The sequence below is a fragment of the Eretmochelys imbricata genome, chromosome 1 (genome assembly GCF_965152235.1).
Source record: "Eretmochelys imbricata isolate rEreImb1 chromosome 1, rEreImb1.hap1, whole genome shotgun sequence".
Lineage (NCBI taxonomy): Eukaryota > Metazoa > Chordata > Testudines > Cheloniidae > Eretmochelys > Eretmochelys imbricata.
In genome coordinates, this window is record NC_135572.1 from 4527057 (window position 1) to 4588004 (window position 60948).

The 60948-nt window shown below is 46.6% G+C and overlaps 2 protein-coding genes and 1 pseudogene across 2 annotated transcripts; all 3 read left to right on the forward strand.

Moving 5' to 3' along the window:
* The first annotated feature begins 10643 nt into the window (after positions 1–10643).
* Positions 10644–11585, forward strand: LOC144259659 (olfactory receptor 52P1-like). Its single transcript, XM_077807963.1, has one exon. It carries the CDS (start codon positions 10644–10646, stop codon positions 11583–11585), a length of 942 nt encoding a protein of 313 aa, XP_077664089.1.
* A 10416-nt stretch (positions 11586–22001) lies between these two features.
* Positions 22002–23471, forward strand: LOC144278418 (olfactory receptor 52P1-like). Its single transcript, XM_077839699.1, has 2 exons — positions 22002–22047; positions 22489–23471. Exon 2 carries the CDS (start codon positions 22533–22535, stop codon positions 23469–23471), a length of 939 nt encoding a protein of 312 aa, XP_077695825.1. The 5' UTR covers positions 22002–22047; positions 22489–22532.
* Positions 23472–38146: 14675 nt separating this feature from the next.
* LOC144259661 (olfactory receptor 52R1-like) lies at positions 38147–39141 on the forward strand (annotated as a pseudogene).
* Positions 39142–60948: the final 21807 nt, after the last annotated feature.

Genomic DNA, 60948 nt, shown 5'->3' on the forward strand with positions numbered 1-60948 from the left:
GGGGGCTCAACCTGATGGCTGCTCAGGATTAGCCCCAGGGTCAGCATTAGGGGGTATCAAGAGGGGGCGCTGCAAATCTGTGTTACATCATATCCACTGAATGCATCTAATGAAGTGAGTGGTAGCTCATGAAAGCTTATGCTCAAATAAATTGGTTAGTCTCTAAGGTGCCGCAAGTCCTCCTGTTCTTTTTGCGAATACAGATGAACACGGCTGCTCCTTTGAAAACTGTGCATCTAGTAATGCGGGTATTACAGTAATTTAACATCTAAAAGTGGAAATACACCACACTAAAGCAGAGGTTTTCAAACTGTGACTGCACGGAGGAATGTTTCGGGGGCAGTGAGAGGCAATGTCAGGCAGCTCAGGCTTCAGCCCCAGGCAACAGGGCTGAAACTTTGGCCCTGGGCGGTGGGCTTACGCCTTAGATTCTGACCTGGGCCCCAGCAAATCTATTACTGGTCCTGATAACCACAGATTTAAGGCCACCATCCTTGATTATTGGGATGTCATGAAAAGGTACACTTGTGTTGCGTTCATGAACAGAAATATCTACTGTGGGCCTGGCACCAGGTAGTAGCGTTCAGGCTTACACCTGAGTTCAGCACCTGCCACCACCATGGCTGGCAACTCTGGGGACCATGTTCCCTACAGTGGCTGACAGCTCTCGGGCCCCCGCCGACTCACAGCTCTGGATCTGCCACCCCAATGCTGAAGTGGAAAATGTCACGGAAGTCACTGAAAGTCATGGATTCTGTGATCTCCGTGACAGAATCTTATCCTTAGCCGTGCCTGTGAGCAGCTTGCTGTGGTGACTGGGGAAGTGGTGGAACACAGTGACTCACACAGTGGCCAGTTGAGCCCAGGGGTGAACAGCTCCACTTTCTCGAGCAAGTCGGTGACTGTTGTGCTCCTGCCCAGAGGCAGCTGGCCGTTGTTAAGTGCTGAAGGCTGGAATGTCATTGCCACAGTAAGGCTCTTTAGGCTGCTCACTACTTCTGTCCTTGGAGCGCTAGTGTTATAGGTATTAGCAGACAAGGCAGCCTGCTCCTTCAGCAGACCTCAGTGTTACTCATAAAGAATGACCACAGGCACAGTTCGGTGACAAAAGCACTCGGCCAGGGTTATAGTTCTGAAGGCATAGCCCAAGGGCCCTTCCTCCATGGTTAAAGGTATACTAACATGAGTGCTGAGTGGTTCAGTCAGCAGCAGGAGTCTCTGCTGTCCCCTAGGCCACACAAAGGGTTAAGGTGAGGTCCTCTGACTTTTGTAGACTGGACAATGAACTGGTGAACAGCTGCTTTAATACCTGCCTCTTTTTCAGGCCCGGGATCTTGCACCAGGCCCCATGCTAAAGGCTCTGTCTCTCACTACTACACTATCCAGTCTTAAGGGACTATGTAAGGCCCCTCTCATTCTGTTCCCCCATGTTGATCACCAATTTGAAATGATAAGCGTGGACTTTGTGGGGCACCTAGAGAGAAGTACTATGGGATATCAACATATCCTCATTATCCTTGACTACACAATACATACTCCAAAGCCATCCCCTTGTGCTCCTCCAATGCACCTGCAGCCCAAGGTCCAGTGTGCTTCAACAGCAGCCTTGGGAACTACAAGCTATGAACAACAAACTGTGGCATGTTGGGAGAACTTCCCGGTCCCTGCCAGGATGTACTCTCTGCCCTCCCATTGGGGGGTCTCAGCCCTGACTGAGCCGGGAACATGTAGCAGGCAAGCAGAGAGGAGGCTGCAGGACTGTATTCCAGTTCCATGTTCTTTACAGAATAAAGCCTTGTTCCTGTGATTTGTCTGAGCGGGTCTGGTCTGAGGTAAGCACACACTGACACACAATACAGAGCACACAAAGAAGCCTCAGGCCCAGTTTCCCAAAGTTATGTAAAATGTCTCAAATCAGGCTTCCTATATCTTGAACAACCTCATACTGGGCCAGTGAACAGGAGGGGGGACTGCACACTTACCATTACAAATGAGCTTATGAAATTCTTCTTCCAGATGGCAATACCCTGAGAAATCCTTAGTGATCAAGGACCTAACTTTACTTTACAACTAATGAAAGAACTGTGCGATCTACTGAGGGTAATGACACTCAGCACATCGACTTACCATCCCTAAGCTGATGGGTTGGTTTCACAGAACTTTCATGGTGATGTTAATGAAGTTTGTAGCATTGGATCCCAAACACAAACACTGGGACCAACTCTTCCCCAGCCTCCTTCTTGCTGTAAGGAAAAGCCCACAAAAAAGGAGTCCAGCTGTGAGTGTTCACACTGGGTGATTGCGTGTTATTGTTACTACCAAGTTGCATTTCCAATACTGGTTCCATGGCAGGGACCATTTGAGGTAGAGAGGCATGTGGGGCCCATTGACTATGAGGTGCAGCACCCAGAGAAGAAAAAGGAGACTTAGATAGGAACATAAGACTGACTACACTGGATCAGACCAATGGTCTATCTAGTCCAATATCCTGTCTTCTGACAGTGTCCAAGAGCTTCAGCGGGAAAGAATAGAACAGGGCAATTATTGAGGGATCAATATCAAGTCCCATCATCTGGCGATCAGAGGCTAGGACACCCAGAGCATGAGGTTGCATGAGGTTGTGTCCCTGAACAAACTAGCTAATAGACACTGATGCACCTTATTGCCAAGATGGCCAATGGCTTATTGGGCTGTATTACTAGGAGTATTGCCAGCAGATAGAGGGAAGTGATTATTCCCCTCCATTCAGCACTGGGGAGGCCACATCTGGAATATTGTATCCGGTTTTGGGGCTCCCACTTCAGAAAGGATGTGGACAAATTTGAGAGAGTCCAGTGGACAGCAATGAAAATGATTAGGGGGCTGGGGCACATGATTTATGAGGAGAGACTGAGGGAACTGGGCTTATTTAGTCTGCAGAAGAGAAGAGTGAGGGGGGATTTGATAGCAGCCTTCAACTACATGATGGGTGGTTCCAAAGAGGATGGAGCTTGGCTGTTCTCAGTGGTGGCAGATGACAGAACAAGGAGTAATGGTCTCACATTGCAGTGAGGGAGGTCTAGGCTGAATATTAGCAAACACTATTTCACTAGGAGGGGGGTGAAGCACTAGGGAGGTGGTGGAATCTCCATCCTTCGAGGTTTTTAAAGCCCGGCTTGACAAAGCCCTGGCTGGATTTAGCTGAGCAGGGGGTTGGACTAGATGACCTCCTGAGGTCTCTTTCAACCCTAATCTTCCATGAATCCATGACCTATTCTCCATTAACTTATCTAATTCTTTTGTGAACCCTGCTAGAGTCTTGGCCTTCACAACATTCTCTGGCAAAGAGTTCCACAGGTTGACTGAAGAAATGTTTCCTTTTGTTTGTTTTAAACCTGCTGTCTATCTATTACCACAAGAACTAGAAAGCACCAAATGAAATTATGTGAAGGAGTAAACAACACTTCTGTATTCAATTTCTCCACACCAGTCAGTTTTATAGATCGATATAATATCCTGTCTTAGTCATAAGAATGGCCAGACTGGGTCAGACTGAAAGTCCATCGAGCTCAGTATCCTGTCTTCCAACAGTGACCAATGCCAGGTGCTTCAGAGGGAATGAACAGAACAGGGAATCATCAAGTGATCCATCCCTGTCAGCCACTCCCAGCTTCTGGCAAGCAGAGGCTAGGGACACCGTCCCTGCTCATCCTGGCTAATAGCCATTGATGGCCTCTTTACCAGAGGATGTTGGTGAGACCAAGACTGTAATTGGTACCTACTGCCTTTGTGCCTTAACAACATGAGTCCCACTGAATGTGGATGGAGACTGGGCACCTAACCCACATCTGTGCCTCTGAACATCTCCCTCCACCCTCGCTATCCTAATTATAGCTGGTGCGGTGACTCTAGCAGTCCCCAGGCTTCAGGGCACATGCTGATCACTGAAGGGGCTCAGGAAGCTGTTTCTGCCAATGGCACGATATTGCCCTATTGGGGGTTTATGACATACCCTCTGTCTGACCGAGGGCAGCACAGATTGCCCCTGCTATCAGATGGGAGGGGTTATTACTCTGGGTTTAAAACAAGGATGTGCGAGAGCAGTTCCATTGCATGTCACGTTCTTGGGGATTCAAAGCATGGTTTGTTAGACAGGAGGGGAGGAGAAGATGCTCAGATTCTATGGCCATGAGCAGCAGCCCAGAAATGCTGATAGACAAATTAGTATGTGTAAGCTTTGGCTCTTCCCTTTTCTCTCCAGTGTTATAGTAATGCCAGACCACTATATCAAGTCTGCAAGATTCAATTTGCCCTGATAATCTGAGTGTCTATTATTGACAAATCATTTCTTCACTCCCGGGGGAGGTACTTGAGCTGTAGTTCTCTGGGATTAATTTTCTGCTCATCCCATGGCTCACAGAGCTGAGGGAATTTTCTGGGAGTCCTGGCCAGTCCTCAGGGACTGTACAAGGGAATCATAAAGGTCGCTGCCCAGCACACTGAGTGTCAGACATGGGAGATTCATACACTGATTCTCAGGGTTGTGTCTTCCTGTCGCAATAAGGAGATTTCCTCTCTCTGCTGAGCAGGATTTCGGTGAGTCACCTGTTTCTGCATTAAAGTTAATGCTGGGGGCTCAAGAAGGGTTCCAGGGTTCAAGTCAAAAACTATCTGGGCAGCAATTCACCAGCACAGCAACTTAAACTATTTATTATTGTCAGAAACACCAAGGGATTTACCTGGTAAAATTGGAACTACAAAATTATTGTAAATAGTTTAGACACTTTTTTTTTAAGATCAGTTCCTTCATACTCTTTCAGAGCTCTACACAATAGAGCTCTCTGTAGCAGGATGTGAAGCTGTGATTTTTACAATTGAGAGCCAAAAGTTAAACACTAAGGTTGAAATCTTGATCCCATTCAGTTCAATGACAGAACTCTCAACAGATCCCTAAATGCATATTAGGGACTTAAATAAATGGCCTGATTCACACTGGCAAGGAGCTTCTAGGGACTTTAACTGGAGTCGTCCCGTGGCCTCTATGGATGGGTGAGCTTGTTTGGACCAAAGAAGAACTGACAGGAGAGTTGCTAAAATCTCAAACTCACAGGCTTAGAAGTTCAGAACAATGGGGATAACAAGTTTGTGTTTTTTTGGTGGGAGGAGAGGGGTCTGATCTCTCCATGCCCCTGCATCTCTGGTTCTGGAGAGAATGAGAAGCACCAAAAGGCAATTAAACAAAAAGCAAGTTTCTGGGTCAGAAGAAAGTGTGTGGTTGTAAATCTGACTGGGAAACTCCAGGAATGCACAGTGTGTGTGTGTGGGCCGGGGTGGGGACATGCAGTATCCAAATCACAATGGCAGTCCTGAAAGTGAGCGAAATTGGGAATACACATCCTGCCGAATGCACAGACCAAAGAGGTGCAATGAGGTCTCCTGGAGTGGCAGCTGTCTCAGACTGTAATGGAATGTAGACAACACTGCAGCAGATGGTCTCTGACACCATCCCTATTCTGGACCATCCCTCTTCCCGTGAGCAACCCCACTATAGACTTGTGACAATGTCAGCAACTGTCAAAATGGAAAAGTAGCTTCTGGAAGGTATGTCTGGGTTTCTCACTGGCTTCAATACATTAAAGCTTTGTGTGACTAATTCTTCCTCAAAACAATACTGTCTCCATGTGGCATGGCTGGAAGTTGTGGGGGTTGGGGGCCTACATGGGCAGGCGGGAAGTACTGGGAGTTGTGGGGCAGGGAGTGGGATGTGTAAGGACAAGCGAGAAGTGCTGGTGGTTGTGAGGGCAGGGAGCGGCATGCACACAGACAGTCAGGCTGTGCTCTTGACATTGAATTTGTATTTGTGATTGTTGGTCCGAGGCCAGCACTGAGACCTTTCCTGGCCCCAAGTGAGTTTGGGAGGGTCTCAGGGTCTTTTTGCCCGGGCAAGCCACAAAACTGCAGCCTGGGTGTCACGACCTTCACTCAGTTTTGTTTCCAACTGTTGTTGTTGTTGTTATGTAACTTCAGGCCTTTCCCCGGTGGAAAGAACCATTGATTTTTTTGCAAAAAGAACAGGAGGACTTGTGGCACCTTAGAGACTAACCAATTTATTTGAGCACAAACTTTCATGAGCTACAGCTCACTTCATTGGATGCATTCAGTGGAAAGTACAGTGGGGAGATTTATATACACAGAGAACATAAAACAATGGGTGTTACCATACACAATGTAACCAGAGTGATCAGGTAAGGCGAGCTATTACCAGCAGGAGAGCGGGGCGGGGGGGGAACCTTTTGTAGTGATGATCAAGGTGGGCCATTTCCAGAAGTTGACAAGAATGTCTGAGGAACAGTGGGGGGTGGTGGGGGGGAATGAACATGGGGAAATAGTTTTACTTTGTGTAATGACCCATCCACTCCCAGTCTCTATTCAAGCCTAAGTTAATTGTCTCCAGTTTGCAAATTAATTCCAATTCAGCAGTCTCTCATTGGAATCTGTTTTAGAAGTTTTTTGTTGAAGAATTGCAACTTTAAGGTCTGTAGTCGAGTGACCAAAGAGATTAAAGTGTTCTCCGACTGGTTTTTGAATGTTATAATTCTTGACGTCTGATTTGTGTCCATCTATTCTTTTACTGTCCAGTTTGACCAGTGTATATGGCAGAGGGGCATTGCTGGCACATGATGGCATATATCACATTGGTGGATGTGCAGGTGAATGAGCCTCTGATAGTGTGGCTGATGTGATTAGGTCCTATGATGGTGACACTGCACCCCTTATTCTTCATAGTGTTATTATTATCATATAATTATAACATAATTATAATACATTTTATGCAAGGTGGGTCATGTAAGATGTCATTGGAAAAGTTATGATTTTCTGAATATCATTATCCTCTTTGTGTGCAAATATCTTTTTTCTATCTGAAGTTATGAATATTGAGTATGTATCTACTTCCCAAATGCAGTTACACCTGGGTAACGCACACTAGACAAGATGCTTTCAGTCTAGAATCCTGGGTTGTGAAGGGGACAACGGTCCATTAGGGAAAACAGTAGGCCTGAGGAAAAACTTCTCTCCCTCCTGGTGAGCCTTCCTGAGAGCTCTTCAGACAGACTATAAGTAATGGATGTTGTGACTCTACAAGAGCATGTGACCAGGTCACATAACTCTGACTCCATCTTGGGATGTTTGTATTTTTCCCACAAACTGGTATGAGAAGCAAGTTTTGAAAAAAGGATTCCTGTCATATACTAAAGCTAAATAAGTCTGTGGGTGACATCATTGGTGGTTCTTAACTCCCCAAACAAGAGGCTTCCTGGTAACACCTGTGGAAAAAAGACTGAACTGGGGTAGTGCTGGACCCAGGCTAAAGGGATTTCCAACCTATGTATGGGAACCTGGGAAACCCAAGCTCCAAAGCAAATGCAGGTTGTGCCTTGAGAATCTGCCAGATGCCTTGTATCCTCAATCAGGTTGAGAAATTGCTCATTCATAGACAACCTAGTGGGAACCCATCACACATTGTCATCAGCTGCTTCAATCTCCCATCGCACTCTGACCCCTCTATCCACACTCTCCTTCCCCATCCCAGGCTGCCCCAATTCCAATATCACGCTGGTCTCCAGTACGTCCTCCATACTCCCCCATAATCGCTGGCACCAACCATCTCTCACCCTCCCCACAACTCTTCCTTTGAAAGGGGTGAGGTGCCTCTTGTCACACCTTCTCCCTTGGACAGGAGGTAATCAGTGACTATGTCTCACCAGTGAGAAATCTTAAACGTGAGTGGCAAAAGACAAAGCACTTCTGCGACTTTTCTTCTTACACCCATACACAAGCCATGGTGTTTCCAGGACTGTTACACAGGAACAACTTGTAAGCTGAAAAGTATGCACATTATGCAATGGGAGTGGTCAGTTCTGGGACATGTGAGGGCCTAGATAAATACAGCTGCCATGTGGAGAAACCACAGGGACACAGGCATTAAACCCAGGATGCCCTGGGACCATTTCCTAGCCAGCCCTGCTACCCATTCACAGTAATGGTTTTACATTCATTCCTCACTGCAGAGACTTTATCGGGTGAAATAATTATTTTTCTCACCCAAAATGTTCATCCATGCAGTGATTATGCGATCCCTCAGCCTCACGAAATATACACCTAGTGTGACATTTCCAATTTGCCACGGTCACATGAGAATTTCTCCTCATAGGGCTAAATTCAACCTGGTCAAGAATAGAAAATTTGCCTTCAGTAAGCTGAGACAAGAGCTTGCAGGCAAAATGCCTCCAGCTGACTTCAGATGACATGTTTGGAGATTTAAAAGCCAGAAGGGACCATTGTGATCATCTTGTCTGTTCCAACGGTTAATTACTCTCACCAATAAAAAATATATGCCTCACTGTTTAAAAATAGCATCTTATTTCAAGTCAGAATTTCTTCAACTTCAACTTTCAGCCACTGGATCCCATCACTCCTCTGAATACTAGGCTGAAAAGTCTAGTATTAAATATTTTGTTCCACGTGTAGGTACTTACAGACGGTTATCAAATTACCTCTTAACCATCTTTGTTAAACTAAATAGATTGAGCTCCTTAAGTCTATTACTGTAAGGCAGGTTTTCTCATCTTGTAGTAATTCTTATCACACTTGGATGTTGGTACATTGAAGAGGGTTCAGACATCTTTAATCATGGACACCAGAACTGGACACAGGATTCCAGCAGCATTTTCACCAGTGTCAAATACAGAGGTAAAATAACTTCTCTGTCTCTCCTTGAGATTCCCCTGTTTATCGTCCCAGGATCAGATTGGCTGTTTTGGCCACAGGGTCACATTAGCTAATTATCCTTTCAGGCTCCCTAATCTTTTTCAGTCATTGCACTTCCCGTGATAGTTCCCCATTGTGTAAGCATCGCCTGCATTCTTTGTTCCTAGATGTAGATATTTACATAGCTCTATGAGAACGCATATTATTTCCTTCATCCCTGTTTACCAACCAATCCAGATTGCTCTAAACCAGGGGCCTCTCCTCTTCATTGTTTACCATACTCCCAATTTTTGTGTCATCTGAAAACTTCAGGTATGAGAAGGGCTAGAATCTGAGTTGCTGACACATGTCTCTGCTTACACTTGTCAGTTAGGTCCTGTAACTTATGTCTCAGACAAAGCTGGATGCCTTCAAGAAAGTGTCTCACCAAAAGAAACAAGGGAAGTAACAGGGGCAGGCTTTTAACCCTAAATATGAAGACCCTTGTGCTCTTTGTGCCCATTCTGCAGAGCACAGTGTCATAGCCCAGCATGATAATCGCTATTTCCCTTAGGGTACTTGGCTCCTTTCCAATACATGAATGGCACTGTGGACTACAACTATGGTCCATCTAGTCCAGTGTCCTCTCTCTAACACTGACAGCCCTAAGAGCTGCAGAAGAAGGTGTAAGAAACCAGTAGTAGGTGGATGGGGGGGATGACCTGACAATCCTGAGAGCATCACCCGAATGCCTAACAGCTAGAAACTGGCTTGTGCCCTGAAATGCAGGGGTGTATAGGCTTTCCAAAATGTTTATTTAGCTGTAACTATTCTAACTGGTTTCAGAGTAACAGCCGTGTTAGTCTGTATTCGCAAAAAGAAAAGGAGTACTTGTGGCACCTTAGAGACTAACCAGTTTATTTGAGCATGAGCTTTCGTGAGCTACAGCTCACTTAAAGCTCATGCTCAAATAAACTGGTTAGTCTCTAAGGTGCCACAAGTACTCCTTTTCTTTATTCTAACTGGATAATCTCACTATGTAAATGTCCAAACTCTTCTTGATTCTTGCTTAGCTTATGGTCTGAACAACCTCTTGTGGCAACAAGTTCCTCAGTCACATTGGGCACTGAGTGGAGAATGCATTCTATTTTTATCTGTTTTGAATGGGCCATGTTTCAGTGTAACGTCATGAGACAGGGAGAACATATCATCGATCAGCTCTTTACCAGTGAATATTTTATAGACTTTTCTCATGTCCCCTCTTATTCATCTCCTTTGTAAGGTAACAATCCCAGTCTTTTCAGCCTATCCTCATATGAGTTTCCCCCCAGGCCCTTAATCATTCTTGTTGCCCTTCCCTAAACCTCTCTGGTCCTGCAATATCCTGTACGAGAAGGGTGCCTGGTACTACACAGAGGAGTCCAGAGGATGGTGAAACATTGACTGACTGATCTCATGGCATTGTATTTTCTGTATGATTTTGTACCCCACTCCTCCTGCATCCCGATATTTTGCTCAGTTTCTGTCCCTGCTTGCACTGTGAGCAGGGTTTCACAGAGCTGTATACCATGATGCCCAGGCCCCTGTCAGCATTTTGAGGAGTTCAAGTTTATACCTCCAATGGGCATAAACACTGCAGTTACTGACACTGAAATTCATCTGCCAGCATGCTGCCCATTCCCCTGGCTTTGTTAGCTCCCTCTGAGGACTTCTTTAGACTGGACTATGACTGAAATATTCTGGTGCCATCTGTAAATGTTGGCAACTTACTGCTCACCCCTCTTTCTAAATTGGTAATAACTATAAAATATTTATTGTAATAATTGTTCTAAAGTGTGTAACCCACCTCGCTGTGTTTCTCTCCCTTCACAGGCACCTGGAGCATTTCTGAGTGTGATCGAATGATCAACCATCTCATGGCTGTTTTTAACCTCACCCCCTCTGATCCTTCAGGGTTCATCCTAATGGGCATCCCTGGCCTGGAAGCTGCCCACCTTTGGATTTCCATCCCTTTCTCTATGTTCTACATTATTGGCCTGATGGGAAATTTCATGATTCTCTTTGTTGTCGGCAAAGAGCAGACCCTGCACAAGCCGATGTACCTGCTTCTCTGCATGCTGGCAGTCACAGACATATGCATGTCTACATCCGCCGTGCCGAAAGCACTGTGTATATTTTGGTTCAATTTGAAGGGCATGACTGTGGGTGGATGCCTCACCCAGACTTTCTTCCTTCACACGGTTTATACGATGCGCTCAGCTGTCCTTGTGACAATGGCCTTCGATCGATATGTTGCCATATGTAACCCTCTGAGATACACCACCATCCTCACCAACACATGCATAGCTAATCTAGGGCTCGTGGGTTTGATAAGAGCTGTTCTCTTCATTCTGCCCATGCCCCTGCTCCTGAGGAGGTTGCCATTCTGTGCCAACCACATTATCGCCCACACGTACTGCGACCACATAGCTGTGGCAAAGACATCGTGTGGGGACATCACAGTCAACAGGATGTATGGCTTGGTGATAGTGTTTTTAGTCATTGGGTTAGACCTGGCACTCATTGTCCTGTCATATGGCCTGATTATCAGGGCTGTCCTCAGAATCTCCTCCAAGAAAGCCCATCAAAAAGCCCTCAACACCTGCACAGTCCACATCTGTGTGATGCTGATTTCTTATACTTCTGTCCTCTTAACCACTCTGATTCATCGGTTTGGAGAGGGCATCACTCCCCATGTCCACATCATCTTGGCTAACCTCTATGTCCTCCTCCCACCCATGCTCAACCCTATCATTTATGGGGTCAGAATCAAAGAACTTCGTGACAAAGTGGGCAAATACACCTGCAGAATACGATAGCTGGGGGCCAATGACTTTAAACCTGTGTGACAAGAGGGTGAAAGGAGATCTCCTCATTAATCACGGGTGCTCTCTTCTATTTTGGCTGAACACACGATTGTGGAAGTTCACAGTCTGAGAAATTCCTTACACCTAATGTCTTATCACTCAATGACCAAGAACTGCTCTTTCTCTTGCTGAGTTCCCTCTCTCTGACCATCACCTGCTCTTTCAGTGTCATCCATCAGCTTCCATCCTCTCTCCTGCTGCCACTCGGCCTCTCTATGGCAGTCAGACTACCAGAAGATACTGCACCTTTCTGAAGCAGGGTGGCTTCCCTATGTGAATTGGGTCCTTGTCTGTTTGACAAGATTAAGCTACATTTTCTGACAACCAAAGACAAATAAAGCAAATACAGCACTGCATTTCTTTATCATATGTACAGTGATCTGGTGAGCAAAATTTACCTCATTTTCTACATCGAGTCCCTAAAGAATCCTGGAGGGGAAACCAAGCATTTCTGTTGGAAAGTGCTAATACAGGAAAGCTGCTGCAGGGATTGAGGACATTCTACTAGAGCTAATTAGCGAGAGTTGTGAAATTGTGTGCTTTTGAGAACTGGACTATGGTTCCCTGAATTGTGGGGAACCACCAATTATAACCATATGATGTGCACTCAGCCAGTATGAACTAATAAAATAGAACACCTAATAGTTAGAGGTTAATTGGAAAGCAAGGTTTTAGATGCAAAGTCAAAATCTAGGTGGCAGTTTCTGTGAATCATAATGGGAGGAAGAGAAAGGCAAATAAATAAGTGAGAATGAAAGAAGATAAATGGATGAAATCCTTGAGTCTAGATGCCTCTGATAATAAGCATTTATTGAAAGTTAAGAAAAGTGATGACCCGGTAGGGGTCATTATGTGCTACGTAGATTGTACAAGGTATAAAAGATTAGCTGATACACTGTACTTTGGATCAGTCCTCTGAAGCCATCTTGAGAGACATTTTTCCTCACACCATTTCTCCCCAGCACGTTAACAACTGGCCTCTGTCAAGCTGTTGTTAATTACTCAATACCGTTCCAGATGTTAGACATAGGTAAATATCTGGACTGTTCTAAACCTATTGCTTAAGTGTTGTTGGTATATAGGCTAGTTTGTCAGGCTGAGACAGAATTTGGGGTTTCAATTTTTGATACTCTCATATCTTACACTAATATGTGTGAAGAAGAATGAATAAAGACTCTGTGTTTTCCTCTTCTCACAACCAAATGGGGCTTTTAACACAGTGAGAAAAGATAAGGGTAGAGCTAAAGTGCTACAGGGTATGGGGGGAGTATAATATATGAGTATACACTGGAGGGCTGCCTGGCTCTTCTCTCGAGGCAAGGTCAAACTCTAAAAGGCCAAAAAAATGTCTGTTTCTGACCATAGCACAATCTGATTCCTCACCCTTCCCATGGAACACAAAAGACGTGGGCTGAAGACCCTAGATATATGACCTTTCAAAATGGCACATGACCATAAGTTGCCGAGGGCGTGCATTTCAGGAATATCTGGGGCTGCTAAGAAGGAGGAAATAGGAATGGGGAGAGGGGAATGGGGACACAGGGCAAGGCTCTGTGGCATCAGAGTTTGGAATGGGAAGGGTGGGAAACAAGGTTCTGTGGTATACATGCTTGCTGGAAACTAATGCCAACATAATATTGTCTGCATTTTGGACTTCTGGTCTTCTGTTTTTTGTCCGTGTGACAATTTACAGGGGAGGGGGTGAAGGGAAAGCCCTCTGCCATGTGTGCTTAAATCTAATAAATTTCAGTGTTAGACAACAGTATGCTTACTTGCATTTAATCCTTGTTCAGACAGACTTGCTGTGTTCCCACTGATTTATTCCCAATACCACATGGAGTGAAATAGTTAAAATGCCCCCGCTGGGGGTTCTGAAAAACCTGGGTAACTGTGTGCTGTCTTAAACTATGACATCACCTTAGAATCAAATAATTTACTGCTTTGCCCAGTTGATGTTACCATTGCTATGGTCGAAGACGTCAAAAGTAGGTATTGAGATTTTATTTTGCAGTTTGCAAAATAGATGAAACAGCACTGCAAGTGATTCAATCACCTGGCCATTTGGTGGCAATGTCTAAGTCCTTCGTAACCTACATTGGCTGATATATCATTTTTGCCATTGTTGTGTGCAGACTTCAGAAAGTCGAGCAGCAGTGGAGAGTTTTGCCTATGGTTCACTGGCCTCATACTCTGAACAACCGAGTACACAACTTTGGGGTTGAACGTCTCAAACACATGGATGCTGCTGGGGACAAAGACTTTAGTGAATTTGGATTGTTTGGTCTTTCATTGCTGTTGCTACCTTTTAGCAACACTGCAGTTGAAAGCACAACAAGATTCAAGAGGAACTTTTAGAAAATATTCTTCATGTTAGGGCGTGCAGGCAACAACAATAAATGTGTTGAAGAGTTTGCACGGATGAAGGAAATGTTTGCTACGGTCACTGCTGATATGCATGATGAGCAGCAGAAGCATTCTACTTCCAACAAAGACAGCAAGGATGAAACGTTGTCTTTTCGTGACTAAAAGTAACAAACTCATTGAACGCAAAATATTGACACTGTCTACCATCACTGAATGCCATTAGAAATAAATATAATAAAGTTATGGTTGTTTTTACACTACATAAGTTTTGGGTTCCTCTCGGGATATTTTTAACCCTGTTATTTGCTGCTTTTTGTTGAAACACCTGCCAACTTTCAATTTGGATACAAGAACCAGAATTGGAGTTTTGATTTTGAATTTGATTGCCATCTGGCAGCTTTGTTGCTAATTAGATGAACTCCTGCTAGGGCTTTTAGGGTTTTTGTTTGTTTGTTTGTTTTGTAATCAAATCTGTAGCAGTAGGTATGTAATGGAACCTTTCATTTGTTATTTGATGCGTTAATGAAAAAAAAATGTTTTTTTCAATACATAGATTGAGCTACATTTGTGCTTGTTTTTAAAGCATTTTGGGCTAATAATGCCATAGATGTCTGGCAATCTTTCCAGCTAAGCTTGAGGCAGAGCAGCAGCAGCAGCCGGAAACACAAGGGCCAGAGGAGCAGCCCAGAAGGCCGAGCTGGGCTAGAGCCAGAGAAGCAGCACTCAACCAGAAGAGCCAAGCTCGGCGGAGGCAGAGCAGCGGTGCTGAGATGGAAGAGGCAGACCTGGGCTGGCCGCAGGGCAGCGGTTCTCAGGCAGAGTCGGGGAGCTGCAGCTGGAGCAGACCAGAACCAGGAGCTGGGTCGGCACAGACCAGCTGTGTCAACGAGGAGCCAGGTCTGAGCTACTACGGGGAGCTGGGGAGCCAGAGACACGCTAGTGGATGCCGGCCACGCCACAAGCAACACTGCACCCGAGCACAATGAGCAGCTGGGAAGAGCTAGGTGGGGCCCTGGGCAGGGGGCCCAACACAGGGAGAAGTCACTAGACAAAAGGGCCTTGAAGCTGGAGTCAGAAGTGAGGACATGAATCTGATGGGAGGGCAAATGCTGGGGAGAAGGGTCCTACCACCTAAAGCCTGAAGGCATGTGGTCACTGCCAGAGCAAGTATCGGTCCCATGGCATCACCGCAGGACAGGTAGGCCCTGGGCAGGAGGACGTGTGAGGAGCAGACTGCACACTTTCCTAACATCCCAGAGACAGCTGTTTTCGATGTCCCCGTGCCCACTGATCAGGGTCCCTTGTTTCCTTGAACCTTTCCCATTTTTCCTTATGTTTCTGACAGTTGCTCTTTAATAAATTATATTTGGTTTGAACTTAATGTAGTGATCAGTGGGGTCAGGGGTACTAGTTTCAGGGGGTAGCTGTGTTAGCCTGTATCCACAAAAACAACAAGGAGTCTGGCGGCACCTGAAAGACTAACAGATATATTTGAGCATAAGCTTTCGTGGGTAAACACCATTTCTTCAGATGCATGGAGTGAAAATTACAAATTGTACTAGTCCTGACTCAAGATAGCACAGCCCGTTTCTGCATCTGTTTCTGAAAGCTCAACACAGTATTAGAATTTGATGATTACCTGATGCAGAAAGTAGATGAACTATGAGAACAGTGTCATCTGCCAGATATAACCCACTTTAGCCCTAACAAAGGGATACTGGCAAATATCTTTGATACCAGAATCATGGGGGAAGAAAGCCTTCTCCACGCCCTTCGGCCTGCATCAATTCAGGATCGTGTCATTTGGCCTCCACAGGGTGGCAGTGACTTTTCAGATGCCGGATACTACAACTGGATATTGTACACAAGATATCACAACTGCATGGGCAGTATGCAGCGGTACGCTGCTACGATCAGTGGAAAATAGCTTTTGGTCCTGTATCTCGTGGTACCATTGCCACAAATAATGCAGATGGCGGTTACACTCCACATAGGAAAAACAAGCTGTTATCAATTGCTAGGCTGAGCAGTTTGCAAGACACAGGTTGCCTTAACAATCTGAGCCCCTGACCTTGGTGAATTGTTTCCTCACTCCTAGGGGAGGCACTCAGTCTGAAGTTCTCCATGGTCTATTTTCTGCTCTTCCAGCTCTTCTCAGAGCTGAGGGAATTGTCTGGGAGTCCTGGCCAACCTGCGAGTCCACAGGGACTGTACAGGGGAATCATAAAGGTCGCTATCCAGCATGCCGAGTGTAAGACGTGAGATTCATACACTGATTCACAGGGCTCTGCCTTCTTGTAACAGTAAAGAAATTTCCTCTCTCTGCTGAGCGGGATTTTGGTGAGTTGCCTGTTTCCACATTAAAGTTAGTGCTGAGGGCTCAGGAAGGGTTCCAGTGTTCAAGAACCATCAGGACAGAAATGCACCAGCACGGTGACTTGAACTGTTTAGTACTGCCAGAAACACCAAGGGATTTCACTGGTAAAATTGGAACTACAAATGTATTGGAAATAGTTTAGAGAAATATTTGTTTTTAATATCAGTTCCTTCTCTCTTACTCCTTCTATCTGTCTCCGTAGCTTCCATTTTTTGGGCTGTGTCGTTTTTCTATGGTTCGCTCAAGTTTTCCAATTCAGGCAGACAAACCCTCTGCAGTGGGTATCTGTGTTACCAGAGGGTTCACAACAAGAATGTGTCACACACTGGCCAGATTCTGCTCTCCCATTCTGCCATCACTGGGTCAAATCCAGATTGACACTGGCCTCCCTGAGAGCAAAATCAGGGCCCACATGTTTTGAAATCCCATCTTTAATACCCAGTTTCAGAACTCCACATAAACTGGGGGTTTTCCTCAGACTCTCTGAGCACCCTAACAGAATAGCACTCTCTGGAGCAGGACCAGAGTCTGTAATTTATGCAGTTAGGAGCCAGAAGTTAAAACACCAAGGATGAAATTTTGGCCCCACTGAGATCAATCCCTCCACCTGTGAGCAACCCCACTGCAGCCTCATGGCAATGTCAGAAATTGCCAATATGGAAAAGCAGCCTCAGGAAGAGGTATCTGGGTTTCTAACGGGCTGCATTACTTTAAAGCTTTTTGAGGAAGAGTTACTCCCATTGGTTCCTTTTAGTCTCCACGTCCTCTTTCCTTCCCTGCACAGGCTGAGCTGCTGCTGGGGTTCCCTTCATGCCTGGAAAGGCAGTTCAGGCTGATCTCCCCCTTTCCCCGGGTGCAGGCAGACACTGAGTTTAAATTAGTCCGAGGAGATATTTCTGTGAGCTGTCGCTGTGGGGTCTGGCACCTGGTTTTGATCCTGGGTGAGGGGTATCACTGTGTGGCAGGGCTGGAAATTGTGAGGGTGGGGGACTTACACAGACAAGTGGGCAGCACTGGGCTTTGTGGGGGCAGGGAGAGGGATGTACAGGGGTAGGCTGGCAATCCTGGAGCTCATGAGGGTAGGGAGGGAGATGTACAGAAATAAGTGGGTAGTGCTGAGGGTTGTGGGGACAGACAGGTGGTGGGCATGGGCAGGCAGACAGCACCTTGGGCTGTGGGGTAGGCAGGCAGCTCTGCTGAAATGAAATTGTTCTTGTGATTTTTGGTCCAAGGCCAGCGCTGGGACCTTTCATGCCCCAAGTGTGTTTGGGCAGGTCTCAGGGTCTGTTTGCACTTCCAAGCCATGGACCTGCAGGCTGGGTCTCAGGACTCTTACGCAGTTTTGTTTCCAACTGATGGTGTTGTTATGTAACTTCAGGCATTTCCCCAGTGGAAAGAACCACTGATTTTTTGTGAGACTGCACCCCACATTCTTCATAGTGTTATTAGTATGGTATAATTATAGCATAATTATAATGTGTATTATGCAAGGTGGGTCATGTAAGAAGTCATTGAAAAATTTATGATTTTCTGAATATCACTATCCTATTTGTGTGCACGTATCATTTTTGTAGCTGAAGTTATGAATATTGAGTACGTACCTATTTCAAATGTAGTTACACCTGGGTAACGCCCCTGAAGCAAGACTATAAGTAATGGATGTTGTGACTCTCCAAGGGCATGTGACCAGACCACAAAACTCGGGACTCCATCTTAGGAAGTTTGTTCAAAACTTGCTTCTCATACCAGTTTGTGGGAAAAGTACAAAGGGGTCCTGTCATATACTAAAGCTAAATAAGGCTGTGGGTGACATCACTGGTGGTTCTTAACTCTCCACACAAGAGGACTCCTTGACACACCTGTGGAAAAAAGACTGAACTGGGGGGAGTGCTGGACCCAGGCTAAAGAGATTTCTAACCTATGTATGGGAACCTGAGAAACCCACGCTCCAAAGCAAATGCAGATTGTGTCTTTAGAGTCTGCCAGATGCCTTGTATCCTCAATCAGGTTGAGAAATTGCTCATTCATAGTCGATCTAACTGGTGTGTTAAACTTAACTGGCGATTTTGCTTATTGTCAAGCTAATCTGCTTTGATCTGTTTGCTATCACTTGTAATCACTTAAAATCTATTCATTGGAGTTAATACGTTTTAATTTAAACCCGGTATGTCTTTAAGTGAAGTGTCGGGGGGAAAATTCTCAGCTTGGTTACCACAGGTATACATTGTCCTCCCCATACTGAGGGAAGAGTGAACCAGGAAAAAAAAATCATACAGGTTAGAGTTTGGTTCAGGGCAGGACGGCACAGCTCTGGGGTCCAAGGCTAGGGAGCTGGTGGTTATTTTGGCTGTAACCTCTCTATCGTTGGTTCATGCAGTGGCTGGTCAGAGCCTGCATGTAACTGCAGCAGGGTGTGTCCCTGCCTGTGCAAATGCTGGTGGAGGTGTGGGACCAGGATCAGGTCTGCAGCTTGTCACAGCAGCACACTGAGAGAGGGAGCCCAGGCTGGGGTGTCGGAGGGCTGAGTGGTTCCCCAGTTCCTGTGGCACCCTAGGGGGAACCCAACACACATTGGAATCAGCTGCTTCAATCTCCCATCACACTCTGAACCCCTGTCCACACTCTCCTTCCCCATCCCAGGCTGCCCCAATTCCAACAGCACCCTGGTCGCCAGTATCTCCACCATGCTCCCCAGTCATCCCTGGCTCCAACCTTCTCTCACCCTCCCCACAACTCTTCCTTTGAAAGGGGTGAGGTGCCTCTTGTCACACCTTCTCCCTTGGCTAGGAGGTAATCAGTGACTGTGTCTCACCAGTGGGAAATCTCACACATGAGTGGCAAAAGACAGGGCACCTGTGTGGCTTCTCTCGTTACACCCATACACAAGGCATGGTGTTTCCAGGACTGTTACGCAGGAACAACTTGCAAGCTGAAAAGTATGCACATTATGCAATGGGAGTGGTCAGTTCTGGGACATGTGAGGGCCTAGATAAATACAGCTGCCATGTGGAGGAACCACAGGGACACAGGCATTAAACCCAGGAAGCTCTGGGACCATTTGCTAACCAGCCCTGTTAGCCATCCACGGTAATGGCTGTACTTTCATTCCTTACTGCAGATCCTTTATGGGGTGAAATCATGATTTTTCTCACCTAAAATGTTCATCCGTGCAGTGCCTCATGAGATCCTTCAGCCTCGTGAAACACACACCTAGTGTAACACTTCCCATACATTTGCTAGTCTGTAAGGTGCCACCGGTACTCCTGTGCTTTTTGCGGATACCGACTAACATGGCTGCTACTCTGAAACCTGTCATTTCCAAGTTGCCGCAGTCACATGAGTATTTTTCCTCACAGGGCTAAATTCAACCCGGTCACGAATAGAAAAAAATGCTTTTAGTAAGCTGAGACATGAGCCTGGAGGCACAAGGCCTCCAGCTGACATTAGGGTGACCAGACAGCGAGTGCGCAAAATTGGTGCAGTGGGTGGGGGGTAATGGGAACCTATAGAACAAAAAGCCCCAAATATCATGACTGTCCCTATAAAATCAGGATAACTGGTCACCCTAGATGACATGTTAGGAGATTCCAAGGCCAGAAAGGACAATTGTGATCATTTAGTCTGTATAACACAGGCCTGTACAACACAGGCCTGAGAATTTCCCCAAAACCATTCCTAGAGCAGATCTTATAGAGAAACATCCAACCTTGATTTCAAAATTCTCAGTGATGAAGAATCAGCCAAGACCCTTGGGAAATTGTTCCAATGGTTAATTACTCTCACTGATAAAAAATGTATGCTTCACTGTTTAAAAATGGCATCTTATTTCAAGTCAGAATTTCTTCAACTCCAACTTTCAGCCACTGGATCCCATCACTCCTCTGAATACTAGGCTGAAAAGCCTAGTATTGAATATTTTGTTCCCCGTGTAGGTACTTACAGACGGTTATCAAATTACCTCTTAACCATCTTTGTTAAACTAAATAGATTGAGCTCCTTAAGTCTATTACTGTAAGGCAGGTTTTCTCATCTTGTAGTAATTCTTATCACACTTGGATGTTGGTACATTGAAGAGGGTTCAGACATCTTTAATCATGGACACCAGAACTGGACACAGGATTCCAGCAGCATTTGCACCAGTGCCAAATACAGAGGTAAAATAACTTCTCTGTCTCTCCTTGAGATTCCCCTGGTTATCATCCCAGGATCAGATTGGCTGTTTTGGCCACAGGGTCACATTAGCTAATTATCCTTTCAGGCTCCCTAATCTTTTTCAGTCATTGCACTTCCCGTGATAGTTCCCCATCGTGTAAGCATCGCCTGCATTCTTTGTTCCTAGATGTAGATATTTACATAGCTCTATGAGAACGCATATTATTTCCTTCAACCCTGTTTACCAACCAATCCAGATTGCTCTAAACCAGGGGCCTCTCCTCCTCATTGTTTACTGTACTCCCAATTTTTGTATCATCTGAAAACTTCAGGTATGAGAAGGGCTGGAATCTGAGTTGCTGACACGTCTCCGCTTACACTTGTCCGTTAACACCAGTCACATATGTCTCAGACAAAGTTGGGTGCCTGCAAGAAAGTGTCTCACCAAGAGAAACAAGGGAAGTAACAGAGGTGCAGGCCTGTAACCCTCAATACCAAGACCCTTGTGCTGCTCTGTGTGCCCATTCTGCTGAGCATAGAGTCATAGTCCAGCATGATAATCTCTGCTTCCCTGAGGGAAACTCGACTCCTTTCCAATATACGAATGACATCGTGGACTAGACCTATGGTCCATCTAGTCCAGTGTCCTCTCTCTAATGCTGACCACTCTAGGAGCTGCAGAATAAGGTGTAAGAAACCCAGCAGTAGGTGTATGTGGGAGAGCGGGGAATGACCTGACAATCCTGAGAGCATCACCCTAATGCCTAACAGCTAGACACTGGCTTGTGCCCTGAAACACAGGGGTGTATAGGCTTTTCAAAATGTTTATTTATCTGTAACTATTCTAACTCGGTTCAGAGTAGCAGCCGCGTTAGTCTGTATTCGCAAAAAGAAAAGGAGGACTTGTGGTACCTTAGAGACTAACCAATTGATTTGAGCACAAGCTTTCATGAGCTCCAGCTCACTGCCTCCGATGAAGTGAGCTGTAGCTCATGAAAGCTTATGCTCAAATCAACTGGTTAGTCTCTAAGGTGCCACAAGTCCTCCTTTTCTTTATTCTAACTGGATAATCTCACTATTAGGTAAATGTGAAAACACTTCTTGATTCTTGCTTAGCTCACATCCACAACAACCTCTTGTGGCAACAAGTTCCTCAGTCACATTGGGCACTGAGTGAAGAATGCATTCTATTTTTATGTGTTTTGAATGGGCCATGTTTCAGTTTAATTGAATATCATCTTGATCTTGTGTTATGAGACAGGGAGAACACATTCTCCATCAGCTCTCTACCAGTGAGTATTTAATAAACTTTTCTCATGTCCCCTCTTATTCATCTCCTTTGTAAGCTTACAATCCCAGTCTTTTCAACCTATCTTCACGGGAGTTTCCCCCCAGGCCCTCCCACATGAGAGTTTCTGCAGGCCCTTGATCATTCTCGTTGCCCTTCCCAAAACCTCTCTGGTCCTGCAATATCCTGTATAAGAAGGGTGCCCACTACTACACAGAGGAGTCCAGAGAACTGTGAAACAGTCTTTGACTGATCTCATGGCATTGCATTTTCTGTATGATTTTCCACCCCACTCCTCCTGCATCCTAAAATTTTGCTCAGTTTCTGTCCCCGATTGCACTGTGAGCAGGGTTTCACAGAGCTGTATACCATGATGCCCAGGTCCCTGTAAGGATTTTGAGGAGTTCAAGTTTTTACCTCCAGTGGGCATACACACTGCAGTTACTGATATTGAAATTCATCTGCCAGCATGCTGCCCATTCCCCTGGATTTGTTAGCTCCCTCTGAGGAGCTCTCTGGACTTGATTATGATTGAAATATTCTGGTGCCATCTGTAAATGTTGGCAACTTACTACTCACCCCCCTTTCTACATTGGTAATAACTATAAAATATTTACTGCAATAATTGTTATGAAGTGTGTAACCCTCCTTGCTGTGCTTCTTTCCCTTCACAGGCACCTTGAACATTTCTGAGCCTGAGTGACAGATCAACCATCTCATGGCAGTTTTCAACCTCACCCCCTCTGATCCTTCAATGTTCATTCTAATGGGCATCCCTGGCCTGGAAGCTGCCCACCTCTGGATTTCCATCCCTTTCTCTATGTTCTACATTATTGGTCTGTTGGGAAATTTCATGATTCTCTTTGTTGTAGGCAAAGAACAGACCCTGCACAAGCCGATGTACCTGCTTCTCTGCATGCTGGCAGTCACAGACATTGGCATGTCTACATCCGCCATGCCAAAAGCACTGTGTATATTTTGGTTCAATTTGAAGGGTATTACTGTGGGTGGCTGCCTCACCCAGACGTTCTTCCTTTACATGGTTTATACGATGCACTCAGCTGTCCTAGTGACAATGGCCTTCGATCGATACGTTGCCATATGTAACCCTCTGAGATACGCCACCATCCTCACCAACACATGCATAGCTAATCTAGGGCTCGTGGGTTTGATAAGAGCTGTTCTCTTCATTCTGCCCATGCCCCTGCTCCTGAGCAGACTGCCATTCTGTGCCAACCGCATTATTGCCCACACATACTGCGACCACATGGCTGTGGCAAAGACATCGTGTGGGGACATCACAGTCAACAGGATGTATGGCTTGGTGATAGTGTTTTTAGTCATTGGGTTAGACCTGGCACTCATTGTCCTGTCATATGGCCTGATTATCAGGGCTGTCCTCAGAATCTCCTCCAAGAAAGCCCATCAAAAAGCCCTCAACACCTGCACAGCCCACATCTGTGTGATGCTGATTTCTTATACTTCCGTCCTCTTCACTACTCTGACACACCGGTTTGGTCAGGGCATTGCTCTGCATGTTCACATCATCCTGGCCAACCTCTATTTCATTGTCCCTCCTATGCTCAACCCTATCATTTATGGGCTCAAAATCAAAGAACTTCGTGACAAAATGGGCAAATACACCTGCAGAATATGACTGCTGGGGGCCAATGACTTTAAACCTGTGTGACAAGAGGGCGAAAGGAGATCTCCTCGTTAATCACAGGTTCTCTCTCCTAGCTTGGCTGAACACACCAGTGTGGAAGTTCACAGTCGTGGAAGTTCACAGTCTGACAAGTTCCTCATACCTAATGTCTTATCACTCCATCACCAAGCACTGCTCTCTCTCTTGCTGAGTTCCCTCTCTGACCATCCCCTGCTCTTTCAGTGTCACTCATCAGCTCCCATCCCCTATCCCCCTGTCACTCGGCCTCTCCATGTCTTCCAGACTCCCAGAAGATACTGCATCTTTCTGAAACAAGGTGGCTTCCCTGTGTGAACAGGCTGCTTGTCTGTTTGACGACATGAAGCCACATTTTCTGATGGCCAAAGAGAAATAAAGCAACTACAGCACTGCAGTTCTTTATCATATGTACACTGATCCGGTGAGCAAAATTTACCTGATTTTCTACATCCAGTCCCTAAAGAATCCTGGAGGGGAAACCAAACGTTTCTGTTGGAAAGTGCTAATACAGGAAAGCTGCTGCAGGTTTTGAGGACATTCTACTAGAGCTTATTAGCGAGAGTAGTGAAACTGTGTGTTTTTGAGAAGTGGACTGGGTTTCCCTGGATTTGTTGAGGGGTGGGGGGTATACACCAAAGCCAACTGCAGCCATATGAGAGAGTACTCTCTGCCACTATGAGTTAATGAAATAGACCACCACGTGGTTTAGGGGCAATTGGAAAGCAGGGTTTTAGATGCAAGGTCAAAATCTAGCTGGCAGGTTCTGGTAATCAGAATTGGAGGAGTGGACAGACATGTAATTAAGTGAAAATGAAAGAAGAGAAATGTTTGAAAACCTTGAGTCTAGATGCCTCTGATATTAGACGTTTAAAAAAGTTAGGAAAAATGATAATCCAGGCGGGTCATTATGTCCTGTGTGTGTTGTTCAAGGTATAAAAGATGAGTTAATACAGTGTACGTTGGAGCAGTCCTCTGAAGCTATCTTGAGAGACATTTTTCCTAACACCATTTCTCTCCAGCAGGTGAACAACTGGCCTCTGTGAACCGGCTGTTAATTACTCAATACCATTCCAGATATTACACATAGGCAAATATCTGGGATGCTCTAAACCTACTACTTATGTGGTGTTAGTATATAGGCTCTTTTGTCAGGCTGAGAGTGGGTGTGCTTTATTTGGAGGTCACTTATTTGGGCTTTTTTGTATAAATGACTTCAACACAAAATTGTAGAGTTTAAAAATGATTGTAGGAGTGGTTTTCATGATTGACTGGGGTCAATGTAGATGCACGTCATTAGAATTTTAGAATCCTCCTATCCCCTCTCCCATTCGATTAAGAAAACTACCAAATTCATGAACTTTCTGGCCCACCCACTTTGTACATCCTATCATGTTCCAACCAAGCAACGCAAAGATGTCATTTGGGATTTTTAAAGTCTTATCTGATGTAAATATTCATTTTCCAATTAAATGTACAGTACACTTTCAATTCCACCCAATTCTTGGCCTCTGTCACATCTAGTGGCAGTGAGATCCACAGACTGTTTATATTTTTTTTTAAATAAAGTGCATTGCTTTTCGGCAGAACCGAGCAACCTCTCTGTTCTTGTGTTAAGAGACGAAGTAGATAGAGAACCTAAATGGGGTGCTCCTATACCTTTCACAAAGTGGTGAATGTCTCTTTGTTTGAGATAGGTAAGAGTACTGTTGATGGATAATACCTGCAGAATAGGCCTATTCATAAGACCTACCAAAATCTCTAAAGGAACGTATTTGTCCCACTATATCCCATCAATAAAGCCCTAATACAGGAGGTGTTTAGTCCTATCTACAATTACATGAAATGAAGCAGCAGTCAATACTATTTGCTGTCTTCTCTCTTCTAGAAAAGTTTGTATCTGTAGTATGCCTAAGGAGGAGTACTGAAGAAAAGAACCTGAAGATTACAGCTGATCACTAACTGAACGAGAGTCAACCATGTAATACTATTGCAAAAAAAACAAACATCATTCTGAGATGTATTAGCAGGAATGTTGTAAGAAAGACACAGGTAGTAAATCTTCCACTCTAGTCAACACTACTAAGGTTCAACAGAGTATTCAGGAAAGATGTAGACCAATTGGAGAAAGTCCAGCACCAAAACTGATTAAAGGGTTAGAAAACATGACCGATGAGGAAAGATTGAAAAAAAATGGAAAAAACTGGGTTTTTTAGTCTGAAGGAGAGACAACTGAGAGGGGACATGGTAAGTCTTCAAGCATGTAAAAGGTAGTTATAAAGAGGGTGAAAAACTGTTCTTATCCACTGAGGACAGGGCAAAAAGCAATGGGCTCAAATTGTTGCAAGGGAGGTTTAGGTTGGATGTTAGGAAAAACTTCCTAACTGGGTGGGTAGTTTGCACTGGAACAAATTGCCTAGGAAGTGTGCTTGTTCTGAGTGGAAGCTGTGATTAATTTGTAAGCACAAGGGCTTCCCCAGGCTGAAAGATTTATCCTACCAGAACCCATGTTAGAGTTGGGATGAACTCTGCTAAGCTTATTAACATGCATGTAGGTTCTCTCATCAAATGTTTTCTCTGTCATGTTTTCACCTTAAGAGTAAAGCAGGTTTGTTTACAAAACTCTGTGTGATGCCATGTTGGTAGCAATCCCTCTGTTGTCAGTCTCTGAAAGGAAAGCACGCAGGCCCATTTAGGCAGACTGTGCAGGGAAACACACAGTGAAGGCAGAACTATGCAGCCCGAAGTAACCCCAGTCAGGAGGGAGACAGGTCTCCCTCCACTCAAGAGGCAACAGCTGGGGAGGTAATAGCCTGAGTGGGTGCTTTGGCTGGATCCCTGGACAGAAATACAGGGGCAGGGGCTGTGAACTTTGACCTAGAACACTGTGTTTTTCAGTATAAATGCAACTTTTATGAAGTGCTTTTCCTCCTAAAAACCTGAGTAAAAAACACATCCAAGCTTTCTATTCCACCCCTCGTTCTTGTTCAGTGTGGGACCCTACACCACGATGAGAGCAGCTCTGACATACAGAAATTGGTTTGCTTTAAGTTTTGTCCAAAAAACGTCCACAGCAAACTGAGTCTTTGAATCTGCAGACATTGCAACCCTTCTTAGTCAGGATTTGTAGAGGTGCTATAAAATGTAAACAGCTATTGAAGAAATAAGGATTAGTCCTTTTTTTACAAAATCTGTGTTCATTTCAGCAAAAACCCTATAATCACAGCAGGGCTGCAAAGAGAAATACGCTTAACAAATTTAGTTTCCTGAGTAATAGCTATTGCTCAAATCTAAGGCCACAGCAACGTGTGAATTGGATCTTGTTTAGAATGGAAGCCGGATAGAGATTTAGAGTGAATCTAGAGAACAGAGATTGCATTACACTGGCTGCAGCTGCTCTAAACAGTAAGTAACACATTTCTGCATTGTATTCGTGAGCTTTTGTACTGTCAGGTGTACCCCTGAAACAGCAGAATTGCTGCAGCTGTGTGTAAGGGAATAAAGCCCTTTGCAGCTGAGGCTAGAGCTCCCTGTCACACTACTGCAGCCATCCTCCCGCTTTGGCATTTGCAGAGCTGCTGATAAAGCCCGCCGACTGGCCGCTGCCAGATCGGGAAGTGCAGCATTAAGAGCACGAGGCTGGCAGGGCTTTCCCTGTCCAAGCCCCCGGGTCAGGTCTGTCTCAAAAAGAGACTTTCCCTCGCAGCCCCTTGCCACTGTCCGGTGAGCCCTGCGCTGGGTGATCCTGCAAAGGCTCAATCCCAGAGCCAGGCTAGGGCAACTGCATGAAGCGGCTCCTCCCTGTAGCCGAATAGTCCTAGCCAGGTGTGTGCAAAGCCAGGGTCTTCCCGGTGCTCCCTGCAAACTCTCCCGCCCGGCTGCAGGCAGAGGCCGACAGGCAGCTATTGCACGTGTCCCGGAGCTCGTGCAGCGGGGCTCTGGTGCAGACCCCCCCGCTGGCTCTGTCTGCAGGAATAACTAGCCCTGCCTAGGAAGGGCGGCTCCTACAAGAGCTCTGCAGACACAGACTCCCCTGGTCCAAACCCTGCCCCAGGATCCTGGCTTCAGAGCCCCTTTCCCGAGCAGGCCCCCAGGGCTCCCCTTTAGCGCCCCGCCGCTCCCAGGTGCATCCTATGAAAGGGCCGCTAACAGCCCCAGGGACTCTCACTGAGCCCCCAGGAAACGCCCCTGCCCCCAGTGCAAACCCCTCCTGGGCTCGGAGTCCTGGGCACTTGTCCAAACGGAGCCTCGCTGCCCTGGGTTTGTTCTGGGTCCCTCGGCTGGGGTAGGGTTACGTTATTTCCGTTTCCCAAATAGAGAGCATTGTTGGGGGGTGTTGGAAGGGGCTGTGTGTAGTGAGAAGGGGTGCTTGGGGGAGCGCTTGGGGTCCTGAAGTGGGGGGTGTAGTGGGAGGGGCTTTTGGGGGGCACTGGAGGAGGTGCATGTTTGGGGTGCAGGAGGGATGTGCTTATGGGGGGGTGTTTGAGGGGGTGCTGGAGTGGGTACCTGCAGCCTCACCCCGGAGGTGTGGGGGAGTGTCAATCCCTGTCAGGGTAGTAGGGTGGCTGGCACAGGCCCAGGACACCGCACCAGCCGATTAGTTGGCGTTTCCCTGTCACCCCTCGTGGCTGGGCTCTGAGGCCCTGTGGCAGGATGTGGGGGGAATTGGCAGATGTGTATGCAGGGGCCTGACCCACCGGGGTGCAGAGAGAGCTCCATGGCTGGAAGGTAAAGGGAGGGCTGGGGCTTCCCCTGCCCTGCATGGGGCATGTTTGCAGGAGGTACCTGGGCTACTTGTGAAGGCCAGTTGTGGTGTCTTTTGAGCAGCTGCAGGTTGTGGTATGTTGGGCGAGTTGCCAACCACCGTCTGGATGAGCAGCTGGTGCTGCAGGGCAGGATTAAGGTCTAGGAGCAGAGCCCCAGAACTGGGGCAGCAGGGGTGTCGCAGGTCAGGACAATTTGCAGTGCGCTGGCAGAGCTGTGGGAGGGGCCTGGCCCTGGAATGGCAGAGCTGTGTGGGGGAGAGGTTAGGGGAACCCTGGGCACAGGGGCAGAGCCATGCAAGGCGGCTGGACTCAGGGTTGCCAACCCTCAACATTCAAAATGTAGGAGTCAGAGCTTACGAAATCATGAGTTTGGTTTAAAAGCCTCACGGAATGGGGCTCATTGTGTCTCCTGGGTTCCAGGCCGTTCGGGGGCACCTGGGGCATGTTTACAAGCTTTCCTCTGTAACCAGAAGGCTGATATCGCGGTGCCCTTTACAGCTGAGAGTCTCAATCCCAGGAGCCGGGATATGGAGGAAAACATCGAACATCGGGAGACTTGAGATCAGATCGCTGACAGTCGTGCAGGGTGACTGCTGGGGCCGGGGGAGGCTGTGTGCTTGTGAACTGTGGCAATAAGTTGTTCTGAAGCACAAACAGCATGTGTCGGGCTGGCTGGAGTGGCTAAGGAGCGTCCATCCCAACCTCAGGGCAGACTGCTAAGGAGCAGGGCACACGTCCCAAAGTGGTTGTGACTTCTGGTACTTGGATTTCGCCAACCAGCTATCAGTGTGAACCCCTCAAGCACGACCACAGCCTTACCATGGAGTCACAAACAGCCGCCTAGGTACTCTTGCCATCCAGATAAGCCTGCCTGTGTGATAAATGGTCCCTTAAACCAAAAATCACAATATTAGGTTTCAGAGTAGCAGCCGTTTTAGTCTGTATTCACAAAAAGAACAGGAGTACTTGTGGCACCTTAGAGACTAACAAATTTATTAGAGCATAAGGTTTCGTGAGCTACAGCTCACTTCATCGGATGCATTCAGTGGAAAATACAGTGGGGAGATTTATATACATGAGAACATAAAACAATGGGTGTTACCATACACACTAACGAGAGTGATCACTTAAGGTGAAAAGAAAAGGAGTACTTGTGGTACCTTAGAGACTAACCAATTTATTTGAGCATAAGCTTTCATGAGCTACAGCTCACTTCATCGGATGCATACATCCGATGAAGTGAGCTGTAGCTCACGAAAGCTCATGCTCAGATAAATTGGTTAGTCTCTAAGGTGCCACAAGTACTCCTTTTCTTTTTGCGAATACAGACTAACACGGCTGCTACTCTGAAACCTGTCACTTAAGGTGAGCTATTACCAGCAGGAGAGCGGGGGGGAAAAACCTTTTGTAGTGATTATCAAGGTGGGCCATTTCCAGCAGTTGACAAGAACATCTGAGGAACAGTGGGGCGGTGGAAGGGGGAATAAACATGGGGAAATAGTTTTACTTTGTGTAATGACCCATCCACTCCCAGTCTCTATTCAAGCCTAAGTTAATTGTATCCAGTTTGCAAATTAATTCCAATTCAGCAGTCTCTCGTTGGAGTCTGTTTTTGAAGTTTTTTTGTTGAAGAATTGCCACGTTTAGGTCTGTAATCGAGTGACCAGAGAGATTGACGTGTTCTCCGACTGGTTTATAAATGTTATAATTCTTGACATCTGATTTGTGTCCATTTATTCTTTTACGTAGAGACTGTCCAGTTTGACCAATGTACATGGCAGAGGGGCATTGCTGGCACATGATGGCATATATCACATTGGTGGATGTGCAGGTGAACGAGCCTCTGATAGTGTGGCTGATGGGATTAGGCCCTATGATGGTGTCCCCTGAATAGATATGTGGGCACAGTTGGCAACGGGCTTTGTTGCAAGGATAGGTTCCTGGGTTAGTGGTTCTGTTGTGTGGTGTGTGGTTGCTGGTGAGTATTTGCTTCAGGTTGGGGGGCTGTCTGTAAGCAAGGACTGGCCTTCAGGTTAGTCTCAGTTCCAAAGGACCAGTCACTTTCCCCAAATGCACCTTAGCTCTCACACCAAACACACTGCTACAAAAAATAAAGATGTATTAACCAAGAAAAAGACATGAGTTATTTACAAATTTAGAGCAGTTAAACATACATACACCAGCGAGTTACAGTCTTAGGTTCCAAAAGGAGATAGACGCTGCTGTAATAGGCAAGCTCTGTGTGTCCATTAAGGTAACCCAGGGTAAGCAGCTAGGGATTCCTTGCTTACACTTTGAAATCTTTGCCCCTCAGAATCGAAGCAGCACGAAGAGGGACAGTTCCTTCTTGGCAGAGATTTTTAGTCCTTTCCCCAGATTTCAAGCTGAGAGGATGATTCCACTGCATGTCTCCTCTTCATGGGTGTGGGGCGGGGGAGAGGTGGGCACAAGAGCAATCAACAAAGTCTTTTGTTCTCTGACGGTCCACAGTGGCTTCTCTGGTGTCTATGGGCCTTCTCTTGTTGGGCAGGAGATGACACTTCTTGGGGAAAACTGGTATCTCACACTTGGTAAAGCTTCTCCCCTGACTATGGGGCTTTCCGGTTTCATAGCAAACACTTTTACAGTTACAGAGCAAATGCTTACATGCTACTTTTTACGTGGGATACAGATGTTACCATTAATGCAGGCAGCAACTTACAAGCATTTCATAAAGTGTGAACACTAAAAAATCCAGTGCCCATTTTAACAATACCAACACACAGGTGAGCCAGACGGGTTTCCAGCTATGTGTTTGCCAGTGCTCAGTGAGGCCTAGGGGCCTTGGCGTGAGCTGGCACCTGGTTTGATGATGTCACAGCATGCTTGGATTGAAATGAGTTTATTGGCGCAGCCAGGAGAACACCTTCCCCCTGGTGTTTCCACCAGAAGCTGGTTTGCTGAGCATTGCTTTTTATATGTAAGCCATAAAGCAACGTCTCCAAGTCACCTCAGCATATACAGTGGGGCCCAGCGAGTTGGAGGATACCAGGCAGGGGAGGAGATGGTCCACTGTCCGCTTTGGGGCGGCTTGTGTGGAGGGTTACAGCCCCTCTGCTGCCCCTGCTAAATTGCTTTTGTAAATTGAAAAATAAATTAAAAACAAATCAGGGGATATAGTCATTTACTGATTTTTACGTGCAGAGTTAACATTTAAACCAATAGAACCTAGTGTGACTGGTGTGCGTTTATGCAAGTCCTGTGGCACCTTAAAGACTAACAAATTTATTTGGGCATAAGCTTTTGTGGGCCAGAACCCACTTCGTCAGATGCATTAAGTGCCTCTCTGAAACTTATGCAAGGATGCAATTTCAGCCGCAGGCAGCAGGGCAGTTTCAGGGGATTCGTGATGTGTTAATAGCACTGTTTGCCTCTTCATTCAGCACAACCAATGATAAAGCACAGAGTAAATGCTGAGCCACTTACCACTCACGTAAACGGATGTAATTCCGGTCGTTTCACCATGATCACAAAGCTGAGTTGACCAGCGTTGTCGTTGTGGTTTTGAATCCCCCAGTACACAGTTTAACGCCATAGACTGGAGCTTGTTTTGGAATGAGCCCTCCCACCAGGGTGCTTATGACCAAATAAATGGGTTAGTCTCTAAGGTGCCCAAGTCCTCCTCGTTCTTTTTGGGCTAGTGGTGCACCAGCAGTGTGGCTCCCCTGCTACCAGCTGAAATCACTGAAGGGCGAAAGTTACTAAGAGTCGAAATCACTGAGAGCTGTGTGAAGTAGCGGAGGGGGGCGGAGGGCGGGCTGAAGGTATATTGGTGAGCGGCTGGCAGCGAGGAGCGGCTTGCGGCGAAGGCTGCAGCAGAACCCCACGGAGAGGCGGGGCAGTCGGCCGTCGACACGAGCAGCGGCGCACGTAAAGTGCCCCCGTACCTCCCCCCTTTTCCCCCCAGGCTGTGAGGTAAACTCTGCAGAGGAACTTTTGAACTCTGGGGCTGCCCTGACCAGGGACAGGAATTGTGGGAGGGGTGACTTTGGGTTGCTGGACTCAAGAACTGCTCTGGGAAAGGACATGGCCCAATTTGCCTGGGGGTGGGTTTTTTGCTCATGGTTTGTGTTAAAAATCCTGGTGGTGGTGTTTCCCTAACATAATGCCACATTGTTTCTCTCTGTTATTAAAAGGCTTTTGCTACACTCAGACTCTGTGCTTGCGAGAGGGGAAGTATTGCCTCTTAGAGGCGCCCAGGGGGGTGGTATGTATTTGTCCCAGGTCACTGGGTGGGGACTGGAGCTGGTTTTGCAATGTGTTATTGGAACGGAACGCCTACATACTGAACCTGGCCCTTGTTGCTGCCAACTCTGACGGGCAGAAGGGTTACAATGATCATAACTAACCAATATAATAATACAGCCAAATCAGGGCCTCGCCGCCCTTTGCCTTTAGCTACAGACGAAGGTCAAACCATGCTTGCCAGCTACAGAGTGTTAATAACTTGAATACAGGTGAGGACACTGCCCCGTTGGGCTCAGACAGGATAATTCCTTCAGTCTCATGGCAGTGCTTAAAAACCCAGGTGCTTCACACTGGAGAAATACCCCGATTAGCCAGATGAGCAGGCAAAGATTTCAAATGTGGGAATCCAAGAACCCTCCAGCTGGGGCACTCCTGGAAAGACTGACTCAGCCTGGAACATTAGATTTCAGTTTCACCTGGAAGAGACTGAGAGGAAATGAACTGAGAGGGAGAGAACAAATCCAGTTCAAACACTAATCCAGTTTCCATTCCTGCCTATAGCCCCCCGCCACCCTCGTTCCATGGCAGCTTTGGGGAAAGTGGGAGGCCTCTGTCCACAAATCAGGGCCCCAGCTGCATTGTATCTTCAGGAACAGTTCATTGGTGTTGCTTTTCCTAAGTCTGTTCCCCAGAGTCAACCCCAATGACTGGGAGCGGAAGTGGAGTCCCGGAGTTCACACCTCCAGCTAGTCCTGAAAACCTCAGATTCACTTTGAGATGGTGGTGAAGGCTCAGGCTCCCTCTTCCAGCCTTTCCTCTGCATCCCACCCAATGAACAGTCCCTCCCAGAGTGGGAGTCCATTTCCCTCTTGGTGTGACGGAGAGATCTTGGTTACAGCAGGGAAGTCAGGAGGCCTGGGTTCAGTCTGTCTTCTTGCCACTCAATCTCTGTGTGACCTTGGCCAAATAATTTTTTTTTTTTTCATAGATATTTAGGTCAGAAGGGACCATTATGATCATCTAGTCTGACCTCCTGCACAACGCAGGCCACAGAATTTCACCCACCACTCCTACAAAAAAAACCCTCACACCTATATCTGTGCTATTGAAGTCCTCAAATTGTAGTTTAAAGACCTCAAGGAGCAGAGAATCCTCCAGCAAGTGACCCGTGCCCCATGCTACAGAGGAAGGCGAAAAACCTCCAGGGCCTCTTCCAATCTGCCCTGGAGGAAAATTCCTTCCCGACCCCAAATATGGCGATCAGCTAAACCCTGAGCATATGGGCAAGATTCATCAGCCAGATACTACAGAAAATTCTTTCCCAGATAACTTGGATCTTACCCCATCTAAAACCCATCACAGGCCATTGGGCCTATTTACCATGAATATTTAATTACCAAAACCATGTTATCCCATCATACCATCTCCTCCATAAACTTATCGAGTTTAATCTTAAAGCAAGATAGATCTTTTGCCCCCACTACTTCCCTCGGAAGGCTATTCCAAAACTTCACTCCTCTGATGGTTAGAAACCTTCGTCTAATTTCTAATCTAAATTTCCTAGTGGCCAGTTTATATCCATTTGTTCTTGTGTCCACATTGGTACTGAGTTTAAATAATTCCTCTCCCTCTCTGGTATTTATCCCTCTGACATATTTATAGACAGCAATCATATCTCCCCTCAGCCTTCTTTTAGTTAGGCTAAACAAGCCAAGCTCCCTGAGTCTCCTTTCATAAGACAAGTTTTCCATTCCTTGGATCATCCTAGTAGCCCTTCTCTGTACCTGTTCCAGTTTGAATTCATCCTTCTTAAACATGGGAGACCAGAACTGCACACAGTATTCCAGGTGAGGTCTCACCAGTGCCTTATATAACGGTACTAAAACCTCCTTATCCCTACTGAAAATACCTCTCCTGATGCATCCCAAGACGACATTAGCTTTTTTCACAGCCATATCACATTGGCAGCTCATAGTCATCCTATGATCAACCAGTACTCCAAGGTCCTTTTCCTCCTCCGTTACTTCTAGTTGATGCGTCCCTAGCTTATAACTAAAATTCTTGTTATTAATCCCTAAATGCATGACCTTACACTTCTCACTATTAAATTTCATCCTATAATTAATAATGTCTCCCCGTGCCTCAGTTTACCTATCTGTTTAATGTGGCTATGGTCACAGTGACTTTAAGGTGTTCTGAACATTCTTCCGTGAACGGTGCTACGTGGTATGATGATAGTTACTCATAAGAATTACTGACCTCTGATCCCTTAGTGACAGCACCCTGTGCCTGCAGAAAGTGCTCGTGTCTTCCCTCAGGCATCTTTCTATTGATCTGTCTGTCTACTCTCCACACATCCCACGAGGTTTACAGGGTACAGACCCTATGGAGTTTTAAGCATTATCCCTAGTTTTCCTATATATCAACTATAATTTTTAAATATACACAAATGCACAGAGCATCCAATTGCTCTCTGACTCAGCCCAGAGCCCTGGAGATCTCATTTCCCTTTGGGAAGGTCCCTTAAGTACTGTTTACTCCTAAAGCTGGATAAAGAGCCCAGATGCCCAGACAGGCTTGTCTCCAGCCTGTTTACATCCAGATGCTGCTTCTCCGCTAGAGGCTGAGTGAACCCTTCCCCCCCCCGCCCCCCGAGGATTGCACAGAGCTGTATTATAAATGGAGCACAGGCCTGTGTCAGCTCTCGGCGTGGGATGTTGCTGCAGATGCTGGGGTGAGAGAGGTGTGGGACCCGGCTACCTGAGGGGGATTCCCAGGAAAGACGCTTCCATCTCACAATTCACAGGTACCCATCTCCTGCTGAGGAGCTCAGCTGCTTGACAAACCCAGTGCAACGTGGACGTGATGGGATAGAGACTAGGTCTGTGGTCCTTTCCACACAGCACAGCCATTAAACATCCAAGGGCCCTTGTCACAGGGGATGAGTTTGCTTCCGTATCATACGCGAAAATGTCCCTCTTTGCTGTGCCCTCCTGGGCGGACGGCCTCCAGCCCCAAGGTGGCTTTATTTCAGTGTCACAGTGGATCCTTCAGGATGTACAATAGAAGGTCAAATTCTGAGCTCTGGCCCATAGTTTATCCAGGTTTCACTGAGGCAAAACTCCCATTGGAGTAAGAACCGAGCAAAGACCTCAGGAGCCAGCTGTGTGTTAATGCAGAGACGCTGTCACCTGCTCCCCTTGCATGTCAGGGCTCTGGTTGTTAACAGGGGAGGGGAGGCTGTTACTTGACTTTTATATCAATGGAGGTGCTTGGGCTCCTCACTGGAACAATTATAAGAATGTTTCAGCCTGGGCAACACCTCTTTTCTCCCAGCTTCATTTGAGAAGTTGGCTCAGCCAGAGACCCAAAAGAACAATTCAGCCGGACACAGACACCCAGCATGTGAAAGTTAAGTCCAAATGCTGAAAGTTTGGCAAATTTATAAGCAACTGAAAATGAGGTCTCCTAATGGAAGGCGTCAGACAGCCTTAACTCACTGTGGTGTCTCCAGCACCACCTACAATGGCCAATTGATTAGTGAACCCCTTGTATTTGACTAAGGCCTGGTCTACAACTGGATTTTATATCAGAGAATCATAGAGCCACAGGGTGAGAAGGAACCACAAGGGTTAGCTAATCTAACTCCCTGCCAGGGTGCAGGATTTGTTGTGTCTAAGCCATCCAGGACAGATGACTGTCCAGCCTCCTTTAGAAAACCTGCAGTAAAGGAACCTCCATGATTTCCATGGGTATCTGTTCCCTTGTCCTCCTATTCCTACAGTAAGGCAGTTTATCCTGAGATTTAATCTAAATCTGCTCTGCTGTAGCTTGAATCTATTCCCTCTTCTCCTGCCCTCTTTGGCAAGAGTGACAACTTTTCTCCATCTTTTTTATGGCAGCCTTTCAAGTATCAGAGGACTGCTGCCATGTCCTCCTCAGTCTCCTCTTTTCCAAACAAAACATCTCCAGTTATTTCAGCCTTTGCTCACATGGCTTGAATTCCATCCCTTTCATCATTTTTGTCGCTTGCCTCTGGTCATTTCCAGTTTCTCTACATTCTTCCTATACATTGGTGACCAGAATTAGACACAGTACTCCAGCTGCGGCCTGACCAGCACCCTCCTGTGACTTGTGTGGTCTGCCTCCGCTAATGCATCCAAAAATTACATTTGCTTTTCTTGCAACAGCAAAAAAATCCACACCCCTGAGAGATGTAGCTATATCAACCTCACCCCGATATAGTTGGCATGGGGTCGACGGAAGAATTTTTCGATCCACTTAGTTACCACCTCTTGGAGAGGTGGATCACCTACGTTGCCACGAGAACCCCTGTTACTGATATAAGTAGTGTCTACACTGAAGTGCTAAGGCAGGGCCACTGTAGAATTTTAAGTCCTCAAGCAGATCTTCCAGAAAAAAAACATCCCATCTGGATCTACAGACACGCGGAGCTGGAGCATCCACCACTTCCCTTTGCAGTTTGTTCCAAACATTAATCAGCCTCAGGGCTAAACATTTGGCCCTAATTTCCAGCAGGTATTTGTCTGGTTTCATCTTCCAGCCATTGGGCCTTGCTCTGCCTTTCTCTGCTAGATTACAGAGCCAGTTATTTGTGTGCGTGTGTGTTGCTTCCCCCCCACCCCTGACTGCTGCCTTCTCTTTGCCACTGAACAGAGTTTTTAGCCAAAGCTGTCTCCACTCTTGACTACGGAATCGTGGCTTCTTAGCTATCTAATAAACCCTCCGTAAAGCACACCCAATTCTCGTTCACATTTTTCTCTCAAAATGTTTCCTCCCAATCAGTTTTGTTGATAATTTGCTTCAGCTTTGGGGAATTAGCCCTTTTGAAACACAAAGTGTCCATAGATATGGCTGGTTGGGAACTGGTCTCTATTCATTCATTGGAATGTAATCAGTTCCGTTCTTTATTTTCTTCTCCTCTATCATATGCCCGTTATTTGTCTCTTCTCTAAACTAAACAGTCCAAGACTTTTCAGTCTGTCTACATATGGCAGCCTCCCCCATTCTCATAGCCTGTCTCAGAAACCCCCTTTCTATCTGCTATATCCTTTGTCAAGACTGAGTGACCACAACTGAGCACATGTCTAGAGCAGGGTATTCTCCATCACATGCCTTAGGCATCCGAACATTGTCTTTGTTTTGGCTACTGCTATGAATGAGCAGGTGTTTCCATCGAGCTGCTACAATGACACCCAGGTCTTTCCCCTGAGGTGTCTTCTAGTTGGGATGTTTTCTCGAAACTTTGTTTTTTTTCTATACTCAGATTTTGAGCAACTGGGTGAATGGGGAACCCCCTACAGCATGGGATCTCTAGCCTGGGTTTCATTGGATTAAGGATCGATGATGGATAACCAGTATCCATACTTCTGTTTCCTGCTGGTGCCTATTAAGGTTCCTCCATAAAATATAGAATTAGCATTAGTATGGTCATGTGTTCGCAATTCATTTACCTGAATATTGAAAATGTCATTTTTCAGTGTATGAAGAGCAGCCAATCTGTTTCACCCATTAGAAGAGCCTCCAGTGATACATTTAGTGTCTCAAATTAACATTATCTCTCCATCCAGGCATTTGTACTGCGACCATCTCCTTAGACCCTGAGCACATACAGGCAGTCAGGGGGACTTACGGTACATGCAGGAGACACCAGTCTGCCTCAGAGTTGGACACCTTCTCCCCTACTCCATGTCAGATTCCAACACAAACCACTTCACCAACCCCTCCACCTTCATCCTGCTGGGCATTCCTGGCCTGCAGGCAGCCCAGGTCTGGATCTCCATCCCCTTCTGCACCATGTATGCCATAGCTGTGTTGGGGAACTTTACCTGATCATTGTGATGACGGAGCCGAGCCTCCATGGGCCTATGTACTATTTCCTCTGCATGCTGGCCGTCACCGATCTGGTCCTGACTACATCCGTCCTACCCAAATTGCTGAGCATCTTCTGGTTCAATTCCAGGGAGAAAGATTTCAGTACCTGCCTCACCCAGATGTACTTCCTTCACTGCTTCTTAGAGATGGAATCTGGGATACTCGTAGCCATGGCTCTGGATCGCTACGTGGCCATCTGCCATCCCCTGAGACATTCCACCATCCTGACAAACCCTACTGTGGCCAAGATCGGCCTTGCTGTGGTGCTGCGTGCCTGCCTGCTCATATTGCCCTTTCCCTTCCTGGCAAGGCAGTGGCCATATTGCAGAACAAATGTCATCCCCGAGCCTTACTGCGCTCACATTACCGTAGTGAATCTGGCCTGTGCCGACGCTCGAGTCAGTAGTTACTATGGCCTCTTTGTGCTATTCTGTGTGATGGGTCTGGATGGGATTTTTATCACTGTGTCCTATACCGAGATCCTCAGGGCCATCTTCAGCCTCCCCACAAAGGATGCCCGGCTCAAGACTTTTGGGACCTGCAGCTCCCACCTCTTTGTTATTTTAGCTTTTTATATCCCAGGTTTCTTCACCTCCCTCATGTATCGGTTTGGCCAGAATGTGCCTGGGCATTTCCACATTCTCATTGCCAACGTGTACAACTTGATGCCCCCCATCCTAAACCCCATCATCTATGGGGTGAGGACCAAACAGATCCGGGGCAGGCTGCTCCGGCTCTTTACTCGTGAAGGGGCCTAAACTTTTGTCCTGTTTCTCTGGCTCTCAGAGCTCCATGCAAAGCTGACTGGTGACATGGTGCTGGGCCCCCTTCCCTGAATCACTGACTGGACAGTCAAAATGACATTTAATCCTTTTCTGGCCTTACTGAGCTGTGTCAGCGTGACAAACTGAGGAATCTATCGGTATTCAAATCACTAACTTACAGAATTGCCACCTTTTCTAATTGCTGGTAACTGGACTGCTGAGGGCACGTGCCCTTCCCCGCCTATTCCCCAAGGTCCTGCGCCCGGCCCCACTTCTTTCTACAAGGCTCATCCCCCTATCCCAAGTATTCCCCCAAGGCCCCACTCCCTTCTCCACCTCTTCCCCCAAGGCCCCACCTCTGTTTTGCCACTTTCCCCACAGTCAAAGCCCTGTTGCTCGCTCCTCTACTACCCAACCCCATAAACTTTCTGGGTCATCTCGACCTCCCTCCGCCCACAGATGTGCTCCCTCTGCTTTGGGGCTGGGACAGGAGCAACTGCAGGCTGTCAAGGAGCCTGCGGAGAGTGCAGCAAGGATGCAGTGCAGGTGTCGACAGGCGGATGAGAAGCAGCGAGGGAAGCCTGGAATCTGTATAAAAGAAGCTGAGGGTTTGGAGAAGGGTTGTGTTGCAGGCAGATGAGATTGTGCATTATACAGCTTGTGGGCCCTAAAGCTCAGCTACAAAGTCCTGAGGGAAAAGACCATTGTGTGACTTATTTCTTTACCTTTTGGTTCCTTTTTTTTCCTCGTGGCTGGGAGCCTGTAGCAGGCAGAGTCCCTGCAATGGGTATGGGCTGGGAGACCTTTGCTGTAAGCCAGGTCAAAGTGATCAGCTTTGAAGCTAGAAGGACAACAGCTGAGAGGTGGAAAGATAGTCCCCTGCATTAGCTGGAAAGGCAGGATGCTGTGCAAAGGCCGGGATGGCTTCGCTGGCTCACAGCGAGGGAGATAAACGGCAACCTTCCATTAGCCGGCTATTTACACAGATAAATGGCACCTTATCTGAAACTACAGGGCACCCATTGGGGCTAAAGCTTAATGGTGAAGCTGAGTCTAACATACACTCTGCATGACAATTTTGATCACTACATCTAGAATCTCTTTAGCTGGGCTGCTAGGCAGAATTATCGCCATGTTATCGATGGACTGAGACACGCAGAGGTAAAGTGATTTACCCAAGGCCACACAATGAGTCGCTGTCGGAGCTGAGAATAGGAACCGGGAGTCCTGACCCCACCCCCCACCCCTCCAGCACCATTGCTCTGGCCATGAACTGGAATTGCTTCTCTGCATTGTGTTAGATGCAGTGAGGCTATTTGTGTGTCATGGAATTTCAGTCCTTAAACAGAAGGAATTTATTAAAGAAACAGCTAAAAACTACAGCCACAAAAACAGGTTTCCACACAGCTCAGTTTTCAGCCTGCTCTTAGCGTCATAGAATATCAGGGTTGGAGGGGATCTCAGGAGTCATCTAGTCCAACCCCCTGCTCAAAGCAGGACCAACACCAACTAAATCATCCAAGCCAGGGCTTTGTCAAGCCTTAAAAACCTCTAAGGAAGGAGATTCCACCGCCTCCCTAGGTAACCCATTCCAATGCTTCACCACCCTCCTAGTGAAATAGTGTTTCCTAATAGCCAACCTAGACTACTTGAGACGATTGCTTCTTGTTTTGTCATCTGCCACCACTGAGAACAGCCAAGCTCCATCCCCTTTGGAACCCCCCTTCAGGTAGTTGAAGGCTGCTATCAAATCCCTCCCTCACTCTTCTCTTCTGCAGACTAAATAACACCAGTTCCCTCAGCTTCACCTCATAAGTCATGTGCCCCAGCCCCCTAATCATTTGTGTTGCCCTCCGTTGGCTGGACTCTCTCCAATTTGTTGACATCATTTTTGTAGTGAGGGCCCAAAAACTGGATGCAATGTGGCCTCACCAGTGCCAAATAGAGGGAAATAATCACTCCCTCGATCTGCTGTCAATGCTCCTACTAATACAGCCCAATATGCCATTAGCCTTCTTGGCAACAAGGGCACACTGCTGACTTTTATGCAGCTTCTCATTCACTGTAATCCCCAGGTCTTTTTCTGCAGAACTTCTGCTTAGCCAGTCGGTCCCTAGTCCGTAGCAGTGCATGGGATTCTTCTATCCTAAGTGCAGGACTCTGCACTTGTCCTTGTTGAACCTCATCAGATTTCTTTTGGCCCAGTCCTCCAATTTGTCTAGGTCACTCTGGACCCTATTCCTACCCTCCAGCATATCTATCTCTCTCCCCAGCTTAGTGTCATCTGCAAACTTGCTGAGGGTGCAATTCTATCCCATCATCCAGATCATTAATAAAGATGTTGAACAAAACTAGCCCCAGGACCGACCCCTCTTGCTTGTTTACCAGGGATCATATGCTGCCTGGAACGCTGCACAGTGCATAGCGACCAATGATGCGCTGCAAGGAACCAAATCAGTGCAGCATGTGACTTGAAGGCCCTGATTAGGACTTTTTGATAGCAACACACGAGAAATTACGAATAATAATCTCCATTTAATGCATGGAGAGGCTATGCCCAAGGTCACCCAGTAAATCCATTGCAGAGCTGGGATTCTTCAATCCCAGCTCATTGGCCTCTGCTGATGCTTTATCTCTAGTTAAATGTCTTGCCCCAAATCCTCATCTCGTGTAAGTGGGTGCAGCCTCACTGAAATCAATGGAGAGCCCCTGCACTAGAGAAACCAATGGAGAGAGAGCTCCATGCCTCTGTGCTGCTGCATGGACCTTATAAGCCAGGCCTGAGAGAGACTAAGCAAGGGATTGGCAGCTAGGGACTCATGGGCTATGTTCCCAGTGCAAGACACTTCCCTTCCTGCTGCCTCAGTTTCTTCATCTGCAAAAGGGGGAAACCTCCTGGGACTAGTGAGCAATAGTCTGTGAATCCCCTATCAACAGTGAACTCTGTGTCCATGTGTCACTGTGCCTCAGTGGGACACAGCTGAGGATTCCAAAATCAGGACAAACTGCTAAGAAATGGGGCAGACTCACCCCAGACTGGTGGGTATTCTATCATTAGATTATAACAATCCAGTAACAAATGCAAATTTCTGTCTCACCACACTGGTTAACTAGAAGCCAAAAATACAGTCTCCTGAGGCATCCCAGTCCTTGACTCACCACTCGGACACTGGACTTCATGATGAGTGGTCAGTGAAAACCAATTTCACCACATATAGGGTCCTTCTAATCTCAAGAGACCAGCCACTTAGCCAGTTCAATATATAACTCAGATCTTACCCAGTGATCACTCTGCTGCCAGTCCTTTAGCAATGAAAAGCTAAAGGTTTAATAATAAAATAAAAGAAGAAGAGCTATAAATGGTTTATAGATCAGATACATGCAAGTGATTTTTCAGTGTTCAAGGATCAGGATCATAGCAGTGATAGTATAAACTGCTAGCTTGCAAAAGCCTCTCCGGAAATTACCCAAGCTGGTTGGTGGTCATCAGTCTTTGTCCGGAGCTTCTGTGTTGGAAACCCAGTGCAGGGAAATGAAGACAAAATGGAGATGTCTCAGGGGTTCTTTTATATCCTCTGCCCTGTGATTTTACTGTCGAAAACAAAGCCCATACCAGTACATCACCAATATTCATAACTTCACACACAAAGATGATACATGCCTATAAACAGGATAATCATACTTAGGGAATCATAATTTTCCCATTGACACCTGACAGGACGTACTTTGCACAAGATTTGTTGCAATTGTATAACCGTGGTAACAACAATGATATAAATGGTCCTATTCAATCGTACACCATCACACCATGTTTTCGTTCCACGATGGTGATACAACTGCTAGCCACCAAGGAGGGGGCACTTCCTGGGTTCTAGCAGGGCAAGCAGCTGGGACTTTAGAGCCACTGGAGGACGGGAAGAGCAGATACAAACATGTTTTGATGCAGGGAGCCTGGTCCTTGTACAAAGACAGGAGGAAAGAGTTCTTGAAAAGTGAGAGGTGGATGTCTGTGAACTGGGCTGTTTCCTGCAGGCATCGCCAGCCAGCCCCCTTGGCTTCAAACAACTTGCCCAGAGAGGGGATCTTGTGAGAGTCCCTGTGTTTTCTGAGACTGCCCAAGGTCAGAACTCCTGGGATGGGATCCCCGGGGTGCAACCAGGACTGTGAGACAGCTGAGCCCTCTGTCCCACCAACATTGGGTATCCCTCTCACACTGTGATGCTGTGTCAAGCCACAAAACTCTGGCAGGTACTGCACTTACACAGACATCCACAGGCAGGGACATACCCAACTGAGTTACATGAATAGTCTCCCAGCCACTCATAAGTAACGCTAGAGTGGCTCAAGCCAATTCCCCCCAGTTCCCCAGCCTTGCACCCCAGAACTGCACCCTCCTGCCCTGATCTGAAGCCTGGCCAGCATAAATTCGTTACCCAGTTCGCCCCTCCCTCAATGTGGAGAGGACACACATTAACCTTTGTAACCTGAGCTGAGATTTCCCAAGCACTTGAACCAAAACACATGTTTTAGGTAAAATATAAAGCAAATTGATGAACTACAGAAGATAGGTTTGCAGTGATTATAAGTAGCAGGGGTAGAGATCAGAGTTAGTTATGTAAGAAACAAATATAAAAATAAAATACAAAATAAAAAAAAAGTTCATTTGCACAAAGTGGAACAGCTCCAGACAGAGAGACTGAGAGTCCCACACAGAATAGCCATTTGCCTGGTGTTCATACCACTCACATGGGACATGGGACACCTGTGTTTAAGTCCCTGCTCCAAATCAGGTAGAGCAGAGATTTAGGATCTGGGTGTCTCCCGGGTCTAGAAGTCTAAATAATAAGATAGGTGCACTAGATTGCATCATATTAAATGAGGATATTGATATAACAGGCATCCCAGAAACTTGGTGGAAGGAGGATAATCAATGGGACACAATAATACCAGGGTACAAAATATATCGAAAGGACAGAACAGGTCATGCTGGTGGGGGAGTGGCACTATACGTGAAAGAAATAAAAGAATCAAATGAAGTAAAAATCTGAAATGAACCAAACTGTACCATAGAATCTCTATGGATAGCAATTCTGTGATGGAGTCACAGGTCCGAAGCTCTGGGATTGCTCTGTATGAAGCCAGCGAGGACTCTGGGTACCACGACACCACTCAGGGCAGGCTGTCCAGGGCAAAAACCTCTTCGGTTATGGCCTGCCTGGTCTGACCTCAGATCATTCAGCCCCCTGTTCACACTGTGCACTTTCCCTAGGTGGGTCCACGTGTACGGAATCCCTGGGGAAGCCAGAGGGCCCTGCACCCCAACTTCATAGTCAGCCGTGACTCTCAGCCAGCGTTGTAAAACTGAATCATTTATTAGTTGACAGGAACAGAGCGTAGAACAGAGCTTGTTAGCGCAGAACTCAGTGACTTTCAGCACAATCCATTTTGGGGGAACCCCAGGCCGGACGCCCTAGACTCTCCCCTCTGAGTCCCCCACAGCAGACTGCCCAGTATCCAGTGATGAGTCCTCTGACACACCTGTTACCCAGCCTTTTGATTTTTGTCTCACTTTCTGGGCAAAGTGTGACCTGATTGTATCCTCCTCATGGGTCTCAGGTTATGATGGGCAACGGCCATCATTCATGTGCAGGCAGCTTGAGCCGCCTCACCTGCCCTCGAGGGTCTCAGTAAAAGTCACACTCCTGTATTCCCATCGCCAAGCATTGGTGTAATACATAGGGACACTGACGTACACCCAGTATTCAAGCAAAACAGTAAGATTCCCACTTTGTCACAAACTCTATGCTCAGATCATAACAATATAGCAGTAGGGATACACTACTGATCACGTGATCAGGATCACGATAATAACTGTGAAATGTTCAGGGACGTTAGAGAGGCTACAAAAATTTAAAAACTCAATAATAATGGGGGATTTCAACTATCCCCATATTGACTGGGTACATATCACCTCAGGACAGGATGCAGAGATGAAGTTTCTTGACACCTTAAATAAGTGCTTCTTGGAGCAGCTAGTCCTGCAACCCACAAGAGGAGAGGCAATTCTTGATTTAGTCCCAAGTGGAGCACAGGATCTGGTTTGAGAGGTGAATACAGTTGGGCCACTTGGTAATAGTGACCATAATATAATTAAATTTAACATCCCTGTGATGGGGAAAATACCACAGCAGCCCAACTCTGTAGCATTTAAATTCAGAAAGGGGGACTACACAAAAATGAGGAAGATAGTTAAACAAAAATTAAAAGTTACAATGCCAAAAGTGAAATCCCTGCAAGCTGCATGGAAACTTTTAAAAGACATCACAAGAAAGGCTCAATTTAAATGTATACCCCAAATTAAAAAGCATAGTAAGAAAACAAAAAATGTGCCACCATGGCCAAACAACCAAATAAAAGAAGCAGTAAGAGGCAAAAAGGCATCCTTTAAAAAGGGGAAGTTAAATCCTATTGAGGAAAATAGAAAGGAGCATAAATTCTGGCAAGTAAAGTGCAAAAATATAATTAGGAAGGCAAAAAAAGGATATGAAGAACAGCTAGCCAAAGACTCAAAAAGTAATAGCAAAAAATTTTAAGTACCTCAGAAACAGGAAGCCTGCTAAACCACCAGTGGGGTCACTGGACAATCGAGATGCTAAAGGAGCACTCAAGGATGATAAAGCCATTTGGGAGAAACTAAATGAATTCTTTGCATCAGTCTTCATGGCTGAGGATGTGAGGGAGATTCCCAAACTTGAGCCATTCATTTTAGGTGACAAATCTGAGGAACTGTCCCAATTTGAGGTGTCATTAGAGGAGGTTTTGGAAAAAAAATTTGATAAACCAAACAGTAATACGTCACCAGGACCAGATGGGATTCACCCAAGAGTTCTGAAGGAACACAAATGTGGAATTGGAGAATTACTAACTGTGATAAGTAACCTATCATTTAAATCAGCTTCTGTACCAAATGCCTGGTGGATAGCTAATGTGACACCTATGTTTAAAAAGGGGCTCCAGAGGTGACCCTGGAAATTACAGGCCAGAAAGCCTGACTTCAGTACTGGGCAAACTGGTTTAAACTATAGTAAAGAACAAAATTGTCAGATATATACATTAACAGTTGGGGAAGAGTCAACATGTTTTTTGTAAAGGGATATCATGCCTCACCAAACTACTAGAATTCTTTGAGGGGGTCAACAAGCATATGTGTTGGTGGGGGTTCAACTCCCTCCTCCTTCTCAGTTCCCAGACACAGTTTGCTGGAAAAATAACAGTCCAGAGTCCAATCTGCAGGCAATTTGATGGGTTTATTGGGGCGAAAGAAGCAAACATATTCTGAAGTGCTTCACACCTGTTGGGCTATCTCTTTATGCCAATAGAGTTTAACAATATTCCAAAGCCCTTCACACCACTTATCTCTATACGCCAATAGAGATTTCCTCCCCTCCCTCTTCGAGTATTCTATACGTTGATAGAACCCTCTTCTTCTCCTGACCCCTAGCTCTGCATGCTGACGGTGCTCTCTCTTCCGCACCCTCTTCTTGGCAAACTTAATTATTCTTGTAGTGCCCCTCCCCTGGCACCACCCCTTCCAATATATGATTGTGTTCCATTCGGGGGGGGGTCTTGAGTCTATGGGTGATGAGACCACCTCTTTTGTACCTGATGGGAGAGATAAGGAGTGGGGTTACTTTTGGCCATGGTCACTTTCTTGGAGACTTTGTGTGTCCTCCTTAGACCTTCCTGCTGCTCGATTAGTCCCTTATCTTCTCTTGTTACTGAAAGGCAAGGCTACCAGCTGTGGGTGGGGTGGTGGGAAGTGAAGGGGAGTGCAGCCTGGTACTTTCATTTACTTTCTCTTGCTTGCTTATTCAGCCTGTTTAAACTAAAAACAAGGCCAAAAGCAAGATTATTATTGTTTTATTGTTTATCTTTACTCTATTTACTTCACATTCTCCCAACAATATGGACAAGTGTGATTCATGGATATAGCGTACTTAGATTTTCAGAAAGCCTTTGACAAGGTGTCTCAAAACAGACTCTTAAGCAATGTAAGTTGTCATGAGATAAGAGCGAAGGTCCCCTCATGGATCGGTAACTAGTTAAAAGATAGGAAACAAAGGGTAGGAATAAATTATCCTTTTCAGACTGGAGAGAGGTAGTTACAAAGGGATCTCACAAAACTGGGTGACTTGGCAACAAAATGGCAGATGAAATTCATCATTGATAAATGCAAAGTAATGCACATTGGAAAACATAATCCCAACTATACATATAAAATGATGGGATCTAAATTAGCTGTTGCCACTCAAGAAAGAAATTTTGGAGTCATTGTGGATATTTCTCTGAAAACATCCACTCAATGTGCAGTGGCAGTTAAAAAAGCTAACACAATGTTGGGAATCATCAAGGAATGGAGAGACAATAAAACAGAAAATATCATATTGCCTCTCTATAAATCCATGGTATGCCCACATCCTAAGTACTGCATACAGATGTGGTCACTCCATCTCAAAAAAGATATACTGGAATTGGAAAAGTTATAGAAAAAGGCAACAAAAATTCTTAGGGTATGGAACAGCTTCCATATGAAAGGAGATGAAAAAATTGGGACTTTTCAGCTGAAAAAAAAGATGACTAAGGAGGGATACGTTAGAGGGCTATAAAATCATGACTGGTGTGGAGAAAGTGAATAAGGAAGTGTTATTTACTCCTTCTGATAATACAAGAACGAGGGTTCTTGCATGCATCCAACAAAGTGGGTATTCCCACCCACAGAAGCTTATGCTCCAATATGTCTGTTAATTTATAAGGTGCCACAGGACTCTTTCGGTATGCCTACACTATGAAATCAGATTGAATTTATAGAAGTCTGTTTTTTAGAAATCGGTTTTATATATTCCAGTGTGTGTGTCCCCACAGAAAATGCTCTAAGTGCATTAGGTGCAGTAACTCGGCGGAGTGCTTCCACAGGACCGAGGCTAGCGTCGACTTGCGGAGTGTTGCACTGTGGGTGGCTATCCCACAGTTCCAGCAGTCTCTGCTGCCCATTGGAATTCTGGGTTGAGATCCCAATGCCTGATGGGGCTAAAACATTGTCACGGGTGGTTCTGGGTACATATCGTCAGGCCCCCGTTCCCTCCCTCCCTCCGTGAAAGCAAGGGCAGGCAATCACTTCGCGCCTTTTTTCCTGAGTTACCTGTGCAGATGCCATACCAGGGCAAGCATGGAGCCCGCTCAGGTAACCGTCACCCTATGTCTCCTGGGTGCTGGCAGACACGGTACTGCATTGCTACACAGTAGCAGCAACCCATTGCCTTCTGGCAGCAAACGGTGCAATACGACTGGTAGCCGTCATCGTCATGTCCGAGGTGCTCCTGGCCACGTCGGCTGGGAGCGCCTGGACAGACATGGGCGCAGGGACTAAGTTTGGAGTGACTTGACCAGGTCATTCTCTTTAGTCCTATTGAACCATCTTATGGTGAGCAGTCAGGCAATACGGATTGTTAGCAGTCGTACTGTACCATCTTCTGCCAGGCAGGCAAGAGATGGGGATGGCATGCAGTCCTATTGCACCATCTTCTGCCGAGCAGCCATGAGATTTGGATGGCTTGCAGTCCTTCTGCACCGTCTGCTGCCAGCCAAAGATGTAAAAGATAGATGGAGTGGATCAAAACAAGAAATAGACCAGATTTGTTTTGTACTCATTTGCTTCCCCCCCACTCTAGGGGACTCATTCCTCTAGGTCACACTATAGTCACTCACAGAGAAGGTGCAGCAAGGTAAATCTAGCCATGTATCAATCAGAGGCCAGACTAACTTCATTGTTCCAATAAGAACAATAACTTAGGTGCACCATTTCTTACTGGAACCCTCCGTGAAGTCCTGCCTGAAATACTCCTTGATGTAAAGCCACCCCCTTTGTTGATTTTAGCTCCCTGAAGCCAACCCTGTAAGCCATGTCGTCAGTCACCCCTCCCTCCACCAGAGCAACGGCACACAATCGTTCCGCGCCTTTTTTCTGTGTGGATGCCATACCAAGGCAAGCATGGAGGCCGCTCAGCTCACTTTGGCAATTAGGAGCACATTAAACACCACACGCATTATCCAGCAGTAAATGCAGCACCAGAACCTGGCAAAGCGATACCGGGCGAGGAGGCGACGTCAGCGCGGTCACGTGAGTGATCAGGACATGGACACAGATTTCTCTGAAAGCATGGGCCCTGCCAATGCATGCATCATGGTGCTAATGGGGCAGGTTCATGCCGTGGAACGCCGATTCTGGGCTCGGGAAACAAGCACAGACTAGAGGGACCGCATAGTGTTGCAGGTCTGGGACGATTCCCAGTGGCTGCGAAACTTTTGCATGCGTAAGGGCACTTTCATGGAACTTTGTGACTTGCTTTCCCCTGCCCTGAAGTGCATGAATACCAAGATGAGAGCAGCCCTCACAGTTGAGAAGCGAGTGGCGATAGCCCTGTGGAAGCTTGCAATGCCAGACAGCTACCGGTCAGTTGGGAATCAATTTGGAGTGGGCAAATCTACTGTTGGGGCTGCTGTGATGCAAGTAGCCCACGCAATCAAAGATCTGCTGATATCAAGGGTAGTGACCCTGGGAAATGTGCAGGTCATAGTGGATGGCTTTGCTGCAATGGGATTTCCTAACTGTGGTGGGGCCATAGACGGAACCCATATCCCTATCTTGGCACCGGAGCACCAAGCCGGCGAGTACATAAACCGCAAGGGGTACTTTTTGATAGTGCTGCAAGCTCTGGTGGATCACAAGGGATGTTTCACCAACATCAACGTGGGATGGCCAGGAAAGGTACATGACGCTTGCATCTTCAGGAGCTCTGGTCTGTTTCAAAAGCTGCAGGAAGGGACTTTATTCCCAGACCAGAAAATAACTGTTGGGGATGTTGAAATGCCTATATGTATCCTTGGGGACCCAGCCTACCCCTTAATGCCATGGCTCATGAAGCCGTACCCAGGCAGCCTGGACAGTAGTCAGGAGCTGTTCAACTACAGGCTAAGCAAGTGCAGAATGGTGGTAGAATGTGCATTTGGACGTTTAAAGGCGCGCTGGTGCAATTTACTGCCTCGGTTAGACCTCAGCGAAACCAATATTCCCACTGTTATTACTGCTTGCTATTATTAGTATTATTATTATTACTGCTTGCTTGTTATTACAATATCTGTGAGAGTAAGGGGGAGACGTTTATGGCAGGGTGGAAAGTTGAGGCAAATCGCCTGGCTGCTGGTTACGTGCAGCCAGACACCAGGGCGGTTAGAAGAGCACAGGAGGGCACGGTGCGCATCAGAGAAGCTTTGAAAACCAGTTTCATGACTGGCCAGGCTACGGTGTGAAAGTTCTCTTTGTTTCTCCTTGATGAAACCCCCTGCCCTTTGGTTCACTCTACTTCCCTTCAAGCTAACCACCCTCTCCTCCTCCCTTTAATCATTGCTTGCAGAGGCAATAAAGTCATTGTTGCTTCACATTCATGCATTCTTTATTCATTCATCACACAAATAGGGGGATGACTAGCAAGGTAGCCCAGGAGGGGTGGTGGAGGAGGAAAGGAAAATGCCACACAGCACTTTAAACGTTTACAACTTTAAAATGTATTGAATGCCAGCCTTCTTTTTGGGGGGCAATCCTCTGTGGCGGAGTGGCTGGTTGGCTGGAGGCCCCCCACCGTGTTCTTGGGCGTCTGGGTGAGGAGGCTATGGAACTTGGGGAGGAGGGCGGTTGGTTACACAGGGGCTGTAGTGGCAGTCTGTGCTCCAGCTGCCTTTGCTGCAGCTCAACCATACACTGGAGCATACTGGTTTGGTCCTCCAGCAGCCTCAGCATTGAATCCTGCCTCCTCTCATCACACTGCCGCCATATTTGAGCTTCAGCCCTCTTTTCAGCCCGCCACTTACTCTCTTCAGCCCGCCACCTCTCCTCCCGGTCATTCTGTGCTTTCCTGCACTCTGACATTATTTGCCTCCACACATTCGTCTGTGCTCTGTCAGTGTGGGAGGACAGCATGAGCTCAGAGAACATTTCATCAGGAGTGCGTTTTTTTTTTCTTTTTTTCTAATCTTCGCTAGCCTCTGGGAAGGAGAAGATCCTGTGATCATTGAAACACATGCAGATGGTGGAGAAAAAAAAAAGGGACAGCGGTATTTAAAAAGACACATTTTATAAAACAGTGGCTACACTCTTTCAGGGTAAACCTTGCTGTTAACATTACATACATAGCACATTTGCTTTCGTTACAAGGTCGCATTTTGCCTCCCCCCACCACGTGGCTACCCCCTCAACCCTCCCCCCTCCCCGTGGCTAACAGTGGGGAACATTTCTGTTTAGCCACAGGTAAGCAGCCCAGCAGAAACTGAGTGTCTGAGTGTCCCCTGAAGAAAAGCACCCTATTTCAACCAGAAGACCATGAATTATATCTCACTCTCCTGAGGATAACACAGAGAGATAAAGAACAGATGTTGTTTGAACGCCAGCAAACATACACTGCAATGCTTTGTTGTACAATGATTCCCGAGTACGTGTTACTGGCCTGGAGTGGTAAAGTGTCCTACCATGAAGGACGCAATAAGGCTGCCCTCCCCAGAAACCTTTTGCAAAGGCTTTGGGAGTACATCCAGGAGAGCCGCGAATGCCAGGGCAAAGTATGCTTGCTTTTAAACATGCTTGCTTTTAAACCATGTATAGTATTTTAAAAGGTACACTCACCGAAGGTCCTTTCTCTGCCTGCCAGGTCCAGGAAGCAGCTTTGGGTGGGTTCGGGGGGTACTGGCTCCAGGTCCAGGGTGAGAAACAGTTCCTGGCTGTCGGGAAAACCGGTTTCTCCGCTTGCTTGCTGTGAGCTATCTACATCCTTATCATCATCATCATCATCTTCTTCGTCCCCAAAACCTGCTTCCGTGTTGCCTCCATCTCCATTGAAGGAGTCAAACAACACGGCTGGGATAGTGGTGGCTGAACCCCCTAAAATGGCATGCAGCTCATCATACAAGCGGCATGTTTGGGGCTCTGACCCGGAGCGGCCGTTCGCCTCTCTGGTTTTCTGGTAGGCTTGCCTCAGCTCCTTAAGTTTCACGCGGCACTGCTTCGGGTCCCTGTTATGGCCTCTGTCCTTCATGCCCTGGGAGATTTTGACAAAGGTTTTGGCATTTTGAAAACTGGAACGGAGTTCTGATAGCACGGATTCCTTTCCCCATACAGCGATCAGATCCCGTACCTCCCGTTCGGTCCATGCTGGAGCTCTTTTGCGATTCTGGGACTCCATCATGGTCACCTTTGCTGATGAGCTCTGCATGGTCACCTGCAGCTTGCTACGGTGGCCAAACAGGAAATGAGATTCAAAAGTTTGCGGTTCTTTTCCTGTCTACCTGGCCAGTGCGTCTGAGTTGAGAGTGCTGTCCAGAGCGGTCACAATGGAGCACTCTGGGATAGCTCCCGGAGGCCAATACGTCGAATTGTGTCCACAGTACCCCAAATTCGACCGGGCAAGGCCCATTTAAGCCCTAATTCACTTGTCAGGTGTCGAGTAAGGAAATCGATTTTAAGAGCCCTTTAAGAAATAAAGGGCTTCATCGTGTGGACAGGTGCAGGTTTACATCAATTTAACGCTGCTAAATTCGACCTAAAGTCCTAGTGTAGACCAGGGCTTTGTCACAAGAACTAGAGGTCGCCAAATGAAATTAATAGGCAGCAGATTTAGAACAAACACATGAACATATTTTTTCACACAACTCAGAGTCAACCTGTGGTTCCTTGCCAGATAATGTTGTGAAGGCGAAGACAATAACAGGATTCAAAAAAGAACTAGATAAATTCATGGAGGATAGGTCCGTTGATGATGAATAGCCAGGATGGGCATGCATGGTGTCCCTCACCTCTGTTTACCAGAAGCTGGGATTGGGTGACAGGTGATGGATCACTTGCTGATTACCTGTTCTATTCATTTCCTCTGGGGCACCTGGCATTGGTCACTGTCAGAAGACAAGATACTGGGCTAGATGGACCTGTGGTCTGAACCATTATGGTCGTTCTTATGTCTCTCTTGAGAAAGCGCTGACCTGTCCTAGGCACCTCGCTCCAGCAGAGAGCTCACAGCTGACAGTCCCACGTAGAAATAGGCACCTCCCTCCAGCCCATTGCTAGGTCCCTAGAGGCCCAAATCACTGGGATTTAGGTACTTAAGGTCCTTTGTTAACCACTAGAAAAAAAAAAAAACATTGGATGATGATTCCCCATGAACCCTAGTGGGTGCTGTTTACCATCCCCCATAGTTACCAGTGGACTGGAAAGAAGTTCATGTGATCTTAGTGCATCATCCTGCTTCTTTCCAAATATAACCCAGAATGGTTTATTGAACATTTTTGCCCTGTGTGCATCACTATTGACAGTGTTACCATCTCCATCGAGTAAAGGCCTATACCGCTATTAGGATTTCCTTTTGTTTCTAATATACTAACATAATCTTATTATTATTTTTCTCAGCCCTGCTAGCCACGGTTTTATCTCTGGTGTCTTTTGCTTCCTTTATCCATTTTCTATATTTTATAACTTCTCATTTCTATCAGTTACTATCCACTTTCCCTGCTGTAAAAGTACTGATGGACAATCTCCTACTATCAATGGCCGGGGACAGACATCCATGTTCATTCTCCTGGACCTCTTTGCATTATTTGACACTGTTAAAAATGAGATACTTCTCTCTAATCTAACAGGCAGAAGGAGTCCAGAGGGATTCACTAAAACGGTCTGAATCATTCTTGGAGGGATGCACCCAATTAGCGGTGATGGGAAACTGCACCTCCAGCACTAGACCCCTCCCTTGTGGAATCCCACATGGATCAGTTCTCTCTCTGGGGCTTTTCAACATCTCCATGAAGCCTCTATGGGAACTGGTCACACAACATGGACTCAAACACCAGCAGTATGCAGGTGACACCGAGCTCCTCCTATCCTTCCTATATGACCAAACCAGAATCACCAGGATGACCCAGTTCTTGGACAGAACAACTGGCTGAACCTGAAGCTAAGCAAGACAGAGGTGATGCTGGTGGGCAGAACAAAGCATTTTGAAGGGTTAACATCCACCCTAAAGTATCCTTTGGCTGAAGGTAAAAAATACATTACAATCAAAATACCACACAGACTATGCTGACAGCTTGTGCCACACACTCTCAAAGAAACTGCGGAACCACCTGCTCAACATCCTCTACAGCAAACAGGGAAAGATTAAGAATGAGCTCTCAAAACTGGATACTCTCATAAAAAAAAAACAACGTTCCACACAAGCTTCCTCATGGCTGGACTTTACAAAAACTAGACAAGCCATTTACAACACACACTTTGCTTCTCTACAAAGAAAAAGGACACTAAACTATCTAAACTACTACATGCCACAAGGGGCCACAACAATGGTTCCCTCAACCCACCCAGAAATACTGTTAATCTATCCAACTATACTCTTAGTCCAGCAGAAGAATCTGTCCTATCTCAGGGCCTCTCTTTCTGCCCCTCAACCCCCACGAGAACGATACAGTTCTGTGGTGACCTAGAATCCTATTTTCGACGTCTTCGACTCCAGGAATATTTCCAGCACACCACTGAACAACATACTAACTCACAGAGACCTTCCTACCAAGACTACCAAGAAAAGGATTCTGGGTGGACTCCTCCTGAAGGTCGAAACAACAGACTGGACTTCTACATAGAGTGCTTCCGCCAATGTGCACGGGCTGAAATTGTGGAAAAGCAGCATCACTTGCCCCATAACCTCAGCCGTGCAGAACACAATGCCATCCACAGCCTCAGAAACAACTCTGACATCATAATCAAAAAGGCTGACAAAAGAGGTGCTGTCGTCATCATGAATAGTTCGGAATATAAACAAGAGGCTGCTAGGCAGCTCTACAACACCACTTTCTACAAGCCATTACCCTCTGATCCCGCTGAGGGTTACCAAAAGAAACTACACCATCTGCTCAAGAAACTCCCTGGAAAAGCACAAGAACAAATCCGCACAGACACACCCCTGGAACCCCGACCTAGGGTATTCTATCTGCTATCCAAGATCCATAAACCTGGAAATCCTGGGCGCCCCATCATCTCAGGCATTGGCACCCTGACAGCAGGACTGTCTGGCTGTGTAGACTCCCTCCTCAGGCCCTGTGCTACCAGCACTCCCTGCTATCTTCAAGATACCACCGACTTCCTAGGGAAACTACAATCCATCGGTGATCTTCCTGAAAACACCATCCCGGCCACTATGGATGTAGAACCCTTCTACACCAACATTCCTCACAAAGATGGACTACAAGCCATCAGGATCAGTATACCTGATAATGTCACGCAAAACCTGGTGGCTGAGATTTGTGACTTTGTCCTCACCCATAACTAGTTCACAATTGGGGACAATGTATACCTTCAAATCAGCGGCACTGCTATGGATACCTGCATGGCCCCCCCATAGTATGCCAACATTTTTATGGCTGACTTAGAACAACGCTTCCTCAGCTCTTGTCCCCTAACGCCCCTACTCTACTTGTGCTACATTAGTGACATCTTCATCATCTGGACCCATGGAAAAGAAACTCTTGAGGAATTCCACCATGATTTCAACAATTTCCATCCCACCATCAACCTCAGCCTGGACCAGTCCATACAAGAGATCCACTTTCTAGACACTATGATGCTAATAAGCGATGGTCACATAAACACCACCATATACCGGAAACCTACTGACCGCTATTCCTACCTACATGCCTCCAGCTTTCACCCAGACCACACCACATGATCCATCGTCTACAGCTAAGCTCTACGATACAACCACATTTGCTCCAACCCCTCAGACAGAGACAAACACCTACAAGATCTCTATCAAGCATTCATACAACTACAATACCCACCTGCTGAAGTGAAGAAACAGACTGACAGAGCCAGAAGAGTACCCAGAAGTCACCTACTACAGGACAGGCCCAACAAAGAAAATAACAGAACACCTTCAGCCCTCAACTACAACCTCTCCAACACATCATCAAGGCTCTATAATCTATCCTGAAGGACGACCCATCACTCTCACAGATCTTGGGAGACAGGCCAGTCCTTGCTTACAGACAGCCCCCCAACCTGAAGCAAATACTCACCAGCAACCACACACCACTCAACAAAAACACTAACCCAGGAACCTATCCTTGCAACAAAGCCCGTTGCCTAACTGTGTCCACATATCTATTCAGGGGACACCATCATAGGGCCTAATCACATCAGCCACACTATCAGAGGTTCGTTCACCTGCGCATCTACCAATGTGATATATGCCATCATGTGCAATGCCCCTCTGCCATGTCCATTGCCCAAACTGGACAGTCTCTACATAAAAGAATCAATGGACACAAATCAGACGTCAAGAATTATAACATTCAAAAAACAGTCAGAGAACACTTCAATCTCTTTGGGCACTCGATTTTCAGACTTAAAAGTGGCAATTCTTCAACAAAAAAAACTTCAAAAACAGACTCCAACGAGAGACTGCTGAATTGGAATTAATTTGCAAACTGGATACAATTAACTTCGGCTTGAGTAAAGATTGGGAGTGGATGTGTCATTACTCAAAGTAAAACTATTTCCCCTTGTTTATTTCCCCTCCTACTGTTCTTGTAAAGTGCTGGAAATGGCCCACCTTGATTATCACTACAAAAGGTTCCCCTTGTTTCCCCACCCCCCGGCTCTCCTGCTGGTAATAGCTCACCTTTCCTGATCACTCTCGTTACACTGTGTATGGTAACACCCATTGTTCCATGTTCTCTGTGTATATAAAATCTCCCCACTGTATTTTCCACTGTATGCATCTGATGAAGTGAGCTGTGGCTCACGAAACTTATGCTCTTAATAAACTTGTTAGTGTCTAAGGTGCCACAAGTCCTCCTTTTCTTTTTATGAATACAGACTAACACGGCTGCTACTCGGAAACCTTTGGCTTACGGTTCACAGCCACACCTGGGCAATTCAGTCCATAGTCGAGGAGTGTTCTTGGATTCCTTGCTGACGGTAAGCTTTCTCATACCAGCATCTATGAGTAGTGCTTTCTCCATGTCCGGTTAACTAGGAGGCTCTGTCCCATCCTAGTGGATGATGACCTGGCCTCAGTTATATTGGTCTCCATCACCTCCTGTGTGGACTGTAGCCATGTGTAAGGGACTGTTGCCCCTTACTAAAACTTAGTGAGGGTTTGGTTGGCCATTTCCCAGTACAAAAAGAAAGGGCCGATGGGAATTCAGGAACCTAGGACTGATGGTCCCCAGGGGCAATCACTTGAGGCCAATGCTCTGGGTCAGCCTGATTGACAGTGCAGTCAGGCTAATGAGGGAATCAAGAGGCCAGGGGTCCCATCCACAGTGTGATCTGGGGCTGCCTGGGCCAGAGTGGTGCTGGGAGCAGAGCTGCAGCAACCAGAACCAGAGAGGCCAGAGAAGCAACCCAGGGACCTGCACTGGAGGCAAAGCAGCAGCAGCAGTGCCGGGGGAGAATGGAGCGGAAACTGGAGCAGTGCAGACCCGGGTGCGTTGAGCAGCTGGGGAGAGCGAGAAGAGACCCGGGGCAGATGCCCCCAGCCAAGAGGCCCTGCAAATCAGACTTGGAGGGGGATCATAACCCCAATGGGAGGGTCAATGCTGGGGAAAATGGTCCTGTCACCTAGAGCCTGAGGGCTTGTGGCCACAGCCAGAACAAGTGTCTGACCTGAGGCATCCCTCAGCACAGCAGGGCCTGGGCAGGAGGCCTGGGACATGTGAGGGACAGACTTGAACTGCCCTGACGTTCCAGAGATGGCTGTTTGGGGTTCCCCTGTGCCACAGACACCCAACATCACAAACTTTGCATTGGGTACCACACAATCATATTATAAGGATGAACATGGGGGTGCAGGGCGTTCCCCTGAGGTACAGAGCATCACAGATGCGTTGGCAGGTTTCTGAGTGGGAGCGGAAGTGGAGTACTAGAGTTCACACCTCACAGGAGTGGGGAGGTCACAACCTCCAGCTAGTTCTGAAAACCTCAGCTTCACCTTGCGGAATGATGAAGGATCAGGCTCCCTCTTCCAGCCTTTCCTCTGCATCCCACCCAACAAAGAGTCCCTGCCAGAGCGGGAGTCCATTTCCCTCTTTGCATGACAGAGAGACCGTGCTTACGGCAGGGAAGTCAGGATGCCTGGGTTCTGTCTGTCATCCTGCCACCCAATCTCTGTGTGACTTTGGCCAAATAACGTCTCCCTGTGCCTGACTTTACCTATCTGTTTAATGGGGCTATGGTCATAGTGACTTTCCTGTGCTAGGTGTTTTGAACATCCTTCAATGAAAGGAGCTGCAGAGTATGATGATAGTTACTGGTGGGAATTACTGATTTCTGATCCCTTAGCAACATCACCGTGTGCCGGCACAAAGGGCTGGTGTCTCCCTCAGGCATCTTTCTACAGATCTGTCTGTCTACTAGCTACCCATCCTGCCTGGACGTTACAGGGTATCAGACCCTATGGAGATGTAGGCATTACACCTTCTTTTCCTACCGATCAACTATAATCTTTAAATATACACAAATTCACAGAGCAGCCAATTCCTCTCTGACTCAGCACAGAGCCCCAGAGTTCATATCTCCCTTTGAGAAGGTCCCTTAATTACTGTTTACTCCTAAAGCTGGATAAGGAACACAGAAGCCCAGACAGGCTTGTCTTCAGCCTATTGACATTCAGAGGCTCGCTTCTCCGCTAGAGAGAACCCCCCTGGGATTGCACAGAGATATATTATAAATGCAGCACATCCCTGTGTCAGCTCTCAGCCCGGGATGCTGCTCCAGATATTGGGGTGAGAGAGGTGTAGGATAAAGCTACCTGAGGAGGATTCCCAGGGAAGGTGCTTCCGTCTCAGAATTCACAGGTACCTATGTCTCACTGAGGAGCTCACCTGCTTGACAAACCCCGTGCAACGTGGGCATGATGGGATAAATAATAGGTCTGTGGTCCCTTTTACTCTGCATAGCCATTAAACATCCAAGGGCCCTTGCCACAGGGGATGAGTTTGCTTCCGTATCATACGCGAAAATGTTCCTCTTTGCTGTGCCCTCCCGGGCTGACAGCCTCCAGCCCCAAGGTGGCTGCATTTCAGTGTCACAGTGGATCCTTCACGATGTACACTAGAAGGCCAAATTCTGAGCTCTGGCCCATAGTTTACCCAGGCCCCACTGAGGCAAAACTCCCATTGGAGTAAGAACTGAGTAAAGACCTCAGGAGCCAGCTGTGTGTTAATGCAGAGACGCCGTCACCTCCTCCTCTTGCATTTCAGGGCTCTGGTTGTTACCGGGGGAAGGGGCCTTACCTGACTTTTATCTCCATGGAGGTGCTTGGGCTCCTCACTTGAACAATTATAAGAATGTTTCAACATGGGCAACACATCTTTTCTCCTAACTTCATTTGAGAAGTTGGCTCAAATGTTATGCCGGATACTCAAAAAACAATTCAGCCAGAAGCAGACACACAGCATCTGAAATTTCTGTCCAAATGCTCAAAGTCTGGAAAACTTATAAGCAAATGAAAATGAGGTTTCCTAATGGAAGGTGTCAGACAGCCTTAACTAATGGTGGTCCCACCAGCACCACCTTCAATGGCCAAACCATTTGTGAATCCCATTCACCTAAACTCTTTGCCTCAGGAACATATGTGGTAAGGAGTTCCACAGGCCAAATATGGATTATATAAACAAATTTCTTTTTTCAGTGTTATATGTTCAGACTTTCAATGGAATTCAATGTTCCCTACTTCATGTGTTGTGAGACAGAGTAAATATAAATTCAAGGAATCCCTGTTGAGGTTACAGGGACAAACCATCCCGATGTGTCGAAAGAATAGTAAATATGGCAGGCGACCAGCTTGGCTTAATGGTGAAATCCTAGCGGATCTTAAACATAAAAAAGAAGCTTACAAGAAGTGGAAGGTTGGACATATGTCCAGGGAAGAGTATAAAAATATTGCTTCGGCACATAGGAATTAAATCAGGAGGGCCAAATCGCACCTGGAGCTGCAGCTAGCGAGAGATGTCAAGAGTAACAAGAAGGGTTTCTTCAGGTATGTTGGCAACAAGAAGAAAGCCAAGGAAAGTGTGGGCCCCTTACTGAATGAGGGAGGCAACCTAGTGACAGAGGTTGTGGAAAAAGCTAATGTACTCAATGCTTTTTTTTGCCTCTGTCTTCACTAACAAGGTCAGCTCCCAGACTGCTGCGCTGGGCATCACAACATGGGGAATAGATGGCCAGCCCTCTGTGGAGAAAGAGGTGGTTAGGGACTATTTAGAAAAGCTGGACATGCACAAGTCCATGGGGCCGGACAAGTTGCATCCAAGAGTGCTAAAGGAATTGGCGGCTGTGATTGCAGAGCCATTGGCCATTATCTTTGAAAACTCATGGCGAACGGGGGAAGTCCCGGATGACTGGAAAAAAGGCTAATGTAGTGCCAATCTTTAAAAAAGGGAAGAAGGAGGATCCTGGGAACTACAGGCCAGTCAGTGTCACCTCAGTCCCCGGAAAAATCATGGAGCAGGTCCTCAAAGAATCAATCCTGAAGCACTTACATGAGAGGAAAGTGATCAGGAACAGTCAGCATGGATTCACCAAGGGAGGTCATGCCTGACTAATCTAATCGCCTTCTATGATGAGATTACTGGTTCTGTGGATGAAGGGAAAGAAATGGATGTATTGTTTCTTGACTTTAGCAAAGCTTTTGACACGGTCTCCCACAGTAT

Excerpts from the sequence above, each read along its gene's own strand:
- LOC144259659 (XM_077807963.1), top strand. The coding sequence starts at position 10,644 with ATGGCTGTTTTTAACCTCACCCCCTCTGATCCTTCAGGGTTCATCCTA.
- LOC144278418 (XM_077839699.1), top strand. The coding sequence starts at position 22,533 with ATGGCAGTTTTCAACCTCACCCCCTCTGATCCTTCAATGTTCATTCTA.